This window comes from Jatropha curcas, chromosome 10, assembly GCF_041381405.1.
Source record: "Jatropha curcas cultivar XTBG-Jc1 chromosome 10, XTBG_Jcur_1.0, whole genome shotgun sequence".
NCBI lineage: Eukaryota > Viridiplantae > Streptophyta > Magnoliopsida > Malpighiales > Euphorbiaceae > Jatropha > Jatropha curcas.
Window position 1 is genome coordinate 3,930,124 of NC_143160.1, and position 66,231 is coordinate 3,996,354.

The window sequence follows — 66,231 nt, forward strand, 5'->3', positions numbered from 1 at the left end:
ATATAATAATAGATTATGATATATATCCAATAATGAAGTTTGTTTAAATTTGTTTTGATAACATGTATTCATCCAATCCCAATAAATAAATTTATAGTAGTTAATTAGTGGAAATAAATTAATTATTTTATATTTTGTCAACCAAATGCAGTTTGATTATAAATATTTTCTTACAGATATGAGAAGTCAATTTCAAATCCTCTCGATTATAAATATTTTCAATAATTTAGTGAATTAATGGGAGATCTACCTTTTTACTATTATATTTTAAGCAAATCTTGTTTATAAAATTAGAAATATAAACTCTAGAGTTGCTTGAAAAAATAATTTTTGGTTACTAAATTCTTCATTAATTTATATAATTAGTATTAATATATTTGTATTAATAAAGAACATGTCATTTAACGATATTTGACTATTCTTTAAAATTGTGAAATGTTTAATTTAAAATTTCAATCAAATTCCAGTGAATCATAATAAATTATTGTAAGTATTGTTTGTGCCTAACTTAATATTGGAATCTACATTTTTGGCGGGCACGGTTGAATAATAATTGTATTCTCATTATTAGATTCATTTAATATATAATTAACATTTCAGTGACATAATTATTTGATTGGAAATATTAGTATTTGTTTCCTGAAAAAGTTGTTTGTTTGGACACAATATCAAAGAACCGAGGTTTTCCTTTACTATTAATTTTCCCTCTATTCGATTTTCATTTGCCCTAATTAACTTTTAAAAAATAATTGCTAATGTAATTTTGAGGTGTCGAGAAGTTTCATCTTTGGTCAGAGACTTATGAGCCCTCCTAAAACTTTCTACTGTTTGGATTACAGTTTTGGTCAAAATTACAGAATGAATATTCAGCTATATTACTCCTGCCTTAGAAAAGCCAAAAAAAAAAAAAAAAAAAAAAAGGCAGAATACAGATTGTACATTCTTAGAATTGACCGAAATACAAAAAAAAAAAAAAAAAGAATCGTTGATTTGACTTAGCGGTGAACACGATGATTACATGTGTGCGCCGTCGTGGCTGATTGGCAAAGTGGTAATAGCACAAAAGTTGCAATGGTATAATATATTGGAATAATGGTATCCTTTTAATTTATTATTTATGAAAATTCTTATGATAGGAAAATTAAATTCAAAAATTTTTAATTTTTTTATATAAAAAATTAATTAAATTACACTTATTGAAATACACGCTAATTTATTGTTGTAATTAAACTAACAAAGAATTAAATTTTTTTTTCAGTCAAATTAAAATTATTTTAAAACTTCAAGAGCAGTTGTAGAATAGAACCTTCACGAGCTGAGAGCTGACCAAAAAAGTCAAATTAGCGAGAAAGGAGAACAGAAAAAGATCAATGCATGCTCCGTATTTATCCATAAGAAATGGAAATGGCACGCAGTGTTTGAGCTTTAAGGGTAAATTAATCAAATTAAATTTAATTATGATTAATTAAATTAAATTTAATTTATATATTTGATATTGGGCTTATAATGATTTAAACTTATTTTTAATATAAAATAACTTAAATCATTTCAGTTGGTTCACCCTTTAGATTATATCATTTTAGTTAGTTGTATTTATCTGATGTGAGATATTCACAAACTCCAACAAAAAAACTTCAAATAGATGGTGAAATATATAAATTGTACTAATCAAAATTAAAATGACTTATATATTGTCAATTATGTAATTTGAATGATTTTCTCACCAGTGCGAAAAGTGAGAATTCTTCGATTTTCATCGATTTCGTAAACTAATGGAAAGAGTGATGAATAATAGTAAAAAAAAAAAAAAAACTAATGATGATAATGAATTTCTAGAGTTAGAAGGATGAGAATATGTTGCAGAAGAATTAAACAATTTTAAATCCATAACAAGTTACTACTTTACTACATTTGGTCATTAATTAGAAGGAATATACTCCATTAACGATAAATTCTTAATTAATCCATTTATTAGCACCAAAAAGGCAGCCGCCAGTGGTTGTCATTTTTAACGATGAGAAGGCAGGAATTATCCAGGTGAGGCATACTTGAAGCTGTCAATAATAATAATAATAATAATAATAATAATAATAATAATAATAATAATTATTATTATTATTATTGTCTCGTATATATAAGATCATTTTATTATTCTAAACATAAAGAAGATATTGCTACATTACTTAATTTAGAAGTTTGATTTTATTGATTTGGAGTAAATTTAATGTTAATTTAATCATAGTCATCAAATGAGAAGATTTTTATCTGAATATTATACTCTTAGCGTGAACTCAAAAATATGTTCATTAATATAAAATTAATCTTTTTAAATTAGTTGTCATAAATAAAATAAATAAATATCTCTCCCTGTAGCGTTGAATAATTAAATAATAAAGTAATAAAAGAGACACATAAAAGAGGAAGCAGGCCTCTAGTCTTTATTTTTTGTGATTCATTTTGTTTTAGACCAGGCACAATTCAAAATCTTGGAGTTGTTAGTGGCGTTGACAAATGCCATATCATTACGAGAGAGTTGGTGCATCCATCTGGCTACTGGCTATAGTATGTATCTGCATATAAATATTACTACTAGATTATAAATATCTAAGTATCGCCTTCCCAATGCAAGATTACCCAGGGTTGCAGCTCGGTAGTTTTTCTCATTACGGAAGATAACATGTCTGTGTGGTTCTCTTCTCTTCTTTATCTTCTTTGCTTTGGGTTGTGAATATCTTGAAGTTTGAGAGTTGAAGATTCGTAATACAGACAAAACTCCAACCCCTCTCTCTCTCTCTCTTTTGTCAGTTTCCGTCCTTTAACCTCTCTCACAATTCAATCCTTTTTTTTCTTATATAAAGGGTTAATTAATCTCTCTTGCTTTACGCTTTTTTTTTTTTTTCTTTTCTCTTGTTCTTTAAAGAAAGTTTTAATGGATACTGTAAAGGGTAACTGGAAAAGAAACATATTTGTCAATGCATGGGAAAGGTGTAAATCTTTAGGTTCTGGAAGCCCTAAATCTGCAAGAAATATTTGCAGCACCTTGATGAAAAGCAGGTCATGGCACTGCACTAATACGAAATCGTTAAGTGGAGAAGACAATGATAACAAGAGGAAAAACAAGTATCAGCAAGTAGCACCTGAAGGCTGTTTCTCTGTCTACGTAGGGCCTGAAAAACAAAGGTTTGTGATAAAAACAGAGTTCGCTAATCATCCACTGTTCAAGTCTTTGTTAGAAGATGCTGAAATGGAATATGGGTTTAATAGCGAAGGCCCAATATTGCTTCCCTGCGATGTTGATTTGTTCTATAAAGTTTTAGCAGAAATGGATAGTGTGGAGGAGATTAGTACTGCACCAACTTGGAGTCCATTACTCCTTTGTAGTCCCTCTCGTTGCTCCATTAATAAAAGGTATAGACCAGTCCGTCATACACAGTTACTAAAGTTGAATCGATTATAAATATTGCTGTATTTATGCCTGGAAGATCATCAAAATGTTGTTTTTTGGGGGTTTAATTATGTATAGACTGTACATGTAACTCGAGTTTTAGTTATGGATATAGAGAAATTATATACACATATGAATGAGTATTGCATAATCGGTAATGATCTGCAAATTTGTAGCCTGTAAGGTAATGGAAAGAAATGATGATAATCAAAATTTCCATCCCTACAGATTTTTTTTTTTTTTTTTTTTTGAATTTCAGTTATATTTTATCAAATAATTTCGTGACTGAAGATGTCAGATCGCAGTCATTAGCTTTTTTTTTTTTCCAATTTTATTTTTAAGGATTATATTATTGATGTAAAATAAAACTAGTCCGTCCCTATATTTTTTAAAAAATAAAAGAGATATTTTCTTAATTTCATAAGATACTAAATGGTAAAAAATTGATAAATTATATAAAAAAAATTAGTTTGTTTCTTAAAAGACAGGAACGGACTGATTGTATTGTATTTAGCAAATCACGTGAATTGTAACTTTCTCTTTTCCATCACATATTCATTAGCCTCTGTCTCAATCCAATTACATTTAAGAGTGTAAATTTTAATTTAGAATTTATATAAATCTCACGCTTAGTAATCTATAGTAATTTAAAATGATATGTAAATCTTAATAGTTAATCTTATGAGTTATATATATATATATATATATATATATATATATATATATATATATATGTATATATAGGTCCTTTCTTCTAATAAGTTTGTGTTAAAACGGATCCGGCTCTGATACCAAATGTAGAAAATTTTGCATCTTAGTTTTGTTGCTTAAATATTCTTGATATTCGGTCCTTAGTTTTGTAGTTGTTAATAAGTATGCTCTGTGGATGCGGCTTAGTCTGATCTTCCACATCAGAAATATTGTTTTGATTGTTGTAAATAAATGGTATCTTGTCTTTCATCATAGCATTTACTTCAGAATCAACATACTGGTAAAATTAATTTGTTTTGTTTAAAACGGTCCTTAGTTTTGTTGGTATCAGAGCCTGGTTGTTTTAGTCTGTATCCATTGATGGATTTTGACTTCAGTGGTGGTATTCTTGAAAGAGCCCCACCATTTTATTTTGTGTCTTTTTACTAACATAGGAATTTGAGTTCCTGGGACATACTGATAATCGAAATACCATTGATATACCCAAGGGGTTAAGAAGGTCATACAATAATACATCAAAGATGGGATATGAACTTCTCCTGGAGTAGGTTTATAGTGGGATTTAAAATAATGATATAAAGAAAGGATCTCAGGAGTAATGATTTCCTCAGAGATACCTCTTGACTGCCACTATTTTTTAAACCAATTTGGAATTTTTAAATCAGTTCTGATATGCTGATCAAAATATATTAACCACGAATGAGTGGTAGTTGGATTTTGAATACAAAAAAAATTTTCCCAAGCTTCTTTATAATCAAAATAATTATATGTAGGATTGTGTTTATATAAAACTTTAAATCGTACTGGAGTATATAAAGAAGATACGGGCCAATCCTTAGGATGAATGACGCGTTTTATTTGAATAGAAGAATGCGAAATTACAGATTTATTTTTAGTATCAAAAGTATGTTTGATTTTTACTGAACCAGTATCAATTAAAATATTATGATAATATTCCTGAGGTTTTGAAGAATCAGTGGGAACAAATTATCAATCCTCAGGGTAATATTGCTTTATAATTTGCCAAGGATTAATATGATTATATCCATCCTCGACTTCAATTTCATAATCATAAATATTTTTTACAGGCCATTTATGTATACTACTAGTATTAGAATACTGGATTTTTGGCAAATCCACAGCCATCAACGGATTTGATAAGTTTTTACTGTCTACCGTTTGAGACAGACTAGCCGTACCATGAGCGAATACGAACGCTTTAGGTTTAGAAATCATACCTGTATCTTCTGTGAAAGAAGATGTCATACCTTGCAAAGCCTTTAATACTTCTGGAGATTGAGTAAGTTCCTCAATCCATTTTTTAAGGTCTTTAGAAGGGGTTTGTTTACTAAAGGTTTTAGTAAGGTCTTCAGAATGCTCAGAAAGAGCTTTAGTGGGTGAATCTGATTCTTGTTTAGGTTCTTTGCCCTTATTCTTCTTCTTTCCCATTGTTCTGTAAGAATTCTCGAGTCAGAAAGTCTGGTATATTATTAGCATTACCTTTAATATATTCAATATCAAATTCAAAAATACTTAATAGTGCTTGCCATCTAGCAAAAATTTGTTTAGAGGTAAGATTTTGAACATCTTTTTGCAAAACATCCTTTGCAGATTTACAATCAATTGGAAGTAAAAACTTTTGATTTAACAAATCAGATTGGAACTTATTTATACATATCACTATACTTAAAATTTCTTTTTTAATAGTAGAATAGTTTATTTGTGTCTGGTTCCAATGTCCAGACGTATATTGAATTATACGTTCCTTACCACTGATTTTTTGTTTTAAGATGCCACCATATCCGATATTGGATGCATCGGTCTCAACAATTTTAAATGCAGTTGGATTAGGGATATATAAATAAGGAATTTCTTTAACTAATGATTTAATTTGTTTTACCAATTGTGTATGCTTATTGGTCCACGGACCAGCATTTTTTCTAAGTCTATCATGTAAAGGTTTTATCATACAATTTAAATTAGGATAAAAATCAATGACATAATTTAAACAACCAAGAAATCTTTGAAGTTGTACTTTATTAGTTATTTCATCAGGAAATTTTTCTCCAAATACTAAAGTCCTTTCTATATGTTGTATTATTCCTTGTTCAATATAATGTCCTAAAAATCTGATTTTAGTTTTAAACAAATCCATTTTAGTTTTACTTAGTGCTAAACCATTTTTTTCTATAATCATACAGAAAGTTTTTAAATGTTTAAAATGGTTTTCTATAGTTTGACTAAATACTAATACATCATCAATATAAACTATACAAAACTGTGAATATGGGTTAAATATATTATTCATTATTCTTTGAAATTCTGAAGGTGCATTTTTTAGTCCAAACGGCATTACATTCCATTCATATTGACCGAAAGGAACTGTAAATGTTGTTTTATATCTATCTTTAGGAGCAATTTGTATTTGCCAATATCCTGATTTCATGTCAAATTTACTAAAAATATTAGCATTATACAATTTCTTTAAAAGATTTTTTTTATTTGGAATTGGATATCTTATCCATTTTAATGCTGTATTTAAAGGTTTATAGTTTATTACCAGTCTTGGTACTCCTCTTTCTATTTCTGCATTTTTATTAACATAAAATGCCGCACATGACCATGGGCTTCTTGACTTACAAATTAATTTTTTATTTTCTAAATCTTTGATTTCTTTTTTACAATGTTCTATTAATTCAGGATTCATTTGAATTGGCCTAGCTTTAGTTGTAATTGCTCGTTCATCAAAATTATTTTTATATGGCAAGTCAACTATGTGCTGTTTACGATTCCAAAAAGCATTTGGGTGATCTGCACAAAGTTTTTTCTCCATATAATCTTTTAGGTTTTTTATTTTATTCTGTATGAATTCCGTTTCTAATTGTTCTTTAATGCGTTTTAAACACATATTATTCTTTAAATCTTTTAAGTCTTCTTCCTTGGATTTTATTAATGAATTGATTTCTAAGGTTCTAATAGAATGAGCTTTTAATAAATTTAAATTTTTTCGTTTAGGTTTTTCTGTAAATTCAAGTCTAGCTTTTTTATTCCTGATTTTAAATTTAATACAATATTCTTTAACTGAATAAGGTGTTATTAGATTTATGTGCCTAAAATTACCATATAATTTATTTGAGGAGAAAGTAAAAATACTGTTTTTATTTCTAAATCATGATTTACAATTAGTGCTTCTACTTTGCCTACTATATCTAATTTAGTTTTATTAGCTGTACTTAATTTTTCTTTAGTATCTAACCAATATCTTTTAGGTACTATATCTGATTTTATACAATTTAAATCTACGCATGTGTCAAATAATGCTATTGCATCTATAATAAAATCATTTGCTAGTTTAATATTTATTTTTACTAAATATTTTCGTGAAGTAATTTCTTGCAATAAAAATAGAAAATTACTATTTACTTCTTCATCTTCTTCCAATTGTTTTATTTCATCTTTTATGTCATCATCTGGTTCTTCAGAAGAAGAACTAGATATGAGTTGAGATTCTAATAGTTTTATTTTCTTAGCATTTTGTTGAGATTGTATTTTTAATTCATTTACTTCATGCTTTAGAGTCTTAATTTCCTTTTGTAATTCTTTATTGGAGATTTCTACTTCTATATTTTTATGTTTATGTTTATTTAATATAGTGGTTAAATCATAAGTTTTAGATTGTAATTTAGGAGTTATCTCTTTTACTTCTTTTTCTTCTTCAAAACTTTTTATTAATTTTTTAAGAAGTTGAGCTTTAGTTTCAGTATCAGTTATATTATTTACTACTTCAAGAAGTGTACTTTGATCTTTAGTGAGCATATTTATAGATTTTTCTGAAGAACTAGTTATTGTTCCTAGTTCATCAATTTGATTGTCACTTTCTATTATCTCTGATCCTGAGGTATCTGAATCGAGATATAGTTCATGGATTTTATTTAACACGTTTTCGTCTAGATTTAATTCATTTAATTTTTTATTGAATCTACAAAACTTTGACGTATGTCCTTTTTTACCACAATTATAACAAGTTAAGTCTTTATAAGAAGTTTTATTTGAGGATTTATATGGTTGGTTTCTTTTATATTTCTTATGAGGTTTTGACTTTTCTTTATGATAGTATTTCTCTTGGCTGGGTTTAGATTTATAATGTTTTTTATAATGCTTATTTTTATAATAGGTTTTAGGCTTAGTTGTTTTAGAACACTGGCCTGTACATCACTGTGTAGATGTCATGCCATAATCAAACTGTTTACAAAAAGATCCTAATTCCTGTTTAGTTTTATGCATCTCATATTTTAAAGTTCTTTGAAGTTTTAAGTCATGACAAATCTGTAATCCTTCTTTTTGAATTATACTATTCAACTGTCCATAAGTTAATTTATTATAAGGTATTGGGTTACCAAATTGTTGTTTTATATAATTCCTAACCTTTTCACCCAAGAAAAAAGGGAGTCCGGCTAAGAACTTCTCTTTCCAAAAGGCTTGATTAGAATCTTCTCTTAGCATTAACCTAGTAAGAAAAGTAGTTTTATAATATTGAAAATCACTTAATTTTTTACATTTTAAATTGCTAAATAATTCTACATTTTTATCTTTTAAGTGTGATGGATCTCCTATAAAGTGCAATGAAATAGTGAGAATTAATGTTGATACTGCATCTTGAATAGGTTCACCATTTTCATCATATATTGGATCTCCTTCATCATTTACTTGGACTGAATTTAGAATTTCTAAATGTTGTTGGTCATTTAGGTGATAATCCCACCAACCTTTAAGTTGACCGGTAAATCCTGCTATAATTATTTCTGCTATAGCTCTATCTGATATAATTGACTGAGTTTTATAAGCATTAGCTGCCATAGTCATTTGTTGTAATATACTTAATATATTGTATTCAGATAGTCCATCTATATTCCATTCATAAATTGTAGTTGCATTATATTTAAATTGAGATATAGAATTTGGTTTATCTATTAAGCCTAAGTCTGGTGCTCTATTTACTAATTCTCTATGTGAAATATTTACGATATCTTGATGTGATATAGGATTTAATTCAAATTGTTAAATATCAATTATGTAATTCAAATAGTTTCTAAATTCTCTCTCTCTATATATATATATATATATATATTTAAATATGGATATTTTTAAAAATAATTAAACGAGAAAAATAGAAAATATTAGAGCAACTTTAAGAATTTTTTGGGATAACAACAAAATTTTCTACGTGGGGCCAACACTTCATTTTAGCAATCTTTTTATCGCATCTTATTACAATAAAATTCATGAAAACACAAATACATTAAACTGATGAAGTAAAATACATGATTTGGTAAGCAGAAACACATGATCTACTTCAAGAAACAAATTGCATCGTACAAAGCTTTTGATTGTTCAAATCTGCATTAATTCTTCAAAGAATTTCATGGCAGAAGCTGGCAAACCCAAAAGCACGTTTATGCTTTTCCTTTCTTTTCCATGAGAAAGAAAAAGAATTACTTCCTTTTCAGGCAAAGCAACAGGTCCTGATAAAATAGGCTCCCCCCACCCGAAATCTGTAGTGTGGAAAGATAGCCTAGACCAAGTAGTGATTAAAAGAGTTCCAGCTAAAGAAGGTCTTGCTCTTGTAACTTCAAAGTAATCAATGGCTGACCTCATATAACTGTCATTAACCAAGTTAACTGCCTCCTTAACTAATCCTACTGCGAAGGAAAGGTGATTATCAAGTAAGTCCCCTGCTCTACACAAGGAATTTGTTAAGACGATTGCATTGCCAAAATACCCTTCAGGTATTGGTGGTGCAAATCTAGAACGTCCATCGACAGCAAAAAGCAGTTTTGTTTGTTGATCAGGAAGCATTCTTAATGCCTGACATCGTGCTTTCCATACAAAGGCGGAAAGGGCTTCAAATGTAGAGCATTTGGGTATAACTCCATTCTCTGTGGCCATTTCTTTGAGTTTTTCAAGTTTCTCAGGATCAAAACAGAATGACCTATAGAGCATTTCTTCTTCATAAAGTTTGCTGGTATTTGATATATCTTCAATCTCAACAAATTCATGATGTGGAAACTCTATTTTAGGTGGGTTTCGTGCTTTTAGTATGCTTCTGTCAGGAAATGGAGGCACCTTTAGAGGCAAACCCCTAGCAGTTTCACCCCATGAATTTACAAATTCCATTGCACCGATTCCATCAAACATACAGTGGTTCATGCATAATCCAAGAACAAATCCTCCACAATTGAATCTAGTCACCTGGAAGATAATATCAGTTTTTAATATGAAGACTATACCTTAAGGTTATTACATGACATAATTTAATTTGACACCTGAAGATGTCCTTTTGGATTTAAAAGCACAATATATAACCATAAACAATTTCCCAACTTTTCAAAAAAAAGTTTTTCTCAACAACGGATCAAACAATGATGTCAAACATCCCTAAAAATTTTTAAAGAAAATAAGCAGCAAGATCAGAGAATCCTCAAACCTGAGCCACTAGAGGAGGTATCTGAAGTATGTTCTGTGCACCAGGAATGTCATAAACTAACTTTCCAAGTGTGACAGGATCAGGCTTTGTAGTGTCTCCTATTTCTGTTATCTCACAATTCGCTTCAGCTTCAACCAAAACAGCGCCCTCTCCAGTGCAATCCACTATCAGCTTGCCTTCTGAGCTAATTGTTAGCCGGCCAGCAAGAGGATAGTATTGAACAAGAACTTTTGACAAAGCATCTTTTATAACTTCCATAGCATCCTCATTTCCTTTCACATCAGACTTAAAGCAGTAAATAGTACGAACTACAACTGCAATATTCTGGTCAAGGTTAGAGAGGAAGTATAAACCCTTCACTGTCTCCTCAGCAGGTGGCACCAGAATTGGTTCGCCTTGCTTAACACTAAGTTGAAATTTATTATTACTGCCATCTGCCATGGATGATGATGCTACTTAAAACCTGACAAACCAGAAAAAGAAGATTAATGGATTTACACACACATTCTATGCCTGTTGAATATAATAGACAGTACCAGAAACCTACCTGAAATAGAAAAGTAGAAAATTGCAGACAAACAGGCAGCAATGAAACCTGCTTTTGTGTATATTCTCTAGAAATTTTGTTGAAGTTATATAGGAAGAGATGTGAGCCAAAAATTTGACTACCATTTGTTTTGGTTAACAAAATGCAACGAGTTGACAGGGACAGGTTTCAGACCTGTATTGAATACGACAAACTCATATTAATGCAGGAACCTCACTAGGATTAGAGAGAAAATTGAATCTTTTTTTTTTTTTTTTTTTTTTTTTTTTTTTCTGGATATTGTCCTTTCTTCAAATCTTGGAAAGGTCATAGGTTGTGGTAGGCTACTTGCCAAGGAACCACAATATTACCAGCAAGTAAGTAGAAACCAGTGTTGGTTGGTGGGGTTGGCGTCCAAATTTTGGTTACTTGATATACTTTATTACAATTTCTTAATCAAAGTTGGATTCGGGTCTATTGTCTTTCACTGATCAGATTATGCTTATATATGAATATTTTGATTATTTTATTGTAAGGTTAAAATCACAGCCTATGACCATAGAGAAATAATTGAATCTCAGCTTGTATCATGGACCCAGAGTGAGTGAACAATTTCAAAGATATGAACTGGTTGAAAAATACTCATCAGTGTTCTAATACCGTTTGATTAACATAATTCTGTGCCACTCTTATGAGAATAGTTCATCCGACGGTTGAAATCCTGCATTGTTATCTCCTTCACCCCTTGCCCTTAGCATCAAGCAAAGGCTAGAGAATTAAAAATAATTGTTGAGACCTTGTTTGTTGAAACGTTTTAATCTTACTTTTTCATTGCGGTTGATTTTGGCTACAATTCAACTTTGACAAGCAAGAAGGGATTCAATACATATCAATCCGGTGATCTGAATAAGTCAAAGAGCAACCAGAAAATCTCTGGCCTATCGTGAAATAACTCAGATAAGCAAAGCATACGCGTCAATTATAACTTCACGAGACGCCAGAAACAATGCCAATTAGAATGTCTAATTGTATGGAACAATAGAATTTCATAATAACTACATATATTATCTAAATTTTGTATAATCTCTATATATTAATCATTCTAAACCAAATAATTTAATAAAACAACCCTAACTAAATCAATAATTGAAAAAAATAATAGAGGATTATTAATTTATACCAAAACCATAAATAATATGATAATTTATACAAACCTTCTGCTAGGATCACTAATCAGTGGAGGCCAGCACCAATTTAAGACGACAATTTGAAATTGAGTGCTAACCGTATAACCCTGATGAAAACGACTTAAGACAGGCATCTGAATTAATTAATCAAATTTGGTCATGCATCGAGTGTACCAGACAACTCCAAGCATTCAAGTGCAGATAAGTTTCAGCGACTCAAATCTCTGGCAATAAATAAGAACGCCACATCAAAAATACCATCCCATCCAACATAATAGTAGTACAAATAATTTACTTACAAATTCACAAACTTGAAACAATTCAGTCAAGGCCAAAAGGCAAACACCACTTAAAGTGTATTCTCTAGCTCAGAGCATGAGCCCCACGCAACAAAAACAATTAATCTCGCAAAAGGCTCCATAATACACGATCCTGCGCCCATACCAAGAACCTGTGTGCCATTATGTACACCAAAGCAATAACCCAAAATAATATAGCTTTGTTAAAACGATGTTCTAATAACCATTGCAACCAAAATACTAGACATACATGATGGAAAGCAATATTTGGCAGCAATATGCTACAGAGAAACATTTTTCTTTACTGACTTCAACTTCCTTCCATAAGTTACATTCATGAGCACTAGCAATGTGCCACAAGGAAAATCCGACCAAATGACAAGCCAAATTATTATTCAACTGCTACAATTAACAAGTACAAAGTAGCTAGTGATGCTTTAAAAGCACCTTTTTAGTCAATCAACGTTCAAGATTTACCATTCAATTAAATAAAGAAAAATCATTCACTGCTCATATGTTGGGAACAGTCAATAAATACATCTAAAAGGCAGATTTAATTAGAAAGATGAAGGATTTCAGACAGGAAGAGGAGCTGCTGCAGAACTACTAAAACTTAAGGTCAGCGCAAAAACTAGTTGTAAGAAGAAGTTACTAATGCATATGGTACAAATAGACCCTGTAGGAATATTTTCGTTGAGACATAGTCATTCAGTCCATGCTGTAGTTGTGAGTTTGTCATCAATAGTCGTCTTCGAGAACCCCTATGGGGAGATTATCTCCAAAGATTACACAGCATACCTCATGTTTGACATTGTTAATCACCTACATTGATATGAACTAGGCATCATCATCACCGTCTCCATCCTTGTCTGCATCACCACCGGGCTCAATATTATCATCCTCCCCTTCATCTTCCTCATCAGACATATTGTTTATCACCTCTGTAATAATATCCTTAACCTCTGCTTTCCTATGCATTAGATCTAAACCAAAGTGGGTACCTAATATGAACACAATTAATATGTATGATTAGTAGAGTTGAATTGGAAGCATGCCAATGCTTCAACAAATCATAAAAGATCAACATACCAAGTTGCCTGAGAATATCGGATAAAGTTGCCTGCACATTGACATAAGCAGAAATTTTTGAGATGATGTAACTGACAAAAACTATTGAAATCATCATAAGGCCAAGCAAAAGACAGCTTACAGTATTGAAATCCACTTCCTTCAGAATATCTACTACCACTGAATGCATATCCTCTCTGGTAGGCTCTGCCTTGGCCTTCTTGCCAGATTTGGCTTTACCTAATCGTCCAATGCAAAGATCAATAGTTAAGCAAGAAAATGAATAATTAGATGAAATTCTGAGACATACACACACACACACACACACACAGAGCCCATGTAGATGCAAAAACAATTTTGAAAACAATTTAAAATCAGAAAAACAACAGTGAAGTAGTTAACCATCCAACATCATTAACTGCCTTTTCAAAAGGAACCCACTAAGCATCTCTAAATCCAAAGCTGCCTTTTCAAACCTTGAAACATCCCATGACAACATCTCAATCCTCTACTCTCTTCCAGACAAGAGTATCATGGTTTGGCCCTTTTTTTTTTATTTCAATTTACAAAGTTGACATACAGAAAACTCCAAAAATTCATTGTTGCAACAAATATGTCCTTTCTCTAAGTTCCTCACATGCTTAGAAACTAAGAACTCTAAAGTTAAGGACAAACATTATGCAACATACCTTGATCCTTCATGGAAGCCTTTGATGGCAACTTCCCTGACTGTTTCTTGCCTGTGCCCTTGTCCTTACTGGGTACACTTTCCTTTTCAACTTTCTGTTTCTTAGATGCAGATCCCTTAGTCTTGGAAATTGCACCTGAAGTTCCATCAGGTTCTGTAGTGTCTTGCTTTGATGATGAGGCAGAAGACTTTTTGGTAGATTTTGCAGGGCTTTTCACAGGTTTTGCTGTGCTCTTTTTGCCAGGTGTAAGTTTGTCCTTTCTTTTAGCCCCTGAACTTTCTTTCACACTTTTTTTGGATGCCTTTTTCTTTGGCGTCTGCTCTTCTGGTTCATCTTCTTCTTCCTCTGATTTGTTGTCCTCGTGGTCACTCTCTTCTTTTGGCATTACCTCATTTTCATCATCATTATCATCATCATCATCTTGAGAGTCATCTTTAACACCCTTAACATCTGGTGATTCATTCTTATCTTCATCCTCATCCTCATCACCTTTGGACAAATGCTTCCGTTTTTCTCCAGATTGAGGTGTTCGTTTTTGCTTCTACAAAACAAAGTGACAAATGAATACCCATTGCAAAGGCTTTCAAAAAAAAAAAAAAAAAAAAAACATAGACCAAAAAAAAACTACAAAACAAATATCAGCATGGATATGAATTTTATTACATTTAAGATTAAAGCTTAAAACAGAATATAAGAGAAAGCAGCAACATACAATATTTGCAACATTCATTAGGGAAGCTGTGCATAACAACACACTAAAGCCTATTTTCAGCTTAAAAGAATTGATGATTGAGATTCAGGAGTGCTTTTACTGAATTGAACAACAGCAAGAACATGCACTAATTGGATCATGCCAATCATCATCAAATATGGACATCCATTGGTGTTTGTGTGCAGACAAGATAATTACCTGATAACGTTGCACATTAATTATGTTATATCAGCAAAGAAATTAAAATGTTTTCATCCACTAGTGCATGTGTAGAAATGAAATTCCAGAGAAAATAACTTCATCCAAGGACAACATAAGTAATACATTACAACACAAAGAACATCCCCCTAGTTGAATCATGCCAATCATCATCAAATATGTACATTTCTTGCCCATTTGTGCACACATAGGAATAATTAGCTGAGAGCATTGCACATTAAGTATGTCACGTATCAGCTAAGAAGTGAACATCTTTCATTTTCATCTGTTTGTGCATGTCTATTCACACCATTTAGAAATGAAATTCAAGAGAAAAAAATTCATCCAAAACAATATATATAATATATTTTAACACAACGAAGTGAATGCACAACACATTTAGAGAGAGAGAGAGAGAGAGAGAAGGTACAAAATATTCAACTACAGAATCAAGTTTTTCAGACATCAAGAATGCCCATTATACTTGCACATTAGCATGATCACAATCAGTGAAACACAATAGGTCACTTGTTCCATTTGAATAGCAACACAGAACTATGATAACATAACTGATACAATCAGATTTCACAAAATCTAAAAGTAACCAGGAGAAATGTAATGATTATCAATAAAAACAGGGGATTATCTGTGGGAAACTGTGATCAAAACATTTGAAGCAGCTTCATTGTGGTTCCAAAATGTGGCTAAAAAAAGGTAGTAACAATATCCAAAAAGGAAGCAAGAAAGCTTAACAAATTAATTATGCAAGTTGGACAATTTGTGATTGATTAGTAAGGAACTTACAGAAAGGCAATGCAGCTAGTCTCAAAAGGAAACCACCCAAATAATTCTGACATTACCCATAGAGTAGGACCACTCATCCCATGCACTTTAATTTTTTAGGAATAATCAAGGAATCACTACTTATACGTGCAAGATACTAAATGGAAAGAATTTCCCCCAAAACAAACATTTTTCACAGCATACCAATTCATTCTTCAGCATTAGAAATCAATGTGCATCCAGAAAAAATATACATATAATGATTTTAATTAACATATATTGTTATAATGCTTTTTCATGCATAAACAGACTGCAGAATACAAACCTTGGCTGGTGTAACTGATGCTTCTCCAGGGCTTACATTTTTGCTTGCTGTGACTTTACGCTTCTTGCCTTTCTGAAATCACAATGAGCACCAAATTCCACCATCAATTGTACAATGAAAGACTGCCTCATATTCTAAAATAAAGCTAAACCAGATCAAAAATATTAGAACCTGTTCCTTATCAGCAAGCAAAACATCAGTTGTAGAATGTGGAGATTCCAAGAACTCCAACAATTTCACAGTGAGCTCCTCCTAAAGACAATCAAACAATTAAGCAATTATATTCTGTAAAATGAATTGAAATCACATAATGATATAAGATTTTGTTCAATACTACCAACCTTTTTCACAACTGCCTTACTAATTGGAATATTAAGCACATCACAGAAATCCACCAACTTTTCTTTGACACACTTATCAAGTTTTTCCCTTACTTTTGCTTTATGTTTTTCCTGCTAGGATGTGAAATAATCAGTCAAAGAGGATTTCTAAGAAAGAATAATAGTTTAGCCAAGGGGTAATTGTTATAAATAAATCTTTGACCAAGTCCTACTGTGAATGTGTTTATGCAAGAAACTGTGTGTTGATAAAACATATAAGTGCCAACAGGTAAAAGCATATGACAGGATAAATATTTAGCCATGAGATAGAACACCTCATTCTCAGTCCAGACATAGCCCGAAAACTGGCCTATATTTTTCTTCAAATTGTGTGCCTGAAATCATAAAAGCAGTAATATGATAATGTTAAACAAAATAATCAATGAGAGGCAAAATCAATTAGAACAAAAGATCAATGAGGCTTTTCTCCATGCAGAGTGAATTCATTGTCAAGCACTTTCAATTGTGATTCCAAAATTAACAGTGCAGAAGTGCAGAGCTGATAATCCATTCTGCATGGAAATACACCCACCGAGACCAAATTAATGGAGCACCTTTGCTTTCTTTCCAAAAAGTATAGTGTGAAGTAACTGCAGATTGTCATCAGGTTTTCTCTTTGACAACTTGAAAGCCACTGAAATAGTTCACAATATCAGACAAAAAATTAGGTCAATCAGATGTTACAACAAAGTTAAATTTAAGTGAATAACACTATTCTATAAAATCCTTCATTAGGTCAACATCATCAGAAATTCTCCGCCCTTCTATAAACAGGAAAATTTCACGTGCAGAGTATCAAAAGAAACCAATGCTAGCTCTAAGGGCCAGGTCTTGAGAAAATTATAAAACCCAATATATTGAGGTAATTAAAGAAAAATAATGTGGCTTTTCTTATAACATATTGATAACATCCAAAAACAATTTGTTGGCCTATGTTGAATGTTCAGAACCAAAACAGAGTAGACTGTGAGTGCATATGATTCTAATAACGCATTTCCATATCAGCTAATCAAATTGAATTTACGTCAAAGAAAGAAAAAGAGATGCAGATATGAACTCTTAAAAACCTAGAACTGGCATGACATCAAATCACAGAAAAAAAAACAGTAGCAATTGAATAAAATCAAATCCAGATAGAAGACACGAGACAGAAGAAAATGTCCTGTATGTGCAAACCATCTTATAGAACAACCAAACAGTGAGCACTGTGAAGAAATGTTATTAACCGAAACATTAGCAATATTTGATAGCACACAAAACAATACATAGGAGAGAATATAACTAGAAAGAAAGTGAACAGTACCATTTGGAATATCTTTCAGCTGTGTGCCACGACCCTGCATCACAAGAACCGAGTTTGATTAAACAAACACCGATTCCATCTTTATACTCAAATCGAAATATCCAAATGTGAAAAACCAAATAAAAAAATAAACAAATGATTTACCTTCTCAATGGACAATGGCTTGCTTGCTGATCTCCCAGGCTCTGGTGCGGAGTACCTTTCCACCATCTTCCTCTCTCTGGTAGGCCTCTCACTGCTAGGCGTCACGGGCTCTTTCTCTTTCTTATCAATTGATTCTTTATTTTGTTTCTTCTCGGAAGATTCCTGCGTTCTCTTCTTCGACTCGTTCTGCTCTTTCTTCGAGGAACTTCTTCGGCCACCTCGCTTAGCTTTCTTGCTCTTTTCTTCTTCCTTCTCATCTTCTTCTTCTTCTGCATCTTCTTCCTTTTCCACCTTAGCTACGTCAGCCTTTTCTTCCTGTTCTTCTTTCTCTTCCTCTCCAACGTCTTTCTGTTCTGTTTCTTCATTGGCCTGAGAAACCTCTTTCTCAGGAACTTCCGTATTCCCTTCCTCCTTCTCTTCTTCCTTCTCTTCCTTCTCCTCTTCGTCCGCTTTCTCTTTTCCTTCTTTAGGTTTGGGCTCCCCTTTGTCCTCCATGGGAGCTTCCTCCTCTGATTTCTTCTCCTCTAGGGTTTCGCTCGCCATGTGACCAAACAAATCGAATAGTGACAGAAGGTATAAAACCCTAAGTTGAGGGTTTTGGCAGAAAGAAATGAAATCTAGAGATCTGAGAGAGTGAATTCCAGAGTTTGGTTGTCTGTAGCAGAGTGTGTGATTTAGGGATTTTTTGGATGGGAGGGAGAATAGGGCGGGCTCGAATTAGGAAATGGGAAAGGCGGGGTTCAAAAATTTTGATGCCGAAATTGAAAGCGGGGCTTTAGAAATTTTCACTCACTCGCGGCAAAGCGCTGAAATTTTTTGGAGGCAAAAGAGGTACGATACTACCGCGATGCTCTAATCTTTAATGTACTGCGTAAGTTGTCTTTACTCAACAGTCAGCACGTGTCTAATTTTGGTTGCTGGTGGATTACAACAAGTATACAACGTTATTTTTATTACATAATTAAGACAACAAATCTATCTATTATTTTATAATATAAATGTAACTAATTAGTATTTATGTAATCTTTTATTCGCTCTCTAATTATATAAACCATTTTTTATTAATATTTTTTTTTTTTCCTATTTAAATTTACGAGTCCCAGTAATACAGTAATATTCATGCTTCGATTCGATATTATCATTGTACATAAGTATAATTTGGAAAAAAAAAGTTATGTAAGTGTATAGGTTTTATTTTATTGACTTATTGTTTTAATATATATGTCTTTTTCCATTATTGTTGTTATATATGTAAATTTAATTTTATTTGTTCGTTCTCTATACAAATTTCAAATTATATTTCAAGAACAAATGTTATATGTTTATTGATATCAAATAACTTCCTTTTAAATTATAAGATCAAAATTTATTTAATTTTGATTATCCATATTAAAATAGAATCAATAGTATTTTAAATGTTTTGGTTTAATAGTAATCAATTTTTTTCATAATAATCATACTTGTATTTTATTACAAGTAACAAAATTATATATTAAATAATTTAAATTTTTATATACAACAATTATGTTCAATATTTCACTTTTGATTTTGTACATATGAGTTTATTTTTACAATATTTAAATTTATATATATATATATATATAACATATGTATTACTGTTATTATTTTTATGCATAAATGTATTTTTTAAAAATAGTTATCAAAAATTTTCAGTAGTACACATCTTTCATAAAAAAAAATTAAGTGTATATATTATAAAAAAATTATATATTATTATTACAATTTTTAATATGTACATGTTACTTTTAAAATAAATTTATGTTGTAATTTGATTAAAAAATAATTAACTCATTTAAAATCATGAGCAAACCCGTCAAGCATGGTGTGATACTGTTCAACCGGACCCGTCGTTTACTCAAATTGTACATAATTCTAATGACAATAAACTGAATTAAACTGAATTTGGATTTTAAATAATACAGTACTCTTGCAAGAGATTGGACCGGCATCATCTCCACCCCCATAAAATTCAACTGCCTCAGTCGGCGTTCTGATGACTATGACTAAATGATAAGGGACTCTTGCAAGAAACTGGACCCCTAACTTCGCTCCAAAAGCTAACTCATAGAGGAATGATTGAACCCAGCCTTACATACTAACCCAGGATGTACTCCTCGGGCGATGTGGGACGCATCAGTAACTAGTGAATTTGAAACTAATTAATAAATTTGCTTAAATTTCTAATCTTAATTGAATTGGATACATTATTTTTTGGCAATTATGCGTTTGGAAAAGAACATGACAACCAAATTCAAATATTAAAGTTTTTCAATTTAATATTATTTATTTTAAATCCACAAAGTATATTATTACATGAATGTTTACCCAGGATCAGACGCAACTAAGCTTATTCAAGCAATTTGAATAGCAATCTAAAATCCTAAAATATCGGTAGTTAGAATATAATTCTCAATATTTACTTATCTAAACGGAGTATATGACCCATCACATATCAAAATTAATGAAAATATATATATATTTTTTTGTCAAAATGATAGTATTTCTAAATATATATTGAAAAAACAAATAAATTGAGAATAATTTTTAAAATTTTATATTTTAACTGGTTTAATCCATAGATAGAACTATGGATTCAGTTTAGGCAATTTTTTCTCAAAATTATCTCAATATTTTTATAAAATGAAAAAATAAACATTTTTTCATAAAATTCAAATCTACATTTTTTTTCATTTCAACTACAAAAATATGAATTTTCAAATGAATCCTATAGAATCTTGTAAAATTTATTTATTCAAAACAAGAGGTGAATGAAAAATTAAAGGTTAAATCACTAAAAAAACATGAACTTTGACTTTTTGATAAATTTAGCCAATACCTTTAATTTTGTAAATTACTACTTCATATTTATTTTTTCTGTCCAATTACAATATTGTTTAGAATCAGTTAGTTTGTTGCTTATTAAGCCGTTAATTAAGTCAAAACAACCAGCTTTTCGGAGATTGCAATGTTAAAAAAATTGGAAGATTGCATTGTTAAAAAAATATTATTTGCTTCGCATAGTCAACTTGAAAGAATTTGGTAAAGTTATATAATTAATGGACTCTTTATAAACTATCAACAAGCAACTTACCATTAGCAATACCAAGGACTGTCAAGTAGGTTTCTTTACTTTCCAGAGTTGCCTCGCTTGACCGCATCCAATCTAACTATAGACAAATGTCATAATTGATAATAAAAAATAAATACTGAGCATTGGTCGACAAAATTAAGAGTATTGGTCAAATTTAAAAAAAACTCAAAAGTTCAAGCTTTTTTGGTGATTAAACCAAAATTAAATACAATAAATGTGAGAGATTAAAGAATAACATTATGTTAAAAATGTATTGATAAAATTGTCAAATATTATAGAGTATTCAAAAATAATACTTTTTTTTAGTATCGAGGAAGAGGTTTTGGACTTGAATTTATTAATAGATCGTATATATATTTACCATTAAGGATATATTCGGCAAAATTAGCTGTTTTAATAATTGTTAGCTGTTTTAATAGTTTTTCATAAAAAGCTAAAAGCTAAATGTTACATGAGTTAATTTTTTATAAAACATTACTTTAATCTCTAAAACTAGTTCAAACATTATGATGCCGAACACTATAAACAATTGCGTTTAACATTTTGATTAAAAGCTATTTGAAAACTATTGTCGAACATAATCTAAATTATACCTTCGTATGCATATCCAAATAAGACTTTTTGAATGAAACGCAACGGGATAATCAATAGAGATAACATCACAAGTATAACCAAATATAATGGAACAAATAGATATTTATTAAAAAATGAAAAAGAAAGCTAAATTTTTAGAAATGCAAATAGCAGTAATTAATATTTGTAATTAATAATTTGATCGATGGAATTTTACTGGGAAAGTGAATTGAAAAAGTTAGATTCCATGATTTTGTTAATATTTTTTTTGAAAAAATTGAGTTTCGAGCGTATAAGTACATAAAAAGTGCTTTTTGTCTAATTTAAATGGTGAAAAAATGAAATTTTCTAGAAAATAATGTATTTTAAATTTTATAATAACATATATTATTATAATTATACTATTATATACACTTAGCCAAATTTTTATTTTACTTAATTATTTATTTTTAATGGATTTGGGAGGCAAATTTTGAGGTTGAAAGAAGCAGTGAAAAAAAGGAAACAAAATAAAAAAAACAATAGTTGGCCAGCTCTAATAAGTCATGTTTTGATTGGTCAGTGATCCAAATATGTACTCTCCTTGTGACTCTAGACTCCATTTCTCTCAATAACATAGGTCGAGAAAATTATTAGACCGGACTAGCTTACTCGTCAGGTCCAATATGGAGAAAACGCACTACGACCCGGATCCAAAACCGACCCGACCAGATGAACCAGAGCTCGATCTCTACACCATCCCTAGCTACTCCAGTAAGTTCCCTCGTCTCTCTAGTTTGTTTTCTCAGAGAACGTCTTCTCATAAAAACTTAGAACTCTTCTTCTTCCTATTTGTCTTTGTTTTCTTGCTCTTTCTGCTCAGGTTGGTTTGCGTGGGACGATATTCACGAGACGGAAAGAGCCGGATTGAAAGAGTTCTTTGATGGAAGCTCAATCACAAGAACTCCCAAAATTTACAAAGAATACAGGGATTTCATCATCAATAAATACCGCGAAGATCCGTCTAGAAGACTCACTTTCACGGAGATACGCAAGTCACTGGTCGGCGACGTTAATTTGCTCCAGAAGGTGTTTAAATTCTTGGACAAGTGGGGATTAATAAATTTCGGGGCGAGTTCTGCTAGCTATGATGATTTGGAGAAAGAAGAAACGGGTAAAATTAGGGTTGAGGACGGGCCTCCGAATGGCGTCAGGGTTGTGGCTATGCCGAATTCCCTGAAGCCGCTTTCGGTGCCGCAAAGTGCGGCTGGTACTGCCGATGTTGTTGAGGATGGGCTGAAATTGCCTCCTTTGACTTCCTTTTCCGATGTCTTCAGTGAATTGGGGAAGCAAAAAGGATTTGTGTGTGGTAATTGTGGTGAAAGTTGTGGTTCTGAGCGATATGAATCTATTAAGGTATTATATATTGTTTTAATTTTAGCCTTTTTACGATGATCTTGCTTTGAATTTACTTTTAATTTAATCCATTGGTTCAATTACTGTTTGAATTCTTTATGCTTATATGATGGATTGCTTTTCCTTTGGTCATGTGTTGATATTGTGTTCCTTGCAATATTTAAATTGTGAAGATATAGCAGGTAGCTTAGTCCATCAATTAAATATTCCCTTGCGATTTTGATTAGGCAAATTTTGAACATATGGACCATTTGTCTGGCAAAGGAAAGGGCAGCTAAACACCTATTTAGGCACTCCTCAAGTGCCTGCTTTTGCTGTCCCCAAAACAGCATTTCTTCCCACGTCCTCCCGTGTTTTGTTTCTTGGTGGCAAACTTGTCTGTCTTTTTTACTTTATTCTGATAATCATGCCAGCAGGATCAATACGTACTTTGTCTAAAATGTTTCAAAGATGGAAACTATGGAGAAAACAAGTCCAAGGATGACTTCAAGTTTAGTGACAGTGTTGATGGCAGTGTTACACATGGAGCTGTCTGGACTGAGGCTGAGACTTTACTTCTTTTAGAATCTGTTCTTAGGCATGGGGACAACTGGGACCTTGTTGCTCAAGATGTTCAAACCAAGAGCAAACTTGACTGTATTTCTAAGCTCATTGAGCTGCCATTTGGGGATCTCCTGTTAAGCTCTACCTACAAAAATGGTAACTCTAGTGGTTTAAGTAGGATTGAGAACAGCTCAAAACAAGCTCCATTACCTGCTGCTGAGAATCAAGCGACAATAAAAAATGAGGATTCATTGCGTGATCAGACAAATGCTAATGAGCAGAATGGAGATGTTGTGGATGAAGGTCCTCCATTGAAAAGAAAACGGATCGGTTCTCTTTCAGATGGTGGTAGTTCTTTGATGAAACAGGTACTCATTGCTTAGCACTTAAATGAAAATTTGAACAGTCATTATACTTAGTGTTAGGTTATTTGTATTTATATTTGATCTTATGTTTTTTATATTTGGATCATTGGATGATTAAAATATTTCTTGAAGGAATTGACATGCCTTTGCTTTGGGTATGACGATTGAAATGAATTAAATATATAAGCTATTTGTTTAATATATTCTCTGAGTTTCTTGTTTATGCTTTCTAATTGTAATCCTAAGGTTTTGAAGTAAATAAATAAATTTCATTAAACCAGGTGTGGTAGTACCTGTAAAAGATAGTCTCTCCCAGCATGATGCATATACATTCTATAGTTTGCAAGATAGTGATGAACAAATTTGTTCATGCGAAAGTGTCATAGAATCATTAAGATCTCTAGGTGAGAATTACAAAGAAGAACATTTTGGGCCTCATCTCTTTATAACAATAACCAACTCTCTGTCCCTTCTTTTTCTCCTCAAACAGGGGCGAAGCTAGGATCTAGACGTAAGGGGCGCAAACCAGTATAAAATTTAATTAAACAAAGATTGCAAAAGGGAAGAAAAAGAAAAAGGGGGTGGGGAGGAGATGGTTGTTAAAGGAACTTTAAAAAAAAAAAAAAAAAAAAAAAAAAAAAGAAGGGGGCAATTGTCCATCTTCCCTTATACATAGCTTCGACCCTGTCCTCAGAAACCTCTTTTTTGTAAACTACTTTTCCATTCCAAAACTATCATTTGCCATTTCTAAAATGACTCTGAAATTTCTCTTAGGACCCATTGGATAGGCGTACAGTTGAAATAAAGTTGGATTTATCCATTTGGTCCCCATACTGGTTTTGCTCTTGATTATGACATTATGATGCTTGCTGTCTTCCCCATGAAGCCAAACCTTCAATTATAACTATCATTAAAAATAGTGCAAGCATGAATAATTTGCCATCTCTTAAGAGATAGAATAACACTGGGTGAATCGCCACAAATGTGGTACTTGTATGTTGTCTAATATGTCCTTTACCTTTTTTCATCCTCAGTGTGATCTGCTGCTGATATAGCTTCCTGATTGGGCATTAACTGCAGTATGAACTAATATTTGTTTAGGTAGTCCGGAAAGGAATATGATGAATGCTGTTATTCCTGGTGGCTGGGGTGGAAATAGCCTCGTCAAATATAGATTAAGATGTGTTCTTTGATGCAGAGTTTTTCATTTTTTCTAGTTATCTTGGGTTTTTGATGTATAATTCGCAATTATTTTATCAGGCTGCACTTATCTCAATGATAGCTGGCCCAGATGCTGCAGCAGCTGCAGCTAAGGCAGCCATTACAGCACTCTGTGATGAAACCTCTTGTCCAAGGGAGATTTTTGATGGCAAGGAAGATTTTCCAACTAATGGATTGTGGTCTCCCACTCTACATTCCATGCCACAAAGGTGATTTATTTGTGTAATTTATTCGATATTGTGTATAAGGGTGTTGTTCTAGTTCGTGCTTTGATGCTAAATGTTTTTCTGTTTATATTTTCTTTGTTAGAGTCAATCAGGTTGAAGATTCGGAGACAACAGATAGGTCCACTCAATCAGGTAAATGCAGCTGCCCAAATGGGGGTGATATAGATGGAATTAAATTAGAAGAATATACTTTATCCCACTCTTAAGATTACCTTATATGTGCCTGCATGATACTGTGGTGTTTGCAAAATTTTGGGTCTTATTTTTCAATTCTGATTACTCGATAATTGCCACAAGCACAAATTCCTTTTTGGTAAGTAGAAATTTATTTCATAATTTCTTCCAGTATCAACCACATCAGTGGCCTATATGAATCCTATCAATAACTTCTCTAATGTTTGGTGAGTATCTTTTTCAGAAACTCAAGAAACATGCCCAGGGCAGAATGACATACCTCTTACTTTGCGACTTAGAACCGCAATTGCAACATCTCTTGGGGCAGCAGCTGCCCATGCCAAATTATTGGCTGATACGGAAGACCGAGAGATTGAAAATTTAGTGACCACCATAATTGAGACACAGGTAGGTCAATTTGCTGTTTCTGTTTGTGGTTGTGGTTGTGCTTGTGTTTGTGTTTCTGTTGTGCGTTCTGCAATGCACAACTTTCCATTTTTGAGCCATGCATGTCTAACATTGAGGCCTTTTTTAAACTGTGAATGCAATAATAGTTGAAGAAATTGCAGTACAAAATAAAACATTTTGACAGTCTGGAGCTGATAATGGAGAAGGAACATGCAGAATTAGAGGAACTGAAAGAGTCGCTAATCAAGGAGCGGATTGATGTCTTACAGAGGGCTATTACTGCTGGCATTTTGAAATGGAAGGATCATACTTCTGTGAAATCTCCTAGTTGGACTGTATTTTGATGTAGCACGAGATTAATGTGTTGTAAAGAAGTGGTAGAATGAATTAGATTTAACATCGATTTTTCAGGATGCCAGCATGCTCTGTAGTTTGTTTTTCCAGGGCAATCACTTCAACCGACTGAAACTGAATTTGCAATTAGGCCGATGAGCATTCTTGTGTGTGAGTAATTGCTTCTAACCTGTTGGGATGCTGATCTTATTTGTAATACAGCTCATTTGCATTTTGCTACATATCCCTGTGCCGTACTAGTTATTTTTCCAGTCAATATTGGAAGCTTCATTTGCTTGGATTATGGTTGATGAAGAGGCATCGTGTTATTTAGCAGCACACATTTTTATAGCTTTTTTTTCTTTCTCATTGAAGGTTAATCGGAAGTTTGTTACTGTTTCTGATGTTGATTATCGTAAGGTGGTACATGCATATTGATCAATATCTTTAGCTTGCATTCTTTTGCCCCATATCAAAATAAGAAGCCAGGGTAAAAAAAACGGGTATGGAATCTGTGATTGATGGATAAAACATAATACATGTATATCTGACATTTCTTTTTCCTTTTATCTGAAATGATAAAAATTCTGTACACTGTCACTTTTTCTCTCACCTGCACAAACCAATTTCAATCTCTTAATTTACTGTTGCAAAACCAAGAGAAATGACAAGAAGCTTAGAAAATAACTTCTACCGGATAGATAATTAACTCGAATCTTTAGTTTCACTCCTTGAGAGTATAAGTAGGCTAGTCCTCTGTATTTTAGTCACTGACTATGAGTGGGATTTAACTAGTCCAAAATTTTGGAAACTTCGACATTTGAAAAAGCTTCCAAAGAGGAAACTTCTAGGCGTCTCTTGAGGAAATTTCTGTGGGACATTTAACTTCCCTCTCACAAGTAATTCTGTATTCCCAACCTGTTGCTGAATCAAATGGACAATTTTGGGGTCAACAGGGTTACCGGACACATCTGTGACTAAGAAACTATCTTTTACTTTCCCATCCTTCGTTGATATTTCTGCTCTTTTAATGTTCAACCCATTTTCACGAAGTATCCTTGTAATCTCTGATAGAAGTCCAAATCTATCATCTGTGCATAGCTCTAGTTCTAGTCCCTGCAAGAGATAAAAGAGTTATCATTTTATAAAATATGATGTAATTATAAATATCAGCAAGATAAAATCTATTACTTTAATCATATTGCCAAATTTGCTCATATATACCTCCGATGCTCGCCTCTCAATGGCGGCCTGAAGACACTCTGCAACTCTCTGTCTCTCGGCTTCTGAGCTTATGGGGAATCCATCAACATGCCTGATATAGTATTCCTGCAAAACTTTAATAGTTAAAAACAGAATAGCTACAAATTTTGATGCCGGAGAGCTCGAGTAGAATAAAATTGGGTTAAACAAGTACCTGATAAGCTTCGTTTAAACCAGCAATGACTGTCCCATGGAAAACTACATACTGCATGTCCGTTAGAGCAAAAACAATATCAAACAATAGCTTTGGCCGATCTTTGCACCTTACTGTAATGACTGTGTAATCTCTATCAGCGCAATCCGACACGACAACATAAGGTCCTGTACCGTTTTCCTTTACACTGTCCGTCTGAGGCCTTTCAAAGTCCCTAGCAGCAAACATCATCCGATGCAATCTTCTCCCCGTGGGTGTTTCTTCCTGGGGACAAATACATATCTTTGGGATCATGAAATCATTGTTACCTTTTAGAACATTACAAAGCATTTCCTTGATAAGAGAGAGCTGCTTCGGGTCTTGAACAGCATACCCAGTTGACTGTTCTGTAATGTGCATTATAGCTGCTGCTCTTGCATTGTTTGTCCAAATCTCAGCATTTACCACATTACATCCCAAATCAGTCAGTACTGCAGACACTTCAGATAACAAACCAGGCCTATCTTTGCCGGATAGTTCGATTAACGTATGCGCTTTAGGGGGCAGCAACCCAACAGACCTATTTACTTCATCTGCATCTGTTTCAAGAGCCTGCAATGCAAGTATCATTTAGCTGCCAAGTGGAGTAGTACCATTTGATACTACTTGTCAGTAGTGAACTGAGGTAAAGAAAAATATCAAATACCTTCTGTATGTAATTAAGCATGCCTTCATCTTTAACTTTGTTTCCATCATTTCCAGTCACATAAAACACTGAAATTGAAATCCATGATCAAATTGAATAAAAAGGTGATAACTACTCCAAGGATGCAGATTTTCATTAGCCTTACCATCCATGAACCAAACTCCATCTGAAGAAATGTATGCTTTTGTTATCACAAGGTTTAGGTCTGTGAGGACTTGAACAAGTTCGAGAAGAGTACCATGTTTATTGACAGTATCCACCTATTAAACAATAAAATTCTCCCGTTAAACCTTTTACAAGCAGTATATTCTCCCGTTAAACCTTTTACAAGCAGTATATTCTTGATAAACTACACAAATGATAACAAACTGGGTAGCTTAGCTAGTAAAAACTTTTTTGCTCGACCCAAGTAGTGAAATCAATTAACGGTCTACCTGTATGACTGTGGCGTGCTCACAAGCATCATTGTCAATCACCACTCTGCAACCAAATATGTTTCATTCACTGAGAAATTAAGAATAGAAAAACAGCAGCAGTAAAACTAAAGCACTATACCCTTTCTGTATATACAATCTAGTGAACAAATTATTACCAAAACTAGCTTAACTGAAACTTTGCCGACAAAACAGAGAAACTAAAACGTTTCAGGTCAGTTACAAAAACAAAATAGGAATTGAAAAGCAAGATTCGTACCAAAAAGAAATTATTGTAATTATAGCAGAAAGCAAAACCTTGAAAAGCAAAAAGAAACGAGAATTGACATTCGAGAGAAGAGAAATTTACCTTGGAGAGTTCATTCTCCTAATAAGCTTTGCATACTCGTCGCAATCATCCATTCGTGGACTTCACAGACCTCTAAACAACAATCCAATTCAAATTTGAAGAATTTGCAGTAGCCCACTGCACTATAAACTTGTTAAACTTCTCCAGTGGCTGGCTTATTTGTATATATATATATATATATATATAGGCACTACGCGGAAAGAGAAGGTGAAACTTTAATGGAAGCGGAAGTGAGATGGGCAAAGAATAAAACTGAAACCTGAAACGCGGTTAAACTAGCTAGGTAGCGAAGGTACAACGCCAGTGAGTTAGTTACGTGTTTATTCTTGAGTGGATGAAACAACAGTTAGGACATATATATATAGCGTGATTATCGATTGGATCGAAAAAGCGATTCTGCAATTGGAAATCAGCTTTTGAAATACTACTCAACTAGTGACTACGAGCCAATAATTAACCGCAACCTGTCCTCTCCAGATCTTGTAGGTGAAATTTCCCCGTATCCAAAGAACAAAGTATCCTTTTCGAGGCCGTACGTACCTTTATGAGAAAGAGACCACGTGGCCTTTATTCCGCCGCTCTACCTGATTTTCACCTTGGCTACGTTGTCAATGACTTTTAATTTTGTTAATTAAATGCGGTCCGATTAATTTTCTCTAACGCTTTTTGTGAATACAAAAATTATACAAAAATTATTAATATTTTTTAAGGAGATTCATTTTAATTGCCAATACTGAGAAAAGTTTAATTTCAAATTTTAAATTTTATATGATTAATTAATATTATAAAAAATATATCAAATTTGTTCATATATTTTGCTTTTTGTTACATTACTGTATCCTTTTTTAAATCAATAAGAAAATATAGAGTTTAGATGAGAGATATTAAAATTTTATATCAAATAAAATATAGTACTGTTCATGTAGTTTTAAAAATATAATTAATTCATTATTATATTTTTTAAAATATGTCAAAATGTGAAAAAAATATATAAAAATTAGACGGAAGAACGTTGTCTAACGGAAGTAAACTATAAAGACATTTTAATTTATTTCTTAAAATAAAAAAACCGATTAATTATATTTCCTAGATCAAGAGACTGTATTGTATTTTTCCTTAATATTATTACTAAGTTATAAGCAAAGGATAAGGTCATGGATTGACTCTTGGATTTAGACAGGATATTTAAGGTACGAAAATGACCAACTTAAAAGGCAAGACGATGATGTTGGAACTGAATGGAAGAGTAAATGCAATGCTGGTAGTTAGCCTTCGTTAATTAAAAAGGAAAAACAGGTAGCATTTAGCAAATTTAGCGATAGACTGACGATAAACTTGGCAATAGATATCAAAGCTGGAATAATCCATCAATTCTCCAACTTCGTCTTCTTTCTCCATTTAGCATATTCATCATCCATCCATGTACAGTTATGTTACATTAACATTTAACAACACAAAATTAAACCAGCATTTTCTTTTCGTTGGTAAAGTAATTAATAGACACCCAGCTGTTTCATCAGATGGAGTACTTAAAGTGAGTTGGGTTGGCCGCTGAGGGCCAGTGAGGATGGTGGGCTGTCTTGGCCCTATGCTAATGGAATGGGCAGTACTGGCAACAGGGGCTGTCTGTTTAGTTAGTTCGAACTATAATTTCATCATCTCACCAACCATTTGCCATTCTCAATTTAGCAGCAGTCGAAGTAATAAAAACTTGCAACCTAATGAAATGAATTAACAATCTTCCACTTGAAAACGTAGGCTATAAAATCCAATTAATTTATTAGTTTTAACTATATCATTCAATTTTTTAGGTATCTGTATAGTTAATTTTGAGATCTTTCTTTGGTCAGCAGATTTATTAGAGCAGACGCTCGGAAGTGAGAAATCATATATAAAACAAACAGAACATGCATCGGGCAGTCTTATTAAGCTAACAGAGTTGTAATTAACAATTTGAGAGGCAGTTACCTAACTTCTTTCAGGTAAGTTTTCTGTCTCCCGTAGTCCAAGTGCTAGCTGTTTTAGCAAAAGCAAGAAACTGAACACTCTGGTACAACTTATTGTAAATACATCCATTATTCATTAATATTATCTGAGATTAATTATCATCCTAAGCAGTTGCAGAAATTTCCTCCATTCCCAGTTACGCAACTTGCACTGAGGAACTTTTCTTTCAAGACTTTTTTGCATTCAGCAATGCACCGATCAACCGTGCATGGGTCGAGCTTAATGCTAAATGAACCCTCAACGACATTCCCACCAAAAACCAACAGCCCTACCGCCACTATCATAGCTACCACCACCGCACCCAACATTCCTCCCCCTTTGCCTTCCATTTCAAAACTTGCCTCTTCTTCTTCTTTGAGCTTTTCTCTCTCTGCTTTTCTTTCTAAGTTACTATGAACTTCTCTCTTTTGTAAACAATCAATACATCTACAATGTCCATTTATAGACAGAAGAAGAGAGTACTGGTTTATAATAAAAAAGGAAACTAAATCCTAACATTGTTAAATAGGAAAAGATATCCTAACAAAAATGGTAATCTAATATAAAAAGAAGATTATAAAACCTAACTTTCCATATTTGTTTTTAGGAATCTAACTTACTAATTACTACTCCATCGGTGTTCCGCAGTAACAGCAACATTTTATTTTTTCATAATAATTAAAAATGATTGAAACACATTATCATGCTATTAATGGATATTTTTTAGGGATTTAGAGGTGATTAATAGGATACTATCATACTATCTAAAATTCTCAATAATTAAAATATTAATATTATCAATATTCCTTAAAATATATATATATATATATATATATATATATATATATATATATATATATATATATATCAACAAACCTGAGTTCGACTATTTTATATTTTAAAAGAATTACAAAAAGAAATATGCGATTGATTGGATAAATCCTACAATTACAAATTAGCGTGAAAGTGCTCACTTATGCACTCACCACAGCACTACGATCGCCATTCGTATTAAAGATTAGTGAATCCTAGCCAATTAGAGTTCAACACAGAGCAAAAGATCATGTGCTAGTCTTTTCCACGTGTAGATGTTCTATTTTGTGTTCTTCATTCCCCAATGGTTAGGTGTAGCTGTGCAAAATTCTAAAAGATAGATCCATAGGCAAACTGACATGTATCGACCACTTTGTTCTCTGATTATGCTTAAAACTAATTAATTTAGCCGCTATTATAGGTACATTATTTATATGCTAATCATGGGTTTGGCTCATAATTATGTGTAGATCCCAGAGATAGCGAGTGTTGCGGAGGTTGCTGTAATCTTTTTGCCGACAAATGACATCGTACGGAAGGGGTCTTCTCGACAATTGTAAAATCACCAATTTAATCTGTTTGCTTGTTTGGTAAATTGTCCATTTCTTTGCGGCAGCAACTATCATCTACATATTCTATCACTCTTTAACTTTTCATTATTAATTGATAAAAGTAAAATTAAGGTGATGGATTATTAAGAGGATAGATAATGATAAATAAGATAAATTTGATTTTTCGAAAGATGTTCGTACTGATATTTTTAAGATAACGACGTAATCATTATTTTAAGATAAGTAAAAGCACGATTTTAAATGACCAAATAATTATCTCGAGTCATTAAATGAAAATCTTAACCTAATGTTTCACATTTTAAACATTATAAGTAACACTTGCCATAAATTCTTTAACATATTTACAAATAAATCTTTGAGTATTTTAGTAGTCTATTATTAATTAATAGCAAAAATTTGTTCTTTTGAAAATTTTCCTCTTTTTAAAGAGAGGGAAATATTAAAAAAAAAAAAAAAAAGAGAATAGAAGCTTTGTATTAAGGTTTAATTCGAAAAAATTACTCCAGATTTAATTTGAAAAAACCTCATTCTATAAGTTTAATGAACTGCTTAAATATATTCATCGAGCTCACTGAATAAATAAGGTGAGCTCAAGGCTTTTTTTTTTTTTTCTAATTTTAGATTATAAGGGAGATGAACTCTAAGTCTCTAACGAGCTGAAAATCTGGTCAATAAAATATTGAGTCGAGTTTGACCTCGGGCTCGTTTACAAGCCTAGGTTGGGATTTATTTGTCCCAAATTCTGCCTAAACAGTTTGGTTAATCAGCATATAAAGAAAGGGCCGACATTCTAGTCCGGCCCACTATTCATAAATATCTAACACGTTGATATCCTCTGAAATGTTGGCTTATGAATCGAGCCCATTAAAATCAACGCTAGAAAAGCCTTTTTTTTTCTTTTTTTTTTATCTTTTGAGTGATAGCTCATAGCTCTCTCTTATATATATATAACATAAAATGCTGCCACTTTCCCTCTCCAACTTGAAATTAATAAGAACAAAGTGGAGGGAAAAGAATTACTAATCCGAAAGTTGCAGTTCCTTTCTTACACTTCCAAAGACATAAAATGCCGAGGAGACGCCTTATGCTTCGCTCTTACTCCGATGACGACGAAGATCAGGAAAATCAACCAGCACCGCCACAACTACTACCTCAACAACAAGAAAAAGAGCATGAGAATGAAGTTCGTTTCTGGCAAGAGCCTGCTGTCAATCACTCGCCACAAAACCCTAACCCTAACGCTCCCGAACCAGTTCCTATCTCAGACGACGAATTCGTTGATGCGTCCGACAACCTTACTCCGTCATCTCATCCACCTGATACGGTTTCTAATAATTCTCAGCAGCAACCGCCTCTTGTGCATCAGGTGAGCTCCGGTTGTCCAGTTGGTGATTTTCTATTGACGATGGGATTGAATTTGAAGAGAGAGTGGTTAGATTCTTGCCTGCATGGACTTGAGAGCTCTGTCCGGGGCCTTGATGTTGCGGGCAAGGCCAAGCTTTGTTTCCAGCACTTTCTGTTTTCGGATATGAATCACTGTGGCAGCGGTGTGCTTCCCACAAATGTGGATTCTATGCATCTTGTTGTCCTCCCTGGGCCATTGGTGTTGCAGGTGTAATTCAATTTTATTGCCAATGTTTTTAAGTTTAATATTATAGCATAGTTTCTTTGTGTTCGAGGAAGTCATTTCTGTTTTTTTCTTGTCAAATTTTACGTGTTTTACTGTGAAAGTTACTCTTTCGTGTATTGTGTTTACTTATGTTTTTGTGTAGAAATTTCTGATCACAGTGAATCGCATGTCCCCAGGTTGATGAGATTGTAAACATTAGTTCTCCTCTCAAAGGCAGGTACCAAGAAGCTCCTCCCGGGATCAAGAGGTGCCTCAAATTGTCCATGACTGATGGAGTTCAACGTGTTTTTGGCATGGAGTATAGGCCTATCAAGGAACTCCAAGTCTTAGCCCCTGCAGGATTGAAGGTTCCCTACTGATTTTCAATGTTATACAATTGGAATATCCTTTTGCTAACAGTGAGTTCTGGTTCTTGCAAAGATACGAGGTCACATATAGATAAGACAGCAGCGGTGTTTTCTTTAGAGACCTTTCTTCTGCATAATTCTGTTCAAATAGCGTGTTTCTTGTTCCTTATGCTGGTTTGCTACAATAGATGGCAACGATCATTAAGTAATACCCGTTATAATTGAGGGGACGACTTATAAATTGGAAATTTAGTGATTGATTTTATTAACCTTGTCAAATTTGAAATGACTATTATTGTTGATGTGAATATAAGGTGCTCAAACAGCTCGCTGAGAAGAAAATAAATTATGATATAAATAATGTGCCAAATGTGATGCCTTTCATGCACAAGTGTTTTTTCAACAAACAGAGTTGGAAATGTTTTCTAATTTTTTCTTGCAGGTTGTAATTTGTAACGTTCATATACGGCATGGGCTTCTAATGCTGGTCCCTGAAGCTTTAGAAGTTCTAGGAGGGATGGTTGATGAATTGGAAGCAGCACGACAACGACTTGTTGATGAAGTAAATAAGCCGCCAAGGGGAAAAAGGTACATTTGAAGTCTCAGATGTAGGTTGTCTTGCATATTTAGAGCTTCTTACAATTCCTTGTGTTGCTTTGCATTATTCTATTTCTGTATGATTTCATATGTTTTCTCTCATAATATTGCTGATTCTAGCCTCTAAAAGTGTATTTTGTGTGAAAGACAGAATTACCTGCTTGCTTGTGTCACCTTCTTTAAATGGTTAAACTTTGAGGAAATGATTTTGGTGCAAATTAAACACTATACTAGTCCTGCTTGACTTTGCAGCATCTTGTGGATATGAAACTTGCTTATGATTGAAAAAAATTACCAAATAGGTTGATCCGTAAACCTCAATCCACGATTGGTTTACTCAATATTATCAGTTTGAATAATAAACTTCTGATCTGCTTTGGCTGTTTTTGGTTGTATTATTTTGATTGCCTTTTAACTGAATTGAGCCCTGATCCTTAAGGGTAATATTTGTCACCTGTTTGACTCCTTCAAACATTGATATTATGTTTACTTCTTTTATATAGATCAAAGACAGGAGTGGTTCCTCCTTTAGCAACTAGAGCAACACTGGCTGCATGGCCCACTAATGGTGTTCATGCTCCTGGAAATACCAATAGTTCTGCCAATGTCCTAGGTCATGCCAATAACTCTGCTACTGTTCTCGGAAATAGCATTCCACCTGGAAATGCCAATCGTTCTGTTAATGTTCATGGACACACCAATACTTCTGTCAATGCCCATGGACACACCAATAGTTCTAATGTTCTTGGATCCACCAATAGTTCTGTATTACAAGGTGCAACCCCCTTTCTGGCAGATGATCGAGGTTGGCTTTCTCTCTTCCCCTTCTTATTGCAATGTAAGTTACATAGCTTAGTTCTGTTGCATGCTCAAAGTTGCATTTTGACGGGTATTATTTACATATAATCTCGAGGAAGAATGTGAAGAGGTTAATGGTACTATATGTTAATTTGCAATCTTAGTTTTTGTTTTGCTAATTGAAAATGGGGAATGGGAACTGCATAAACATTTTTAAGTACCTACAGACTCTTTTTCTCTTTCCGTTCTTGCCATTTCTCTTTTGTCTTCCTTACATCACAAGTTGAAAGTTCCTGTCTCTGAATATTTCAATACTAAATACCACGTTTTTGACGGTTGACTTTGAGCTGAATCACTTTATACTGGCATTCATTTTATTATGGTATTAGTTTTAAATATGAATAGCTATATACATATATTCTTGTTGTAGCTAATATGTTGCCTCCAACTGGCTTTAGATTTTCATCTGTATCTTTCAGAATATTTTTTTTCTTTTTTTACTTGGTTACTTTAAGCACTATGCTCACCGTGGCAAATTTCCATTCTTGTTGATATAATAGCCAAAAGTTGTAGTTTTAGTGCATTACATGCCAGTTTGCTCCCGTGTTTTAACGTAGAATGTGTATAATTAGGTTTTATTGGTATTATTAGCTATGTTCTTTTTTAACTTGAAAAGGGAGCAAATTTAAAGTTTCTTTTTGCTTCTATGCGTGTTTTCTAGGTGCCAATGTGGCTGCACCTGGCCATGGAACCAATCAAAGCACTACAGAAGAATTTGCTGCTCCAATGGGCTCAGGCAACAACATGCCTAATACGTTATCTGATGTTGTTTCTGATGTTGAAGGGATGCACATTGATACTTCCTTTGACAGGGAAAATGCTGTTTCAAACCAGTATTCTGATGTCATTTCGGATCATGAGGATGTCCATACGGTCAACGAGATTGAACACCCTCTCATGTTATCTGCAGATCGAGGAATCCCTTTTACATACTTGGCCAGTTTGTCAGCTAAATGGGCTGCAATGAAGGAAAAAGCATCTTCTGTTCAAGGAATAATTAAGGTGGAAATATTTTCTTGCTTTGGTTGCACACAACAAAAATACATGGATGAGAAAAACAGTGTTAGTGTCAACACACATCTTTTTTCCAGTAAACAAAATACAGTTATGCACCTGGTTTGTGATTGAGGCCTAAAGCAGTCCAATTATATCACTATTTATATTTCCTTTGTGCTGATATTTGGATTAATGGCACAATTCATTTAGCTTATAGTAACATGAAAACGCAATTCTTCGCAAAGAAATTAAGAGCGACTTAGCTTAACATATTTTCTTAGTTATGACTCGTATTTTCAAATATTGACTATTTCATATGGCTGTAATTGTGATCTTGTGAATTTATTTACGTGAAACATATAATGGCACTCTTGTTATTAATTTCTAAAATTGTAACCAAAACTTTGCAGTGCTTTTTGACTGGAGTAAAGGGATTCCAGTATAAGCAGAGAACAACATATGAGCTTCGGGTTTACGTTGATGATGGCAGCCTCATTTCTGAGATCCTAATCGATCACAATGTGCGGTTATTTTGAATTTTTGCACATCGATCTTGTTAGGGTGCTAGAATTTAACATATTGACTCAATATTTTTACTCTTCAGGTTGTACAGAAGGGAATAGGCCAATCTCCTGAGGAAGTCACTGGAGCTCTTTCTTCTTCAGATGCCAAGAGAGTCGGTGGTATGAAAGAGACACTGAGGCAGTTCCAAATATTCTTAGTGAATTTTGAGGTACCAGATAACTTTTTATCAGCCATGAGTTTTAACTGGGGATTAGCTTGTATCTTTGTTACCCATAAATCATTATTTGGAAAAAATGTTTTGGTCCAGGGCACGATGCGTGTAGAAATAAGTCGAACCTCGCCTACTCCAATTGCCCTAGAGATGAACCAAGGGTGTTCAGCTTCAAATGCTTGGTTGCTTATGAGAAGACTGAAGTCTTCTGCTCCTGCTCAGACACTGCAGCGACCCTTGTCAGATCCCATTGAGTTATCACCATGATTGCCTTCTTGCATTAATGCTTGGTCTCAGAAAACGGACAGCTAAAGTTGATGCCATATGTGCAGTATTTCATGCTAGAGGAACTTCCTTGAGCTTGGTTATGCAGATTCGTGGATCTCAATCTTGCTCAGAAGGCATAATGGAAAGGCATGAAAACTTGTTAAGTGATGAAAGTTTGACAGTCGTACCTGGTATTCAGCTTCTTGGTCAGTTGTACATGGAATGATCAGACATGTTGATGGAACTTGTGGGTATTGCGTCTGAATCATACGCACATGCATGTTGATCTGGGCTAGTCAAATGATATTATCCGAGCAAGGATGGTTAAGTGTCTAGATCATTTGCCAGTGGGAGGACGCAAGCTACTGTTTACCCTTAGAAAACAGTAAAGCGATAACAGTGTTCCTTGCAAATATGAAGCCAACCAAATTAGAGTTGAGATCACCCAAGGTCGTGCTGTGGCAATCAGACATACATTAACACCCTCATTCATACTCGTTTTATTATTCTCCATCGAAAACGTTTTTTCATGAAAATTTTCACATATACCACATTCTTTTGTATTATTATTGTACCATCCGCAACTGCATCACAGTTAAGATGATTTGTTCTTTTGATATTAACATGGGCCACTTGCCAAGACATCCCGATGTATATGTCACTTGATAGGAAAATGTAAACTTTAATATTTACATCGCCATTCTCAGACTTTTTCCTCTGCATGATGCAGGAAGCTTCTATTATCCAATGCAAGGCACAAGATCTGGAAATTCTGCAGTTCCTATGCTTGATATTAGAAATTCCTTCACCTTTGTCACCACATCAACAATATTCTTGCTAATTGTATCTCTTTCTGACCGGCCAGGTCCGGGCATTAAAAAGAAGCGGTTGCTCCACTCTATTACGTCAGGGCAGAACACCTTCCAAAAGAATATTGCACGGTACCAATCGGGTTCTGTCAAGTATTTCTCTCCACGGCATGCACTCTTCACAATTGCTTTGGCACACTCTGGAGTGGACTCTACTGGCATCACACTGATTCGAAGCTACCATAAAAATTCTGTAAGTTACAGGTGGAAGAATATAATATAATTCGAAGAACTACTAACACGAGTATAACATGATAATGTTCGTATAAGCCTACATCTCTCATTTCTTGATCCGCTTCTAACTGGCCTTGCTGGTTTAGGAATTTTCCTCCAGTCATTTCCGATTCGATCAATCCTGGAGTAACTATTGTTATTCCTATTTCTGGGGCCAATTCTATCCTGAGTGTCTCGTACATGCTCACAAGTGCTGCTTTACTCGCCTAAAAACCATCATAAACCTGGCATTTGTCACAGGAATATGTATACATTAACATGAGAGATACTGATGGGATATCTTACATTATAGAAACTCATTCTTGGAGTAGGCAGCCATGAGGCACATGAGGCGATAACTATGATCTTCCCTTTGGTCCTTTTTAAGTGCGGAATTGCAAAATGGGAGCTATATACTGAACCCCAAAAGTTTATGTCCTATGGAAACAATAGGATTTAGGACGTTAGTAGAGACTCGATTCTGTATTCAAATCCTATATATTCTCATGTTATCATCATCAAATTCAAACATACCATTGTTGGAGTAAAATTAGTGATGTCAGGGACATCTTCAAACATGCTCACGGGAGTAACCCCAGCGTTGGCTACTAGGTGATCCACTGTTAATAAACAAAGACCGTCCAAGATTTAACATTAATTTCCCATAAAAAAAAAAGTTTTCTTGTTTTTTGGAAATTTAAATTGTTTTAAGACTCGTCTGGTTTTCTATTGCATGAAAGTCTATACATATAGAGAGAGAAAAGTTTCTTATTCCAATTTACAACGACCGAAGTGCTTGACCGTGGCATCCACAAACTCTTGACAATCGTTAGTCTTGGTAACATCTCCAGGAAGGATAATAGCATCAGGTGACCCAATCTCCTCAGCGATGGCAGCAACAACCTGGAGACGGTGCTTTCTTCTTGCAACAAGGGCTAAGCAAGCCCCTCTTCTTGCATACTCGTATGCCAAATGCTTCAAAGTTTCAAGCGCCAAGCACATTAAGCGAAAAAAAAATTAAAAGACATCAAGATAGGGATATTAATGTTCGACGGTTAATAGTTGATTATAACAAACCTCGCCGATGCCAGAAGATGCTCCGGTGATGAGGACTACTTTTCCTGATACATCTTCACTGAATATTTTGTTATAAGTTGAGAGGAGATACTTGAAAAAATGATAAGTTGGCAAGAAGTGGTAGAGTGCTAGTACCGCAAGAGGGGCAAACACAATATTCATTAACTTATTTATCAAATCCATGGCTTCTGTAGTAGTTGCTGAAGAAGAGAGAGTGATGGAGCTCAAGTACTTGATGTGAACAAATAGAGTTAAGAAGTATTGCTGTTCTGACACGTACCAGTTTTGCATGGAGGAGATGGAACACGCGTGTACATATAGTTTGTGTTTGGTTCGATGGATTGCAAATGTTATTTATCCAGCCGTCCGGTGTATACGAAGGAGCAATAAAACAGAAGTTACGTGTGGGCTTTCTTGGCATTAACAGTATATATGTTTAGTCAACGATTTAGGATTGTGTTAACCTTAAAAATTATGAAATTAATTTATTTGAGGGAGTAATATTTTTTCATTTAGAAGTAGAGAGAAAAAGAAAAAGGGGTGGGGAGTTGGGGTAAAAGAACCGGAACTTATGAAGAATAAATTATACTAAATGATCTGTGATGGTTTTCTTGTACAAGAAACAGTTTATACAATCCGTACCCATATTTTGTGTCGGAGAAAACAAATTGCAAATTTTATAGATTTCCTTGAGACAAAAAATTAGAAATGTCTGTCTTGAGGCTAATTGATTCTTTTATTCGTGAAGTATGAAGATTAAACAGAATCTGCTTGATTAATTTTTTGTTTTACATGGAAAGCTCTATGTAGGTGGAGAAATCAAGACTCAACCTCTAGCAATGCACGTTACAAGATAAATAAAAATGCTCTGAATTTTGAACCTATGCTTTCTTGTCGGCTGCCCTCCGTTTATCGATCATATGCCAACGAAACAACCTCTCCAGCAATTCGGGGCAAAACGTCTTTAACAAAAACATCACTTTCATCCCTGATGGCACTGTCAAGTACATATCTCCTCGTCTTGCACTGTTCACAATTGCCTTTGCACATACTTGAGTTGATTCAACTGCGGCGGATTCTGCTCCAAACTGTCGTCGTCATTAAAAATAATTAGTAAACAAATTCATTTCGTAAACACACAGATACCGAATCATATACATATACCTCTGATAGGAAATCAGGTGTAGTAATTTCCGACTCAATCAAGCCAGGAATTACAATAGTTATTCCAATATGCGAACCACATTCAATCCTCATTGTCTCATAAAAGCTTATCAAGGCTGCCTTGCTTGCCTGAATCCATTTCAATCAACACCTCTAATTAATTAATTATATGGCTAAGAAATTAAGAAGCTGCTATGTATTTATACGTACACCAAGGTCTTATATAGTTATATGTGATTTCTTACATTGTAGAAGCTCAATTTGGGCGTCGATAACCAAGGAGCTATTGATGCTATCACCACAATTTTCCCTCTGTTCTTCCTTAGATATGGAACGGCTAATTGACTGCAACGTACTGAACCCCAGAAATTCACGTCCTGCCAACATAAAGAAAAGAGAAATGATAATCTATTACGTTATCGTTTTAAGCAAGTGGCATTTTTTTAAAGTGAGAATTGAAGCCTTAATAGAGTTAATCAATTCCATAGATTGTGATCTATTTTTTCTCATCCAGATAAAAAAAATTTCGTAAATTCCTGGAATGATTAAATTTAAATTCTATCAATCAAATTCAATCAATATAAATGACCTCAAAAATCCAACAAAAAACAAGTCAAAGATATTACCATAACGGGAACAAAAGAGGAGAAATCATAACAATCTTCAAGCATGGATCTTGGAGCAATTCCAGCATTATTAACCAGATGGTCCACTGTTGCATAAGATTTTTTACAACTATCACAAAATTAAAATCATATGTATTGATAAACAAATTTCTCAACCTGAACTTACATCGGCCAAAATGGTTAAAGGCCTCATCAATAAATCTCTTGCAGTCTTCAATCCTGGAAACATCCGTGCGCATCGCAATCACATCCGGCGATCCCAGTTTCCGGGCTTTATCGGCAACAGCTTGAAGACGGTCCTCTCTTCTAGCAGCAAGAGCCAAACGAGCTCCTTTCCTTGCATACTCATAAGCAATATGCTTTATGCCCACAAAACACAATACCCAAAAACAGAATTCAAAATAAGTTCTATAAAGCTTTATGAAATTCATAGAAACTAACATAGGTTGCAAACCTCGCCAATTCCTGAAGATGCTCCAGTGATTAGTATTACTTTGCCGGCGACATTTTCGCTGAATATAGTTCGTTTAACATGTCTCAGCGCCTTGAAAACAAGATACGGTAGTAAAAGTAGAGGAAGTGCTAAAAGTACTGTAAGGGTAGTAACAACATCCATCAACTTAACAATCAAACCCATGGCTTCCTGCAAATCTAAGTTAAAGAAAAACTCTGAGGAGCTTTAACTTATAATTAATGCGCAGTTTCTGCATTCCTTATTTTTAAAGAGGAGAAAGAATATAATCGAGATATGCTCCAGATTCATTCTAGCTGTGAAATCACAGCCACAGAAAAAACAATCAAAAGAGACAAATCTTCAGTAACGTATGCAATTGGAAAAATGAAATTAAGTGGTGATGTTCTCGAGCCAATTTTTATCAGAAAAATGAAAAGAAAGAAATAAATAAAAGGATAATATAGAATTAATTAAGAGGATTTTCCATTTCTGTGGAAAAAATCCTGAAAACAGATTCTTTTGAATTCAAATTAGGTTACAGGATTCTCCGTCGCGGCTTAGTAGATATTCGCACGTACATAGACGGCATCTAAAGTTTAAAAATATATTTTTCTTCGAACTGGTGCTCGAGTGAGATTGGCTTTTACCAACCCGTTAGCTGTCAAAAAAAAAAAGAATAATAAGGCTGAATCTGTCTACTAAATTTTGTTAGCCGCCTTTGTTTGAAAACAAATAAAAAAAAAAGAAAGAAAGGTTTTGCTCAATCATATATCGGTGAGACGAGCAAAAGAGGATGGTAGGTTTAATTATAAAAGGAAGCTAATGTTTAGGTTTTTAAACACACCAAAACATTTGAATGTGTTTTATATTAGGGATTTAGAGCAAGTCTCTTAGAGTCCATTGGAATATAAAATATTTGGGGTGTTTTTGAGGGTGTCGGGTAGAAAACTATTTTATAATTGTGGTTGTAACAATTTGCCGCATAGTGAATATTTTTCTTGGTTGTCGTTTGGCAACGGCCGTAGTTTTTCTCCACTTGGAAAGTTTTCCCGTTTGTTCCTGCTTGAAGCCAGTCCGAAGGGCGGGAAAAATAGCGATTTTCTCAACAAATTTGGCAATAATATACAATTTGCCTAAAGTTTAATTTTTTTATACAATTTACTCCCTGAATTTAATACCAAATAAATAATAAATCCAATTGAATAATGTAACTTGTATTTAATTTAATTAAAATAAATAGGACTTATTTTATCGACATTTGAAAAAGAAAAAAAAAAAGAATAATAAACAGGACTTGATAAAACATTGTCCTCAGTCTAGCTTGAACTGAGGAGATGGAGATAGAGCTGTTGAAGTCCTATTTAAATGCATAAACCTTCTATAAATAGCCCAGTGGTTGCCAAACTCTACCACCTCAGGATAAAAAAACTTCCACTGCAGCAACACCTAGTAAAAGTAGAGGAAGTGCTAAAAGTACTGTAAGGGTAGTAACAACATCCATCAACTTAACAATCAAACCCATGGCTTCCTGCAAATCTAAGTTAAAGAAAAACTCTGAGGAGCTTTAACTTATAATTAATGCGCAGTTTCTGCATTCCTTATTTTTAAAGAGGAGAAAGAATATAATCGAGATATGCTCCAGATTCATTCTAGCTGTGAAATCACAGCCACAGAAAAAACAATCAAAAGAGACAAATCTTCAGTAACGTATGCAATTGGAAAAATGAAATTAAGTGGTGATGTTCTCGAGCCAATTTTTATCAGAAAAATGAAAAGAAAGAAATAAATAAAAGGATAATATAGAATTAATTAAGAGGATTTTCCATTTCTGTGGAAAAAATCCTGAAAACAGATTCTTTTGAATTCAAATTAGGTTACAGGATTCTCCGTCGCGGCTTAGTAGATATTCGCACGTACATAGACGGCATCTAAAGTTTAAAAATATATTTTTCTTCGAACTGGTGCTCGAGTGAGATTGGCTTTTACCAACCCGTTAGCTGTCAAAAAAAAAAAGAATAATAAGGCTGAATCTGTCTACTAAATTTTGTTAGCCGCCTTTGTTTGAAAACAAATAAAAAAAAAAGAAAGAAAGGTTTTGCTCAATCATATATCGGTGAGACGAGCAAAAGAGGATGGTAGGTTTAATTATAAAAGGAAGCTAATGTTTAGGTTTTTAAACACACCAAAACATTTGAATGTGTTTTATATTAGGGATTTAGAGCAAGTCTCTTAGAGTCCATTGGAATATAAAATATTTGGGGTGTTTTTGAGGGTGTCGGGTAGAAAACTATTTTATAATTGTGGTTGTAACAATTTGCCGCATAGTGAATATTTTTCTTGGTTGTCGTTTGGCAACGGCCGTAGTTTTTCTCCACTTGGAAAGTTTTCCCGTTTGTTCCTGCTTGAAGCCAGTCCGAAGGGCGGGAAAAATAGCGATTTTCTCAACAAATTTGGCAATAATATACAATTTGCCTAAAGTTTAATTTTTTTATACAATTTACTCCCTGAATTTAATACCAAATAAATAATAAATCCAATTGAATAATGTAACTTGTATTTAATTTAATTAAAATAAATAGGACTTATTTTATCGACATTTGAAAAAGAAAAAAAAAAAGAATAATAAACAGGACTTGATAAAACATTGTCCTCAGTCTAGCTTGAACTGAGGAGATGGAGATAGAGCTGTTGAAGTCCTATTTAAATGCATAAACCTTCTATAAATAGCCCAGTGGTTGCCAAACTCTACCACCTCAGGATAAAAAAACTTCCACTGCAGCAACACCCTAATCCACGATGGCTCTGTCAAGTACTTGTCTCCACGGCATGCACTCTTCACTATTGCTTTCGCACATGCCTCCTTTGACTCTTTTGGTACGATCAAATCTACTCCTCCCTAATTTTCAACATAAGCATAACTTAATTTATAAATTTGACAATTTGATATTATATTATATAGGTATCCCTAATTTGTAGAGCTATATCTAAATTCGGCTCGTACCAAATCGGCTCACTAAGGCCTAAAATGTTCGAACGGTTACTTACTTCATTTATGAGGATTAAACGATAGAACTCACTTAAAGGAGAAAAGTGTTGAATCATTCATCGGTATAATTTTAATGAAATTAATAATGTTTAAATTATCAAATTTGAGTTTGATAGAATTTACAAATGAAGCCTATAGGCAAATTACCTTTTCCATGGCTCCAGACATTTCTGATTCTATTAGGCCAGGGGTTACTATTGTTATGCCAATTTCTGAACCAATTTCACATCTCAGAGACTCATACAAGCTAATTGCTGCTGCCTTGCTTGCCTGGATCGAGCCAAATTCATATCAATTACATTAATAAATAATCCTATATATAATTATATATAAAAAGTGAAAGTCTTACACAGTAGAAACCCAATACTGGAGAGGGATACCATCCCAGACCTGAAGCAATAACTATTATTTTGCCTTTGCTTTTTATCAGATGTTGGAGCGCAAAATGGGTGCTATACGCTGTACCCCAAAAGTTCACATCCTATACATAAAATTACGCAATTTATATTGTATTGTTACGTTTTCACGCTATCAAAATATTAATTTGATAAAAAAAAAAAAAAAAAAATCAAAGACAGGAAAATTATGCTAAAGCCTTACCATAATTTCATGAACTTGTGGTGTGCTTGTTGTTATCATTTCAAGATTGCTAACTATATAAAATTGCAAATTAATAATCAAGTCAGTTTGCATAGAGTTTTAGAAACAAAATATTAATAACTAAATAAATAAATAAAGGAAGCAGAACAACATATAGATCTATCAAAATATTGAATATTTTCTCACCTCCGATTTGGAAAAGCCCTACAGTTCCAGCGTTGTTCACCAGATGATCCACTTCTCCATCACATTAACAGAACAAAATCAGCATATGTAACAGACTTTGAAATAATAAATAATTTTCCATACTTGTAACCCAATAAATAAACAACGTACGTTTGCCAAAATGGTCCACAGCAGCCTCAATAAACCTTTGAGAATCTTGCAGCTTAGAAACATCAGCGCCAACAGCTAAAACATCTGGGGAGCCAAGAAATTTTGCCTTCTCTGCAACTGGTCCAAGACGATCCTCTCTTATGTCAACCAGCACTAAACATGCTCCTCGCTTTGCGTACTCATAAGCAATTTGCTTTAAATTTGCCAAAACACATCCATTATCAAATAATTAATCATAATTTCTAAATTCATATCACTGATGATCTTTTCACTTACCTCGCCGATTCCTGAGGCTGCTCCGGTGACCAGCACAACTTTTCCGGCCACATTTTCGATGAATATATGTCTTTTTAGACAATAAGCAAACCTGAACACAAGATATAGTGGCAAAAAACATACAAGTAGAATGATGTTTAAAGGAGGAAGCACAATGTTAAAGAACTTGTGAATCAAATCCATGCCCTTAATTTGCTTTATTAGAAGCACAATGATCTGATATTGCACGTGTTCAGTTTGTAAACCGTATGGATATCGGTTAGCAAATTGCCAAAATGCAACAAAGGCCAGGTGGAGAAGACAGGTCACTGGTCTATCTATTTAGCGCTGATATATTTATATTTGCCAAAATTCCATATTTGGCCTCTCAAAAAAAGAAGAAAAATAAAATTTCATATCTGTAGTCTAGAGTTTTGTTAACACGTCCATCAAAAAATTGAATGACGTCACCCACCTGTCTATTACCCCTACTCTCTTTGTTTATTCTTTTTTTTTTATATCATTTTCTCTATTTTTTTTTATTCAAAGAATATAACTTTTACCCTTAAATATGGAAATAATAACTTAATAATAAATATGAAAAATTAAATGGTCAATATTATAAAATATTTAGTATTAAAAAAGCAAAAAAAAAAAACATATACAAAGAATATGGAGATCCTTGTAGAAAAGAAATAAAAGAAATCGTTTGTTTTTTTTGCATCATTTTTGTTTTCGCTATCTTTTTTGAGAGAACCACCTAAAGTTCGAACGAAAAAGAAGGCTCTTTATTTCAATTAGTCCAGTGTTTCTTAAATGGTTGTGTCAGTTGTTGAGAGGGTTGCCCAAAAGCAGTACTTTATAGTAGTGATCATATTGATAAAAGACTAGTCCTGGTGAGTGACGATATCGATCGTAGAGTTTCTGACTAAATCCGCTAATTATGATGTGATGTGGGATCCACAAACCATTCAGACTGTAGGGTAGAATTTTTTGGATTATATCCTTAAATTTATTCGGGATATGACCAAAATGTGATCTGAACGCTTTAATTGCTTCCAACTTCCAACTTCCAATCGCTTTAATTACTACCAACTACCCACTTTCAATTTCTATTTTATACACTTGTGTTTTATGATAATGGACAATTCTTGTTTCAAAATATAAATAGTTTAAATTTTTTATCTTAATATTAAAAAAACAATCAATTTTCTTAAACTATAAAAAAACTAAAACTAAATTGACTAAATTATTATTTATCTCTAAACTTAAATTGATTAAATTATTATTTATCTCTAAACCAATAATTACTTATGCATATATTTATTGTTTTGAGGATAATATTGAAAAAACTCTCATTTATTACTCTTTAAAATACTCAAAACGATTTTCTTTAAAATACTCAAAACGATCTATGTTATGGGATAAAATAATCAAAAAAAAACTTATATTTTAGAGACAAGAGGGATCTATGTTATGGGATAAAATAATCAAAAAAAAAAACTTATATTTTGGAGACAAGAGGGAGTAACTTGTAATTGATTGATACGAGGATTTAATAATAAATAATACTAATAATACTAGTTATTTCAGTTTAATTCAAATAGCTACTTTTTTAACTTTCATAAAGGGCAAAAAAAAAAAAAAAAAAAAAAAAAAAGGAGAGAGAAATTTATATAGCGGGAGGAAAAGAAAAACGAAAAAGAGGCTAAGCTTCATGACTTTAATTTTCTCATCGCACGCCCACAGGTGATTGGGCTTATTGATCAAATAATCAAACCCGAGCAGCGCCGGCTGTAGATATAATTTATGCCCGTTTGTCTTTTAATTGGTGTGCAGGTTAGCAATGTGCAGCCATCTTATGGGCCAGGCTCAAGTTTTCTTTTTGGCATGTAGGAACGACTTGTCGGATCATTTCATTAATGCACTAACAAAGCAAAAGTTCGCTTGTGTTTGCCGAATGAATAATCCAAACGACACCAACAACCTGTCATTTCACTTGCAGTGTTTTGCAATATAGCGTAAACGACAAGAGAGAATTTCTTAAAATTTCAAATGTAAAAAAAGAAAGCACTCCTCCTACAATCACAACTTCAAAAGTCACTGCACACTACAGAGTTTCTGATACCCAAAAGAAAAAAAAGGAAGTATCGATTCGAATTTGAATTTCAAAACACAGGCATTCACTTTGAAGAGCAGTTTCAGGCATACTCTTTATCTCACTCGATCTTGGGCTCAGTCGTTTGAATAGTCTCAGGGTAGAGGATTTTCTTAGCTCCAGTCATATCAAGAATTTTCTTGGTAGGAGCTTCCGTGGCTGGTTCTTCTGGTCTGTTAAGAAACAGAAAACGATAATTCCATTCAAGCATATCAGGGCAAAATACCTTCCATAGCCACGTTACCCTGAGCCATGCTGGCTCTGTCAGATACTTATCTCCCCTGCAAGCGCTGTTTACTATTCCTTTGGCGCATCCGCTAACTGTTTCGACTGGGATCGGACCCACTTGAACCTAAATCGATCCGTAAAAATTCAAAGCAATTAATATCTTCCATAGATATTGGCTGAATAATTAACAGATGCAAATGTAACAAAAGAGAGCAGAAAGGAGCCAGCTTACATCCCTCAAGTCTTGATCCACATCCACTTTGCCTTCAGCTAACATAAACTTGCCTTGGGTCAATTCAGACTCTGTATGACCAGGCGTCACTATTAGTACACTAACATCAGATCCTAATTCAACCCTTAATGTCTCGAAGAAGGTCACCAATGCTGCTTTGCTTGCCTGAATGTTGATTCCAATTGAAGTGTTATTTGCAAATTAAGCCTCATGAATACAATTAACAAAAATTTATATATATACACATAATATTTACATTGTAGATGCTCATTCTTGGCAGTGGCAGCCATGAACCAGAGGAAGAGAGGACTATAATCTTTCCTCTGCTGTCCCTTAAGTACGGAACGGCAAAACGTGTCATAAAAGCTGAACCCCAGAAGTTTGTGTCCTGAATAGGGTTTTGTTGCCTTATTATTTCCAAATTTGAAACAAGCATAAATATATAAGTTGAAGCTTATGAAGAATTATTAATTACCATTATCATCCTAAAATTGGTGATATCTGTAATTTCTTCAAACATGGAGACGGCGCCGATTCCGGCATTATTGACAAGATGATCCACTAAAACACAAGCATTAGGTCCATTAATTATCTGAATAAAAATAGCAAAATGACATTAACGTACAAGCATCTGATCTAAAAGTGCATGGGTACTTACACCTCCAAAATGACTAACAGTTTCATCAACGATTCGGCTACAATCATCGACTTTCTGCACATCAGCAAGAATCATGAGAACATCAGGAGAGCCCAACTCCTCCGCTCTATAAACAACTTCTCTCAGTCGATTCTCTCTGCGGGCTACAAGGGCTAAGCGGGCTCCTCTCTTCGCGTACTCGTAAGCCAAGTGCTAGAATAAACAGAATAGAAATTTCCGTTTCGTCATTTCTTTTGGCGGTCAATAAGTTACAACATATAGTACTAAGGTTTGTTACCTCTCCTATTCCTGAAGATGCGCCAGTTATAAGGATGACCTTGCCGGAAACGTCCTCACTGAAAATGGAGTAGAATACATAGAGGAAGGACTTGAAAAGAAGATAAGGTGGCAAGAAAAAGCATAGGGAGAAGAAGGTAAACGGAGGGGCTACTAAGTTAAGAAACTTGTGAATTAGATCCATGACCGGAAAGTGACTTGAAGCGTCAAATTAGGAAGGTCAAAGTTGAAGTGTAAGTTTGGGTTTATAGGCGACCATCCGATGCTTTCCATGAGATGAGAACTACGAAGCAAGCAGGTGGCGTGGCATCACTGCATGGCTTTGACATGACACGTAGTTCAGGCAATTTATCCACGACTTCGTCATTGATCCTGTCTTTTGCCGCTTCTCGAAATTCAGATTAGTATTCTGGAATGCAGAATAAAGAAACGATTTTAGTATGTTTTTATCCCCAAAAATAGGATCCGATAAATTAACAGAGACGTTCTAATGCTAGCAAGTCAAAGCTCACTGGATTAGCCGACGGTCTGTGCTACTGACAGATTTTACTCTGTTTAGGTCATTCTGCCAACGATACTGTGTCTTTTTCGAGGTTAGTTTTTTTCTTGAATGATAATATTTAATCACTATTAATCATTGGATTGGATTAACATAGGATAGGAGTTGCAATTCATGATTCCTTTGTTTTCCTAACTCGATGCACTCATGATGTTTGTTCTATTGCTCCAATGAGGGCAGTATCAGGAGAAATTGGAATAATATACACGTTTTTAAAGTTCAAAAGCGAATGAACTATTAGGATTCTCTACAAAATCAGGAGGAGGTTATTCAAGGATACTGAGAGGAGTAGATGAGGGCACATATTTTATCTATGTCATCTGAAACGCTGAAACCATACACGCTTCACGTTTTCAATGGGCTAATAGTTTATACTAGGATAAGTACATAAATGGCGATAACCTAATCTTCTATCTACGTTTCTATCTCGATCCTTCTATTACTTCATTGCTCACTCAAAGGCAAACAAGAAAATAGTTCTAGAGTGTTAAATTTAATAATCCAACCACCAATTTTTATGTGCTTGTTATTCTTTCACATATATGTAGACTCTCTTTTGCTTTCCAGCGTTTATGCCATCAACATCTTTTATGTAGCCTAACCAAGTAGTAGTCTGGCTTCCAACCTTCTTTGCCTATTAACCCTTGCAATAAAATCATCAGCTCTTTTGTTCAACTCCTCAGTAGGCAAATTGAAATCATCTTCTCCATCCAAATTCTCTCTTGCATTCACCAGTTCTAATTTCTCTTCCCCCCATACTCTCACTTCCATTTTTCCTCCTCCACAAGTCTTGCTAGCGTTTTCTTTGAACACTATCTCCTTTTCTTTCTCTTTCTTCTCTTGAGGGGTGGAAGAAGTTTGGAGGCCTCTTTTTCGATTAACATACTCGTTGTAGTACACATCACTAGGTGCTGGAAGAGTTTTTGAAGCAAAGAACTTAGATTCCCCAATGAGGAGAATGATGATGATGTTGCCAAATATGAAAATAAACTTGGCACTGAGGAGAACAGAACTGATTTTTGGAAGAGAGCCAAAGAGAAGTAATTTGATGGAAGAGAATAGGGAGGGGAACCAGAAAGGGCTCGAACAGAAAAGACTACAAGTTAACACTGTCATATACAGGAAAAATTTGTCAAGAAGTTGATGCTTCTTGGACCTTTTAATTGCATGAAACTTTTGGAGTTGGATAAGATCCATTTGTATGTTTCCTAGTGGTGTTAGTCGAAGTTTGAGGGTGGGTTTTTAATTTCACTCTAAGCTTTGCAAATTGGTTTAGAGGTAATTCTTGTAGGGGGAGAGTTCAGCGCAAGATTCAAAGAAAAATACTAGAGAATTGCCATCTGACTGAACAGAAGGCATCGTAAACACCGAGTTATATATGGGGGGAAGTGGTTAATTTGGTAATATTTATCACGTACTGCTTTACTTTTGTTTTTGTATAGGGAGAGGACTTTATGAAAAGCTAAGAGATATTAGTGTTTATTGGTTGCTTTTACTTTTGGCTGCCTGCCTTCCACTTTATTGGTGATCTTAAATCGTTTGAAATTAACAAATGTTACAATAATCATCGATGGTAACTAAGGTAGATACCCTTCTTTCTATTCTAATAACAAAACAGTGAAAATATCTCATTTATTGGATTTTATTTCTTAATTACCAACTGACAAGCTTTTGCTTGGATGGTACTGAGGGCTATTAAAGTTGTGATATTCAATTAAAAACTAGATTTTGCATAAACCAAAGCAGCTAATTAAGTGCAGTTGCTTAAGATCAAGGAAGCACAATGTATCATATGACTGACACAGTGCATGGGAGATAAGGCATATCTGATGTGGCTCATGTTGGGTTCTCATTTTTACTTTACTGATTACGTTAGTGCGTAATTTTCCTCTATCATGTGGTAAAGCACAGCAAGGTTTAATGGTCTAGAGTACAGCAGATGCATTCCTCATTTAGGCACAATAAAAGAGAGTTCCACTTAAAAGAAAAAGGTATTAGTGTCTTCTTTTTCCTCTTTGGGGTGCTCAATGGAAGAGAAGTGGGCATTGCGTTTCCTTAAGGCAGTTGTTTAGCTTTTCTTTCGTTATTGTGCACATTGTTGAGTGGACATAAAAGGGAGCATATGACAATTGGCAGGAGTAGTGGGGCATTTTTAAAGTCACTGGCATTATTAGGAGCTTGTTTCAATATAGAGTGCAACATGAGAGAAAAACCAGGCTTGGTTATAAAATAATAACTTGGTTTTGATTGAATTTTTTTTTTCTTTTTTATGTATTGGGAAAGGGTCTGTCTGTGTATATATATTTAACATTGATGAGATTCGAAACCTAGCATTAACATTGAGTGTTTTTTTTTTTATTTTTCCTTCCTGGGAAGGTTATTAATTTACTCCAATTTTGATTTCCGGATGAAATAAGTTACTGGTTCTGATGAAGTTAATCTTATTAGTAATTTGTGATGAGTTTTGCAATATAGAATGGCACAGGATTGGACCAGACTTTAAACAAACCTCTAAATTTACAATACCCAGATATTATGGAGACTGTAAATTTCGATTAAATATATATGTTGAAAGTAGATAAAGGTCTTACACCACAAGTTGTCTTGAAGCCCCAAAATGAATCAAATGCTTCAATCGAAAATTAAAATTTTATATTTCCTTGTGCTTGATGTTAATTTTAATTTTTGCTTGTATTGGGATTAAAATTGAGCTATTGGGGATTAGAACTGTCAAGTATGAACCTGTTTACTTGTGCTCATGTCTATCAATGTCTCTGCATTGCTTATTCTTTTGAAAAAGATATGTAGTCTTGGATAATTTGTTTAATTCGAATAAGCTTTATTGGATTTGAGTACAAAGGATTGAGGAATGCCCTTTAGATTTGTGGGGATTGAGGAACTATTTGGCAATAACTTTCGGTGAGGAAATTAGCGTCAGTATTAGGTAAATGACATTTGAATGTCAAAAGTAAGTACTTAAATGATTACCTTTATTTGTGTCTCAAAGGTATCCACAATGCAGTTGCCCCTTCCTGTTGATTTTGTATTGCAGATTTTAAAGAAAGAACCTCTTTTGGTAAAGGGTAGATATTAGATAATATCTTCTGAATCTACTCGAAGTATGAGTTTAAATTTATATGATTTCAGTTAAAGAAGGATACAAGAAAAGGAGGAATGGCCTCTAGTCATGGCATCACTAATTGCTTCTTTTTACCAGTTTTGAACATTAAACTTTAAATTGTATTGAAGAAAGCTTTTCCCAGTTGACTGAAAACTTATATAGTTAAGAAGACTCAAACTCGAGACTTCTCACTGTAAGAAGACCAGACACACCTAGTTGAGGAAGGAAGCTTCCTCCGAATTCTTAAGCTATATCAATTATTAGTTTATTACTGTTATAAGTAGTGGGCTGAAAGTGACTTTTTTTGTTGAAAAAGAAAAGAAAAACTGTTGTGCAATATTAGTTAGGTTCCGAAACTTCATGGAAAGGAAAGATTTGGCAAAGTATGATTCACATTATTATTATTTTATTTGAAGCTACTGATCTAACAATTGTTAACACCTAAATGATTCAATTACATTATTTATAAAGTTGCTTAAGAACATGCACAAGTATAAAGGCCGGAACAACTGGAGATGGAACTTTCTTGGGCTCTGAAAAATACTGCAATTGGCTAATGGTTATGGATAAGCAAAGTTGTATTTCTCGTGTACATGGCCGTATGCATGCATGTACGCTGGAGTACAATTACATTATTTATATTTATTTTAATTATCTATTATCATTCTGCTATAAAGCTAAAAGATGCTCATTTTATGGTTTTTGCACGCTACTAGCCAATAGAGGAAATCCGAATTCTCTTATCAGCTTGCAGCCCTCAATAATTTAATAATGCTTTTGTTTAATTCTCTTATCAAATTCGTTGTTAGGACTTTCTTTATGAACATGTGACTGTGTAATCTTGCATTATTGACGACAGTTTTTCATGCCATTCAAAATATGGATGAAGAAGGTTACATTTGGCCCATTCGTAACCCTAAAATTAACTTATCTAATTAGGGTGATAGTTTTGATTTAGGTCATTCATAATCCAGGGTTTAACGAAAATAGAATTTTAATGCATTTTTTTTTATCGATTTATAGTATTTTGAATGATAATTCTTATGCAAAAATGTTACAATTGGAAAAAAATATATATGTTAGATATATAAACAACTAGTTCTAATGTCAATTATAAAATATTTCTAATTAGGTTTTCTTTTTTTCTTTTTTTGAGAATGAAATATTTCTAATTAAGTTGGAGATAAGTTTAAATATTAATTCTTTAATAATGCTACAGTTAAAAGATATCATAATGTCTTATGAGAAAAAAAAAAAAGAAAAAATATCTTTTTTTCACAGGATAAATAGAATTTTTTTTTTCTTTTTTGAATAACATTTAATGGAAAATACAAAAAGGTGAATAAAATAACTAGTATTTCTTTAATCAAAGAGGGAGTAGTAGTGAATTTCTAAAAGTGAGGATGAAAACCTAATTTGAAACAAATCCTATTAGTCTCCTTTTGCTTTTGACCCTCCTAAAATGGCTTATCCATGTAGTTGGTTTGACCGCATCGCGTTTCCACCTAGCCCCATCTGATCTCACGGTTATCTTTTTCAGTAACCGACATATCATTTACCAGTTAATGTTTTATTCCCTTAGCCACTGACGACTCGTCGTTCATTCCAAACGAGGAGACACAAGATTATTTATCAAGACGACGTTAACATTTTAAAAAGAAGAAATAACTGGTCGGCAGAGGCCGGTGCCGGTACCGCTCATTGAAAAAATATGCTAGGAATCAGGATTAACAAAAAACAAAAAAAATCAAAATGACGTAGAATATATTCCAAGCTGTGAGCCCAACTCTAACTATAACTCCGCCTGGGCCGGTTAGGCCCAATGGGAAATCCCCATAGACCAATAACAAATTAACAATTGTGTGTTCATAAACGAGTCCCATTCATAAAAACTAACTACAATATCAGGGAGGGAAAATTACTATCAGTCCCTTGGCTCGATAAAATTAATTATTTTATATTTTAAAAATTACATCATTAATCTCTTATTTTGCATCAGTTTACCAATCTATTTCTTCTAGTAATGGGAAAAAAGATTAATGTATTTTCAAAAGGACATGAACTAAGCAGCTAATTTTATTAAATTAGAGGGACTAAATAGTAGTTTATCTAATCGGTAAAGAAAATAATTCAACAAGCTGCTCAATGAACGAAATTCTCCCATCCTTTCCCTTTCTAATCAAGACCTTCGGTAGTAGTAAGATAGTTACAGGCGGAATAAGGGTGGGGTGGGGCCCTATTTTCTGGACATTTTATGACCATCACTGCCGCCATGTGGCCCACAAGTTGGGTACGTGTTACCGTAAAATGAAAGATTTCAACAATTACAATAAATTAGATTTAGATTAGTTGCTGAAACGTCACAAATTCAGTCTTGTAAAGATTCACAACCACCAAAGAAGAAAAGCTAAGTATGAAACAACTCGAAAAAGAAGAAACACATATTTATAAACATATTCACATATTTCTTAATTTGGTCCTCTCTTCTTCTGATTAAATCTCCATTAATAAGCCTCGTGCTCTCCCTGTAAATGCACATTAATTATTATTATTATTATTATTATTATCAAAACAAAGAAATTAATATATAAACAATATTATGACAGTAGTATTTGTTTATTCTTTTAACATAGCAGTAAGTATAAGATTAAGAAGCCTCAAAAGGCGTGGCTCTTCCTTAAAGCATGAACCAATTAAGCAAAAGAAAAAAATGTTTAAACTTAATCCGTGTAGGATTTCGATGACTCACTTTCTTTGGAGTTATGAATTGAACAAACTTGCTCTTGCTCTTGTTCTTGCCATTCCCACTGCCACCATTAGGGGAGCTATGATGATGGTGATCTCTAACGCCTGTATATTTCTTTATATTTTCCCTCACATATCTTTCATAAATAAAAGCTGCCCCTCTAAATTGTGGCAAGACAAGCCAAGCCACGAACGCTAGCTTCACTGTATACCAGATTGGAATCCTACAAAAATCGATTCAACCCAGCTTAATTTCATCGAATATGAAAATACTAAGAAGTTTTAAGTACTTCCTTAATATTAGTTACCATTCTAAGATGGATTGGAGAATCATTTCTGTGAGAGTTAAAAACGAGTAGAGAATCCAATAAGCAAGCCACTGCTGATCATCCAGTTTGGAGGGGCTCTCTATGGCCATCACTGAAGCATATCTAATTGAGTTAACAACAAAATAGCAAACAAATCAATTCAGTATTTGGTGCCATTTTAGTGCATATATACACAAAATAACAAGTTCAAATGATTTCATTAATGCATGGAGATGGTTAATGAGCTTCTTACAATGGGTATAGCAACATCAAGACTGGCCTGCAAATGATTAAACGAAAACTAAATTAGCTAATACAATAAAAAAAATTTTAAAAAAAAGGATGAAAAACCAAGTATTAGTTATACCCAGAGAGTGTATGAGCGTGAGTGAGCAATGTCCATAAACGACCCATATTAGCTTTCTTCTTGCTTCGTTTGTGGATTCTAGCTTCTAACTGACTAAAACGGACAAAACCAGTCAACAGCTGAGATGACAAAAAAACAGTGCGGAGAAATTAAAGGACTAGCGGACAGAAATTGAGAGTTGAACACGGAGAGATACTTATATCGGAGGGTTAAGGACACGTGGCAAGAGAGGAGCCAGTATCGGATTCTGCCTTAAACGTGTCGAAGTAGATTTGGCACCGTCCAGATGGGGAGTAACAAAGTTGGTGCATGCTGCTTCTGCAATCTATAAATCTGTCCTTAATCACCGTCTCATTAACAATTAATAGAAAAATAATATAAAGGGATTTACAATTAGCGTATCCCTCAGTCTATCCTTCTCCCAAAAAAAAAAAAAAATAATAATAATAATAAAAATTAATTAATGACTTTGTTCTTTTCCACAAGAACAAGCCGCGTGTTCATGTTTTTGATGTATATAAGGTCGGTGACGCGTGCCATCAGGCAGAGGATTCATATGGATTAGGACAGGTTAATTGCCTTGTGGGGCGGAAGGATCTAGAAAAAATAATTAAATACTAACATCCATAGGCCAAGGGCTTTTTATTCAGAATTGTATTGAACCCAATTGTTGTAATCCAAGATATGAAGAAAAAGGCCGAGATGATGATAATAACGGGCTTCTGGGCCAGCCCACTTGAATTTAACTTTGGGAGTTCAAAGTTGCAGAAACACAAGCTGCAAGCTTTATAGGGCTTCTTCGATTTCTTTGTTTATTAGTGGCGTCCAGTGCAGCTTGTATGCCTGGCCAATTGGCCTCCAATGGTTGGTACCCATGAGATTTGCAAGGAAGGACAATTAATTAATTAGCTGCAGGCTGACACTAAAACCAACCGAAGAAATTGCAAAACCATCTACAGAAATTCTACTTCAAAACCCCTTTTCTGATGTGTCCAACACTATAGGACGGTACTTGAAGATGAAAAATAAGTTTTTGCTGTCCCTTTGCTGTGTAAACGACAGGGAAAAAAGATTTTCTGTAGTTCGCATTTCGAAGGGAAACAATTTTAGAGAGAGGGAAAAGTTTCCTTCTATCGTCAAGAAAAAGAAAAAAAAAGGACTCTGTCCTATTTTAAACTTGATGGGCCTTCTTCAATTATGCTATTACCATTGAACTAGATTAGCATATACTTAAAATAAGGTCAGTTAATCAATCAGAAATAGTCATTCTACCATTAGCATTTTCTTTTTAATGTAAATTGTAAGTAAAAGGAACTGTATATGAGAGTGTAGCATCTTATAATCGCTAACCCAATTGGGCAAATTGCCACCCCATATAAGAGTAACGATTAGAAAGTAGAAGCCCCAAAAGATGAGGTCCTCATTTAATTTAGATACTAAAACTTAAAAAGTCTTTGATCCTCAAAGTCAAACTCTAGGCCTATGCCAGAAACAATTTCAATAATAATAAATTAAAGCCTAGTACAGTAGTATTCTCTTTGTGGTGGCATGTTTATTTGTTTATTTAGTTTACTCAAAATAATAGTACCAACCATATGGTCAATGAACTATACAGTAATAATAATAATAATAATAATAATAATACCGACACAATTGAACTCGCTATTAATGTACCTTGCACTTGTTTCAAAATATCCCACATCAAAGTGGATTCCACTGTTATATTGTATTATATTCTACAATATGGCCTACCATACGCTCCGGTTTACTATGATATGATATGAGTAGCTATTGGACCGGTGACATATCATGCAATTTGAGACGATATGCAATATTACAGTATCGCATAATCTATAATTGTTTACATGTTTTATTAATTATTTATTTATAGGGAAGGGAATTATATAGTATTAGATTAGTTATTATTCCCTAAACTCATGTATTATATTAATTACTCCCTAAATGATAGTAGATGCATACATATAAATAAAATCCGTCACCATACTGATAAACAGACAGGGGTAGGCTGGCTACGTAGAAAAGACAAATGACCAATTAGTGAAGCCACGTGAGGACCACCACCTCACTTTAGTCACTGTTACATACAGTGACCCAACTTCCTCTTTTCTTTGTGCTACGGGGCTACACCTCTCTCTGACACCAACAGCCGTAAATATGTTACCCTCCGTAGCCGCGCCCACCTATTATCAAATACTACTATAAAATAAAATAAAATAAAATAAATTGTCTTTTTTCTTTCCAATTTTAACCATTGAGCTGTGTACCGCAAACAATGCAAAACCATAGAGCCACCTATCAAAAACCTACTCGTATTCTTACCTACAAAAAACTTCAATTTTTAATAAAATATAATAATTTAAGTAAATTGAAAGTTGGTTTTGTGTTAGTTGTTGTTTAAATATGTGGTTGCAGAGAACTATAATTCACCTGCTCTGCTTCTGCTTGCACAAAAAGGAAGCGCACACAGAGACTTGGCAGCGGAGGCTTTTAATGAGGGCCGAAGAGGAGGCAAGGAAATAGAAATATGATTCAGAGCAGAGGCCATCACGTGGGCTCGAACGTAAATACGCATGGACCCATCTCCACGTGGGGTCCGTCCCACCGATCTTTCCATGTCATCTACCTCCTCCGTTTAAGATAGGGATAACAAAAATAAAAGAAAACAAGATGATTTCCTCTTCGTCGAAGGTATTCATTGATTGATTGAGTATACCTTTTTCCCTTTTCGTTGCGCTTGGTCCACCATGTTTGGATTTTTAAAATTGCGTACGTTCACATAATTTAGAAAGTAACACCAGTTTAATTTTTCATTTTCATGAATAATGGCGGTAATGGAGTTCGCAGTCAACAACAAGAAATGAGAAGGGAACAACTTTGCTGACGTGTGAGATAACGGCATACGGTTACCAGAAACTAAGCTTATAAATTTGAGAGGGATGATCAATGACGGAAGCAAACTGAAGATTAATTAAAGTGGTAGGCGTGTGACGCTATGGCGTAGATGAGAAAAAGAAAAGAGAAATTGGTAGCAGAGCAGTTTGCATTTTGCGGCGTTTGTAGGAAGAGTACACTAGTGTTGTCATCATCATCACTTCCCTTTCCTTAACAACACATAAAAAGTTAAAAATAAAGAAAGATTTTTGGCAGAGAAAATTGTACAATTGTTGATTTGCATCAAAATGCGAACTTTGCTCAACCTAATAATTGGATTCACTCCCCCATTGGAACTGGACTGAAATCATATCCGGAAAAAAATGGACGAAATTATTGTGTTCAAGGTGGCCGGTATTCGTATCGGGAGGGTTTCGTTCGACTCGGTGGAAATTGGCAGCTAATAACCGAGCCGACAGGTTAAAATAAAGGACGAAAAAACACTAAAAAATACTCTTTCCTTTTTCTTCTTTTATCCTCACGTTTTCAGGCGGGAAAGAAAGTAAATAATCACGTGAATGAATTGATTAACGGTGAAAATATTATTTGAGATAAGAAAACACAAGTTAAATTAGCTAAATGTATAGATTCACAGCTGTACATTTTATTTTATTATTGAACATTTATATTTATAAAATTACATCTATTAAGTATTTTAATTAAAAAATCCACTTTATTAAATATTTCAATTTGTAAATTTAGAATTAATTAAACACTTATAATTAAATATTTGAAAAGTTAAAATTTTTTGCTCTTAACAATTTTTTTTGCTCGATCAGCGACTATATACATTTCACCAGTAATAAAAATAATAAAACATCTAAAAGTCAATATTTACAAGTGTAATAAATTAGTCATATACAGAAGACTATAGAAAAGAAGAGATGATCGTATTGTCATTAGTATGCTGTTTAAATACAAGAAGAGTCCTATACTAAATAGTATATGGTTACAAAATAAGTTACAACAGAAATTATCTATCCATAACAACCTAAACAAACTTTATCAATATCTGTTAACTCTTATCTCCAATACTCCCCCGCAAGATAGAGAATCCATTGTGGATTCCGATCTTGGCCCGATTTTGTTGAAACTTTACCTTAGACAGAGATTTAGTTAGCATATCAGCTAACTGATCTTTGGAAGAAATGTGTGTGACCCTAATCTCACCTCTTTGGACCATTTCTCGGACAAAATGAATATCAATCTCCAAATGTTTCATTTTGGTATGAAACACTGGATTCTTACATGTATACATAGTAGAGATATTATCACAGTAAATAACAGGGGTGTCTACTTCTTGTCCGAGTTCTCTTAGCAAGGATGTAACCCATTTTACCTCAGATGCTGTACTTGCAACAGCACGATATTCAGCTTCTGTGCTGGACCGAGCAACTGTCCTTTGCTTTTTAGAGCTCCAACTAATTGGAACCTTACCAAGATATAAGATAAATCCGGTTGTTGATGTTCGATCCGAAGGATCGCTTGCCCAATCAGCATCCGAGTATGCATGAAACCCAAAATCAGCTTGCTTCATGATTGAAATTCCATAATAAATTGTGGATTTCAGATACCGGAGTAGTCTCTTTAACGCCAGCCAATGGTCTGCATTTGGATGTTGCATATACTGTGATAATTTGTTCACAGTGAAAGCTATGTCCGGCCGAGTGAGATTTAAATATTGCAATCCTCCAATTAATTTTCGATAGGCAGTAGCATCAACAGGTAAAGTCTCATTGTTTGATTTTTGGAGCTGTATATCCGAAGCCATTGGAGTAGAAATCTCCTTCGCACCATCCATCTTTGCTTGCTCAAGCAATTTCCGAATATAATGATGCTGAGTTAAGAAAATCCCTCCATTTATTTGTCGCACATCCATACCAAGAAATAATGACAGTGGTTGCGGATCTTTCAGAGAAAAACGCTTCCCAAGTGCTTCCACAAAACTCTGAACAAACCCATTATTATTTCCAGTAATTACTATGTCATCTACATAGACCAAAAAATAACAATATACACCATCTTTAATATAATAAAAGAGGGAATGATCACATGCCGATAACCGAAAACCATAGGCAACAGTAAAAGCTCTTAAAGCTTGATACCAAGCACGTGGTGCTTGCTTTAACCCGTAAAGTGCTTTAATCAACTTACAAACATGTGTGGGTTTTGTTGGATCTTTAAAACCTGGTGGCTGCTGCATATAAACATCTTCTGTCAAAGGACCATGTAAAAATGCATTGTTCACGTCCAGTTGAACAATTGGCCAAGCTTTAGTAATTACTAGAGTAAGCACCAACCGAATTGTCACTGGTTTGACAACTGGACTAAATGTATCACTGTAATCAACACCAGGTCGCTGACTATAACCCCGAGCAACCAGTCTTGCTTTGTATCTCTGCAAAGATCCATCGGCATTTTTCTTCACCCTGAAAATCCATTTACAACTGACCAGATTAGAAGTAGAATCATATGGAACAAGCACCCAAGTATTATTATCAAGTAATGCATTAAACTCTGATGTCATTGCCTGTCGCCAATCAGGAATAGCTAAGGCTTGTTTAACTGAACTAGGTTCTGGTAATGAAGGTAAAGGATGCTTGGTAACCGAATTTAAAACTTTCGGCTTGAAAATATTATTTTTGGAACGTGTGACCATACGATGAAGATTAACAGGTGTTGGAAATGACTGTATGTCGACACTAGGAGGCACAGACTCAATCGGTGTTGGACTTAAAGACACAGGAGCAGTAGAACTTGAAATAGACTCATCCACAGACATATTCGGCGAAAGAAAAGGAACAATAGAAGAAACTGGTTCAGTAGCAAAATCATACCAACTAGTCTCAGACAAATCTGTAGCCGAATTTTTGTCAGAAAAGGGAAACTTATTTTCAACAAACTCAACATGTCGAGACTGAAAAATTTTCCCAGATTCAATATGATAACAAAGATAAGCACTTTTGTTTGGTGAATATCCTAAAAATACACAAGGAAGTGATCGATTATCAAACTTATTTGTCATATATGGTCTAAGACATGGATAACAAAGACATCCAAATACTCGTAAAGAGGTATAATTAGGAGTTTGACCAACCAATTTTTCAAAGGGAGAGACTAGTTTAAGAAGATATGTAGGTAACCGATTTATTAAGTAAGCTGCAGTACGAAAAGCAAAACTCCAAAAACTCATGGGTAAAGAGGCTGTTTGTAACAAAGTAAGCCCTGTTTCAACTAAATGGCGATGACGACGTTCAGCCGCACCATTATGTTGAGGTGTGTGAGGAGGAGTTTGCAAGTGATTGATTCCCTGTTGTTGAAAATATTTTTTAAGAGCAACATACTCTCCCCCCCCATCAGAATATATAGTTTGAATTTTGGAGTTAAAGGTGTTTTCTACAAGCTTTTGAAAGATTGGAAAAATTTCGATAACCTGAGATTTTGTTTTTAATGGATACAGCCAGATATATTTTGTGAAGTGATCAACAAAAATAATATAATATCGAAATTCATCCAAAGAAAGTTCTGGTGCAGGGCCCCATAAATCAGTATAAACAAGTTCTAATGGTTTGCTACTAACCAAAGAAGATACTCCAAAAGGTAACCTATGACTTTTATTACAGCGACAAGGATCACAGACACTATCCTTAATAACAGTCACAGGAATATTAAGTTTAGACAAAACAGAATGAAGAATTTTCGAACTTGGATGTCCAAGCCGTTGATGCCATGACACAGAAGATAACCGAATATGATGACTTTCAAAAGAGCCCAAACTGCGAAGTTGATAAAAAGACTGATCAAGGTTGCCTTTGTACAGGATCTCCCCCGTGAACTGATCCTTAATAAAATAAAAATGAGAGAAAAATTCAATGGAAACTTGGTTAGAATCACAGAACTGAGGAACAGAAATAAGATTAGATTTTGCTTTGGGCACATATAAGACATTTTGAAGAAGACACTTTTTCGATGGTAAGGACACAATACCAGAACCAGTTCGAGTTATGGACAAACCTGACCCATCAGTTAACTGTAGCTCATCTGGTCCATCATATGCCGAATGAAGAGATAAGCTATTCAAGTCATTAGTGACATGATGCGATGCTGCAGAATCAAGCAACCATGGCTGGGAATTCTGGGACTGCACACTTGTAGCATTAGCTTGAGCTTTTCTAGCAATATTTGCAAAGTATCGTTTGGCTTTAAAACAGTCTTTAACAACATGCCCAAACCGATCACAAAACTGACATTGAACAGTAGAACGGGATCCAGAGAACTGAGACTGCGTCTTAACATCTGAAACACGTTCACCAGAGGAATTTCCATTAGACTGACGATAAAAATTGCCCTGTGAATTAGATCCCCTTCCAGCAGCAGTCTTGCGAATATTATTAGCAGTAACAGGAAGAACATCATAATTTGAATTAACCTGCTTCAAATACATCTCATAAGCTAATAACTTATCTTGTAGTTCTTCAAAACTAACGATTGTGTCTCTGGCATGAATTGCCGCTGCGATTGCACCGAATTCAGATCCGACACCACCAAGAACCTGAACAACAAGATCTACATCATTCAGTGGACTCCCGCACAACGACAGCTCTTCTGCAATACTCTTAATCGTTGTTAAATATTCAGAAACAGAACGAGATTCTCTCTTCGTTCTAGCAAGTTTCTCTCGCAGAGATAAAACTCTGGTGGCAGACTTATTGGCATAGGACATTTGTAGCTTTCTCCATGCATCAGCAGACGTATCAGCATCTGCAATATCATTCATGATCGAAAAAGAAAGGGAGGCTCGAATAGCAGCAAGAATCAATTGATCTTGACACTCCCAAAATTCATAATCTGGATTTGAAATCTGTACACCTCCCTTATCAGCAACAGTAGCAGAAGGTACAGGTGCCGTACCTAGGACATATTTCATCAAGCTATGTCCTTTCAACAGCGGTACAATTTGAGCCCTCCAAGTTGGATAATTCGTAGCAGTGAGTTTTAGAGGCAGCTGTGCACCATTAATTGTTACAAGAGAATGCCCAGAAGAATGAACAACAGTGCCGCTACCTGAAGCCATGTCAAAGTAAAGAAGAAAGAGATTGAAAGAAAATCAGAGATTGGATCGGAAAAAGCGTTTTAAGCTTTGTGCTCTGATACCATATACAGAAGACTATAGAAAAGAAGAGATGATCGTATTGTCATTAGTATGCTGTTTAAATACAAGAAGAGTCCTATACTAAATAGTATATGGTTACAAAATAAGTTACAACAGAAATTATCTATCCATAACAACCTAAACAAATTTTATCAATATCTGTTAACTCTTATCTCCAATAAGTCATTGCTAAAGATGGCTAAGAGAGTAAAAATCTCATTATAGACACAAGAAAATTGCACGCAATAGGACAATGCTGGAGATAAAAAATAAAGGAAAGCTTTTCTAACATAAGAAGACAATAAAAATAGTCAAAGGAGGAAAGTGCATAGTAATTGTCCATATAACATAAATATGATAGTATTTGGACCACGGGCACTGTGACTTTGAGTAATTTATAGTTTTATAAATAAATAAATTTTTTTTTCTTTTTTGACGAGCAAAATAGAAAGTACAGAATGAGTAGATAGAGGTCAAGAAGGCCAAGCCCAGCTGCCCAGGTGAGGTATTGTTCGTAGACAATTATCAACGCTTCCGATGCTC

The 66,231-nt window shown here is 33.9% G+C and overlaps 11 protein-coding genes, 1 long non-coding RNA gene and 1 pseudogene across 18 annotated transcripts; 4 read left to right on the forward strand and 9 right to left on the reverse strand.

Annotated features, from left to right (window-relative positions):
* The first annotated feature begins 2,929 nt into the window (after positions 1-2,929).
* Positions 2,930-3,586, forward strand: LOC105648901 (hypothetical protein). Its single transcript, XM_012235400.4, has one exon. It carries the CDS (start codon positions 2,930-2,932, stop codon positions 3,455-3,457), a length of 528 nt encoding a protein of 175 aa, XP_012090790.1. The 3' UTR covers positions 3,458-3,586.
* Positions 3,587-9,397: 5,811 nt separating this feature from the next.
* On the reverse strand, positions 9,398-11,385 carry LOC105648762 (omega-hydroxypalmitate O-feruloyl transferase). Its single transcript, XM_012235256.4, has 3 exons — positions 11,188-11,385; positions 10,641-11,103; positions 9,398-10,405 (listed from the first exon to the last, which is right to left on the reverse strand). Exons 2-3 carry the CDS (start codon positions 11,079-11,081, stop codon positions 9,548-9,550), a joined length of 1,299 nt encoding a protein of 432 aa, XP_012090646.1. The 5' UTR covers positions 11,082-11,103; positions 11,188-11,385; the 3' UTR covers positions 9,398-9,547.
* A 1,533-nt stretch (positions 11,386-12,918) lies between these two features.
* Positions 12,919-19,093, reverse strand: LOC105648763 (DEK domain-containing chromatin associated protein). 2 transcript variants are annotated; one of them, XM_012235258.4, is made up of 11 exons: positions 18,255-19,093; positions 18,111-18,144; positions 17,362-17,441; positions 17,083-17,142; positions 16,769-16,879; positions 16,599-16,679; positions 16,428-16,499; positions 14,410-14,950; positions 13,863-13,960; positions 13,742-13,772; positions 12,919-13,653 (listed from the first exon to the last, which is right to left on the reverse strand). In XM_012235258.4, exons 1-11 carry the CDS (start codon positions 18,795-18,797, stop codon positions 13,490-13,492), a joined length of 1,815 nt encoding a protein of 604 aa, XP_012090648.1. In that variant the 5' UTR covers positions 18,798-19,093; the 3' UTR covers positions 12,919-13,489. The 2 variants fall into 2 exon arrangements, with proteins under 2 accessions (XP_012090648.1, XP_012090647.1); XM_012235257.4 differs by having other exon boundaries at positions 16,769-16,882.
* Positions 19,094-22,534: 3,441 nt separating this feature from the next.
* Positions 22,535-26,920, forward strand: SWI3A (SWITCH/sucrose nonfermenting 3A). 3 transcript variants are annotated; one of them, XM_089726980.1, is made up of 7 exons: positions 22,535-22,692; positions 22,802-23,334; positions 23,748-24,245; positions 25,503-25,672; positions 25,773-25,822; positions 26,109-26,272; positions 26,419-26,920. In XM_089726980.1, exons 1-7 carry the CDS (start codon positions 22,605-22,607, stop codon positions 26,614-26,616), a joined length of 1,701 nt encoding a protein of 566 aa, XP_089583106.1. In that variant the 5' UTR covers positions 22,535-22,604; the 3' UTR covers positions 26,617-26,920. The 3 variants fall into 3 exon arrangements, with proteins under 3 accessions (XP_089583106.1, XP_089583107.1, XP_089583108.1); XM_089726981.1 differs by having other exon boundaries at positions 23,751-24,245; XM_089726982.1 differs by having other exon boundaries at positions 25,783-25,822; positions 26,419-26,558.
* A 176-nt stretch (positions 26,921-27,096) lies between these two features.
* Positions 27,097-29,838, reverse strand: LOC149492944 (ACT domain-containing protein ACR6-like). Its single transcript, XM_089726983.1, has 7 exons — positions 29,491-29,838; positions 29,142-29,187; positions 28,853-28,967; positions 28,708-28,775; positions 28,023-28,613; positions 27,830-27,934; positions 27,097-27,721 (listed from the first exon to the last, which is right to left on the reverse strand). Exons 1-7 carry the CDS (start codon positions 29,541-29,543, stop codon positions 27,380-27,382), a joined length of 1,320 nt encoding a protein of 439 aa, XP_089583109.1. The 5' UTR covers positions 29,544-29,838; the 3' UTR covers positions 27,097-27,379.
* A 3,988-nt stretch (positions 29,839-33,826) lies between these two features.
* Positions 33,827-39,430, forward strand: RMI1 (recQ-mediated instability protein (DUF1767)). Of its 3 annotated transcripts, XR_016318459.1 has the most exons (9): positions 33,827-34,473; positions 34,668-34,838; positions 35,281-35,426; positions 35,939-36,273; positions 36,955-37,295; positions 37,700-37,810; positions 37,894-38,022; positions 38,122-38,742; positions 39,023-39,430. XR_016318459.1 is itself a non-coding variant. In XM_089715362.1 (8 exons), exons 1-8 carry the CDS (start codon positions 33,928-33,930, stop codon positions 38,290-38,292), a joined length of 1,950 nt encoding a protein of 649 aa, XP_089571488.1. In that variant the 5' UTR covers positions 33,827-33,927; the 3' UTR covers positions 38,293-38,992. The 3 variants fall into 3 exon arrangements, 2 of the variants coding, with proteins under 2 accessions (XP_089571488.1, XP_089571489.1); XM_089715362.1 differs by lacking the exon at positions 39,023-39,430 and having other exon boundaries at positions 38,122-38,992; XM_089715363.1 differs by lacking the exon at positions 39,023-39,430 and having other exon boundaries at positions 33,828-34,473; positions 35,939-36,240; positions 38,122-38,992.
* LOC149492946 (11-beta-hydroxysteroid dehydrogenase A-like) lies at positions 38,765-40,658 on the reverse strand (annotated as a pseudogene). Its single transcript, XR_016318460.1, has 6 exons — positions 40,452-40,658; positions 40,157-40,349; positions 39,909-39,994; positions 39,681-39,812; positions 39,437-39,601; positions 38,765-39,338 (listed from the first exon to the last, which is right to left on the reverse strand). The product of XR_016318460.1 is annotated as an 11-beta-hydroxysteroid dehydrogenase A-like (transcript).
* A 510-nt stretch (positions 40,659-41,168) lies between these two features.
* LOC149492947 (11-beta-hydroxysteroid dehydrogenase-like 4A) lies at positions 41,169-43,345 on the reverse strand. The gene is made up of 6 exons (XM_089715364.1): positions 42,696-43,345; positions 42,408-42,600; positions 42,242-42,327; positions 41,861-41,992; positions 41,616-41,744; positions 41,169-41,539 (listed from the first exon to the last, which is right to left on the reverse strand). The coding sequence occupies exons 1-6, from the start codon at positions 42,876-42,878 to the stop codon at positions 41,333-41,335; spliced, it is 930 nt and encodes a 309-aa protein (XP_089571490.1). The 5' UTR covers positions 42,879-43,345; the 3' UTR covers positions 41,169-41,332.
* A 1,887-nt stretch (positions 43,346-45,232) lies between these two features.
* LOC105648770 (11-beta-hydroxysteroid dehydrogenase-like 6) lies at positions 45,233-47,276 on the reverse strand. Its single transcript, XM_037640356.2, has 7 exons — positions 46,954-47,276; positions 46,678-46,870; positions 46,528-46,578; positions 46,342-46,394; positions 46,091-46,222; positions 45,889-46,011; positions 45,233-45,591 (listed from the first exon to the last, which is right to left on the reverse strand). The coding sequence occupies exons 1-7, from the start codon at positions 47,134-47,136 to the stop codon at positions 45,346-45,348; spliced, it is 981 nt and encodes a 326-aa protein (XP_037496284.1). The 5' UTR covers positions 47,137-47,276; the 3' UTR covers positions 45,233-45,345.
* A 1,621-nt stretch (positions 47,277-48,897) lies between these two features.
* LOC105648902 (11-beta-hydroxysteroid dehydrogenase A) lies at positions 48,898-51,060 on the reverse strand. The gene is made up of 6 exons (XM_089715581.1): positions 50,486-51,060; positions 50,211-50,400; positions 50,026-50,111; positions 49,807-49,938; positions 49,551-49,715; positions 48,898-49,442 (listed from the first exon to the last, which is right to left on the reverse strand). The coding sequence occupies exons 1-6, from the start codon at positions 50,666-50,668 to the stop codon at positions 49,152-49,154; spliced, it is 1,047 nt and encodes a 348-aa protein (XP_089571707.1). The 5' UTR covers positions 50,669-51,060; the 3' UTR covers positions 48,898-49,151.
* On the forward strand, positions 50,996-54,907 carry LOC119371082 (uncharacterized). Its single transcript, XR_005178645.1, has 2 exons — positions 50,996-51,077; positions 54,191-54,907. It is a non-coding gene; the product is annotated as an uncharacterized LOC119371082 (long non-coding RNA).
* LOC149492948 (uncharacterized) lies at positions 51,337-52,429 on the reverse strand. Its single transcript, XM_089715580.1, has one exon. The coding sequence runs from the start codon at positions 52,238-52,240 to the stop codon at positions 51,641-51,643; it is 600 nt and encodes a 199-aa protein (XP_089571706.1). The 5' UTR covers positions 52,241-52,429; the 3' UTR covers positions 51,337-51,640.
* Positions 54,908-56,488: 1,581 nt separating the features above from the next.
* On the reverse strand, positions 56,489-57,928 carry LOC105648772 (HVA22-like protein e). The gene is made up of 6 exons (XM_012235271.4): positions 57,781-57,928; positions 57,585-57,677; positions 57,471-57,497; positions 57,218-57,340; positions 56,914-57,133; positions 56,489-56,689 (listed from the first exon to the last, which is right to left on the reverse strand). Exons 2-6 carry the CDS (start codon positions 57,629-57,631, stop codon positions 56,669-56,671), a joined length of 438 nt encoding a protein of 145 aa, XP_012090661.1. The 5' UTR covers positions 57,632-57,677; positions 57,781-57,928; the 3' UTR covers positions 56,489-56,668.
* Between the last annotated feature and the right edge of the window lie 8,303 nt (positions 57,929-66,231).

What these genes read in the sequence shown, in the direction of transcription:
- LOC149492948 (XM_089715580.1), bottom strand. Translation starts at nt 52,240, where the DNA reads ATGGATCTTATCCAACTCCAAAAGTTTCATGCAATTAAAAGGTCCAAG.
- LOC105648763 (XM_012235257.4), bottom strand. Translation starts at nt 18,797, where the DNA reads ATGGCGAGCGAAACCCTAGAGGAGAAGAAATCAGAGGAGGAAGCTCCC. An exon ending in TTTTTGGAAAGAAAGCAAAG is followed by an intron (nt 17,143 to 17,361) that starts GTGCTCCATTAA and finishes TTATGATTTCAG; the next exon opens with GCACACAATTTGAAGAAAAA. An exon ending in CATCAGTTACACCAGCCAAG is followed by an intron (nt 14,951 to 16,427) that starts GTTTGTATTCTG and finishes TTTGTTTTGTAG; the next exon opens with AAGCAAAAACGAACACCTCA.
- LOC105648902 (XM_089715581.1), bottom strand. Translation starts at nt 50,668, where the DNA reads ATGGATCTAATTCACAAGTTTCTTAACTTAGTAGCCCCTCCGTTTACC. An exon ending in AACTGTTAGTCATTTTGGAG is followed by an intron (nt 50,112 to 50,210) that starts GTGTAAGTACCC and finishes CTTGTGTTTTAG; the next exon opens with TGGATCATCTTGTCAATAAT. An exon ending in CAAGAATGAGCATCTACAAT is followed by an intron (nt 49,716 to 49,806) that starts GTAAATATTATG and finishes ATCAACATTCAG; the next exon opens with GCAAGCAAAGCAGCATTGGT.
- LOC149492947 (XM_089715364.1), bottom strand. Translation starts at nt 42,878, where the DNA reads ATGGGTTTGATTGTTAAGTTGATGGATGTTGTTACTACCCTTACAGTA. An exon ending in CCAAATTGAGCTTCTACAAT is followed by an intron (nt 41,745 to 41,860) that starts GTAAGAAATCAC and finishes AAATGGATTCAG; the next exon opens with GCAAGCAAGGCAGCCTTGAT. An exon ending in CACCTGATTTCCTATCAGAG is followed by an intron (nt 41,540 to 41,615) that starts GTATATGTATAT and finishes TGACGACGACAG; the next exon opens with TTTGGAGCAGAATCCGCCGC.
- LOC105648901 (XM_012235400.4), top strand. Translation starts at nt 2,930, where the DNA reads ATGGATACTGTAAAGGGTAACTGGAAAAGAAACATATTTGTCAATGCA.
- RMI1 (XM_089715362.1), top strand. Translation starts at nt 33,928, where the DNA reads ATGCCGAGGAGACGCCTTATGCTTCGCTCTTACTCCGATGACGACGAA. An exon ending in TAGCCCCTGCAGGATTGAAG is followed by an intron (nt 34,839 to 35,280) that starts GTTCCCTACTGA and finishes TTTTTCTTGCAG; the next exon opens with GTTGTAATTTGTAACGTTCA. An exon ending in AAGCCGCCAAGGGGAAAAAG is followed by an intron (nt 35,427 to 35,938) that starts GTACATTTGAAG and finishes TCTTTTATATAG; the next exon opens with ATCAAAGACAGGAGTGGTTC.
- LOC149492944 (XM_089726983.1), bottom strand. Translation starts at nt 29,543, where the DNA reads ATGGATGATTGCGACGAGTATGCAAAGCTTATTAGGAGAATGAACTCT. An exon ending in AGGAGAATGAACTCTCCAAG is followed by an intron (nt 29,188 to 29,490) that starts GTAAATTTCTCT and finishes ATTTGGTTGCAG; the next exon opens with AGTGGTGATTGACAATGATG. An exon ending in TGCTTAATTACATACAGAAG is followed by an intron (nt 28,614 to 28,707) that starts GTATTTGATATT and finishes CTTGCATTGCAG; the next exon opens with GCTCTTGAAACAGATGCAGA.
- LOC105648772 (XM_012235271.4), bottom strand. Translation starts at nt 57,631, where the DNA reads ATGGGTCGTTTATGGACATTGCTCACTCACGCTCATACACTCTCTGG. An exon ending in CACGCTCATACACTCTCTGG is followed by an intron (nt 57,498 to 57,584) that starts GTATAACTAATA and finishes AATCATTTGCAG; the next exon opens with GCCAGTCTTGATGTTGCTAT. An exon ending in TTGATGTTGCTATACCCATT is followed by an intron (nt 57,341 to 57,470) that starts GTAAGAAGCTCA and finishes TAACTCAATTAG; the next exon opens with ATATGCTTCAGTGATGGCCA.
- LOC105648762 (XM_012235256.4), bottom strand. Translation starts at nt 11,081, where the DNA reads ATGGCAGATGGCAGTAATAATAAATTTCAACTTAGTGTTAAGCAAGGC. An exon ending in TACCTCCTCTAGTGGCTCAG is followed by an intron (nt 10,406 to 10,640) that starts GTTTGAGGATTC and finishes ATTATCTTCCAG; the next exon opens with GTGACTAGATTCAATTGTGG.
- LOC105648770 (XM_037640356.2), bottom strand. Translation starts at nt 47,136, where the DNA reads ATGGATTTGATTCACAAGTTCTTTAACATTGTGCTTCCTCCTTTAAAC. An exon ending in CACAAGTTCATGAAATTATG is followed by an intron (nt 46,223 to 46,341) that starts GTAAGGCTTTAG and finishes TTTTATGTATAG; the next exon opens with GATGTGAACTTTTGGGGTAC. An exon ending in TGTCTGGAGCCATGGAAAAG is followed by an intron (nt 45,592 to 45,888) that starts GTAATTTGCCTA and finishes GTTGAAAATTAG; the next exon opens with GGAGGAGTAGATTTGATCGT.
- SWI3A (XM_089726980.1), top strand. Translation starts at nt 22,605, where the DNA reads ATGGAGAAAACGCACTACGACCCGGATCCAAAACCGACCCGACCAGAT. An exon ending in AGCGATATGAATCTATTAAG is followed by an intron (nt 23,335 to 23,747) that starts GTATTATATATT and finishes TAATCATGCCAG; the next exon opens with CAGGATCAATACGTACTTTG. An exon ending in AGATAGGTCCACTCAATCAG is followed by an intron (nt 25,823 to 26,108) that starts GTAAATGCAGCT and finishes TATCTTTTTCAG; the next exon opens with AAACTCAAGAAACATGCCCA.